This window comes from Nuphar pumila, chromosome 10 (assembly GCF_984573655.1).
Source record: "Nuphar pumila chromosome 10, dmNupPumi1.hap1.1, whole genome shotgun sequence".
NCBI classification, from domain to species: Eukaryota; Viridiplantae; Streptophyta; class Magnoliopsida; order Nymphaeales; family Nymphaeaceae; genus Nuphar; species Nuphar pumila.
In genome coordinates, this window is record NC_143258.1 from 86,916,382 (window position 1) to 86,988,470 (window position 72,089).

Sequence of the window (72,089 nt, forward strand, 5' to 3'; positions counted from 1 at the left end):
TGATACTTTTGGATCAATTTCTGCACTACCTATTTTACCAGGCCGAAATGTTCTATTTCACTTATTTTCTCGTTACAATATAAGAGAATTATTTCCTGGAATTTCACATCTTTTTTATGCTTGTGCAGATACCCTTCACTATCCGTTTCTTATTCACTTGTTTTACACGAATTTACAAATGGATCATGAAACTGGAGTTTTGTCCTCTCTTGTTCGTGATGTTGAAATCGAGTTTGATTCGAAATTACTTGGAGAAATTCTTGAAATTCCACCTTCAGACACTCTTTTCAACACTATTGAATTGAATGATGAAAAAGTTTTTGAACAAATTCTTCTTCCAGGAGCACCTCACTGCCCTCCTTTCAAAAGTACTAATCTTAAAACTCGTGCACGCATTGCTGGACGAATCCTTGCCCACAATGTTCTACCCAAAACTGGTTCTTTTGATTATTATTCCACAGATCTATCTACGACTCTTTATGTTTTATTTGGAAATATTTCTGTCAACTGGGCCAATGTGTATTTTACAAATTTGTGGAAACAAAAACCATTTCTTCCTTATGGTTGTCTTTTAACCCGTATTTTTAGACATTTCAAAGTTCCTTTAATAAATGAAAAATACATTGAGCAAAAAGAGTTCTTTGATCAAACAATTTTTAAAAGAATGAAAATTAAATATCTGCCTCCTTTAAATGTTGATCAAACTGAACCATCTGATCCTAATGAACCATCAATTTCTGAACCTTCACCTTCTGCAACACCTTCATCTTATGCAAAAAGAAAGAAATTTTCAACAAGTCAAGACCATGATGAAGTTATGCAGAGACTGGAAGCTTTAGAGCTGCATCAACATACTTTTCGTGAAGATGTGACTCAACAACTATCTTCGATTCAGAAAGAGATTACTTCAATCAAGGATTTGCTCAACTCACTTTTCTAATCTTTGTTGTCTGAACTTTCATACTTTATGGGTTGTAATATTTTAAACTTGTATCTCTATTTTGCTTATGCTATTTCTGCCCTTACTCTTTTTTATTCTGACAAAGGGGGAGAAAAAGATGATAGCAATTACATTGCAGGAGATCTTGCATGAGAAATGCAAAATTAAGAGAAAAAGAAAGCTTTGAATGAATGTATTTCTAAATGCATGAAGAAATGATGAATGGAAATGCAAACCAATCAATATGTGATATATGTGCTTTAAATGTGCTAACTTTTAATGTTTTGCAGCATATTGATAGGGGGAGTAAAATCTCCATCTATGCATCTAAATGCTTCATCTTTGATTAAGTTTGTCATCATCAAAAAGGGGGAGATTGTTACGACAATGAAGCCATACATGATACTTCAAGTACAAGGTTTTGATGATGAGCAAGTGGAATAACTGCATTTCAGCTAAGGCTATGAAGAAATTGAAGAATTCAGTGAAGAATCTTTGAAGACTAGTGTGCAAATGTTTAATTAATTAAAAGTCTTAGATTCTTGTAAGAGCCTTACTTAGAGTGCATATTTAGGTTGCATTTCACCTTAAAAGTCTTTAGAAAAACTTTTCTAAAAAGAACCCTCATGAAAATCTTTTTAGAAAACTCTTTTCTTAAATTTTCATGTTTATTAGTCGACCAATAGACTTACCAGTCGACTAATCCTTTCGCGGCATATTTTCTAAGAAGTCATTTTTGTCAAATTAGTCGACTAATGGTTTTATCAATCGACTGAACAGAATATGTGTTTTCTGAAAATTTAGCAGCAGTCGACTAATGCTTTTTATCAGTCGACCGAACAGAATGTTTGTTTTTTAGAAGATTTTAGCAGCAGTCGACTAACTTTTCTCAAGTCGACTAAGTTTCAAAAGTTTAGATTTTCAAACGGCTCGATTAACAGATCAGTCGACCGACGATAACTGTCAGTCTGCTAATAACTAACTATTAGTCGACTAGCTGATGTTTCAGTTGACTAATTTTGCCATTTTCCTGAAACTTCAAAAAAGGCGTATCTTTTCATTTTTCAAACGTTTTGATCGTTTGAAATGGATAGTTTTGATACCCTTTCATACCCTCAACGTATGAAAAACTTTAACTATAAATATGAGTGCATTGTACACTCAAAGATAACAAGAATTCAATCGATTTGAATCATTTACTTATTGCTTTTCACTTCTATTCATTCAAGTATTTGTTTTCTCACTCACGTGATATTTTCACTTCAGTTTTTCACTCAAATCACTTTGAGAGATAGTGAATTCGTGAGTAAGAGTATTTCAACAACCTCAAAAGCCAATAGCATCTCATTTGCATTCAAAAGGAAGGCTCATAAGTTGTTTTCTAAGTTGTTACTTATTTTCTGTAAAAAGAAGGACTCCTTGGTGTAAAGGAGTTGTTTGCTTTCAGTAGGGTTGTTACTGAAAGTGAGACCGGTTTTGGTCTATGTGATCTTGTAGTTAACAAGGTTGATAGTGGAAATCTCAAGCGGGTTTTGCTTGGGGACTGGATGTAGGTCAGGATAGACCGAACCAGGATAAAATCTTGTGTTCTTTGTGTGTTTGCTTTTCGATTTGCAAAATCCTTTAATATTCCATAGACAATTTTTAAAAGCACTATTCACCCCCTCTCTAGTGCTTGTTGCCTAGATCCTAGTGCACTTTCACTCCTCAGTACAATGCAGTTGCAAAAAGGATGAACTGTACAATTGTAGAAAGAATCATGTGTATGCTTGCAAAATCCAAGCTACCAAAGAAATTCTGGAGCGAGACTTTAAGGACAACAGTTGATGTGATCAACTTGTCTCCTACTCATGCCTTAGCAAATGATGTTACAAATAGGGTGTGGTCAGGAAAGGATGTGTCCTACAAGCATCTGAGGGTATTTGGATGCAGGACATTTACACATATCTCCAAGAAGAAGTTCAAACTTGATGATAAGATGGGGCAATGCATTTTTTTGGGATATGGTGATGTTGAATTTGGCTACAGGCTATGGGATTCAGAGAAGCAAAAAATATTCAGATCCAAAGATATGGTATTCTTTGAAGACCAGACACTTAAAGATATCAAGGAAGATGTGTCAATTCAGACTTCTGCAGGTGGATCTATCCACTTGGATCCAGTTACTCCTCTAGTGGCACAAGTTGAAGGAAGAGCAGTGCAGGAAGATGATGCAGAGGCTGATGTTGATTTACCTGCAGGCCATGTTGAGCAAGAAGAAGTTGGAGAACAACCTTCCCCAGAACCCCAGCTAAGAAGATCTTCTAGAGAGTTACAACATTTCAAAAGGTATTCTCTACATGAGTATGTGATGAACCAGAGAGTTACCAGAAAGCACATGAGTGTGAACAGAAAGAGCAGTGGCTAATAGCTATGCATGATGAGATAGATGCATTGCAGAAGAACCACACTTATGACTTAGTGGAACTACCAGAAGGCAGAAAGGCCTTGAAGAACAAGTGAGTTTTCAGGTTGAAGACTCAAGAACAATGTTCTCAACCAAAGTACAAAGTCAGATTGGTTGTGAAAGACTTTGGTCAAAAGCAAGGTATTGACTTTAAAGAGATTTTTTTCATGTTGTTAAAATGTCTTCTATTCGTATTGCTCTAGGTATTGCTGCTAGCCTGGACTTGGATATTGAGCAGCTAGATGTGAAGACTACTTTCCTCCATAGTGATTTGGAGGAGGAGATATACATGGAGCAACTAGAAGGCTTCAAAGTCAAAGGTAAATAAAATCTTGTCTGTAGGTTGAAAAAGAGCTTGTATGGGCTGAAGCAAGCTCCAAAACAGTGGTACAATAAATTTGATTCATTTATGGCTGAAAATGGATACAATAGATCGACTTTAGATCATTGTGTCTACATAAAATAGTTCAATGAGAATTTTGTTATTCTCTTGTTATATGTTGATGATATGCTTATCCTTGGAAAAGATATGTCTATAATTGACAGGCTCAAGAAGGAATTGAGTAAGACCTTTGCAATGAAGAACATGAGGCCAACAAATGAAATATTGGGCATGCGGATCTCTCGTGATAGAAAAACCAAAAAGATATGGTTATCAGAGGAGAAGTACATCGAGAATGTGTTGGACAAGTTCAGTATGAACAATGCAAAGCCAGTTGGTTCTCCTTTTGCAGGTCACTTTAAGCTCAACTCAGAGTAGAGTTCATCAACTGACGAGGAGAAGGAGAAAATGAAAAAAGTTTCTTATGCTTAAGTAGTCAGAAGCTTGATGTACACGATGGTATATATGAGACCAGACATCGCATATGCAGCAGATGTTGCTAGCAGATTTCTTGCAAATCTAGGAAAAGAGCATTGTGCAACAGTAAAGTGAATCTTTAGATATCTCAAAGGGAGTTTCAAAGTTGTTTAAGCTTTGGGGGTAGATCACCTGTCTTGACAGGTTACACAGATGCAGGTATGGCATGGAGATATTGATACAAGGAAGTTCACATCAGGTTTTGCACTCACTTTTGCAAGGGGAGCTGTATCATGATAGTCAAAATTGCAAAAGTGTATTGCTTTGTCTACTACTGAGGCAGAGTACAGCGCTCTTACAGAAGCTTGCAAATAGATGCTATGGATGAAAAGATTATTGAAGGAGTTGGGTTTAGAGCAAGACAAGTACTTGGTGTACTGCAACAGTCAGAGTGTCATTCATCTCGCCAAGAATATAAGTTTTCACTCAAAGTCAAAGCATATAGATATCATGTACCATTAGATCTGAGATGTGTTTGAGAAAAATTTACTTTATCTTGCAAAGATCTTCATAAATGATAATGGTGCAAATATGTTGACAAAGGCCTTATCGATGGAGAAACAAAAAATATGTCGACAGCTAACCGACATGGACTCTAGTTGATTAGTTGAATTGAAGTATCTCCTTGGGCTGGAGGGAAAGATTGTTGGGTCTAGCCCTATCCCTCATTAATGATGTGGGAAAGTTAAATAATCACCCACTACTTTTCATTAATGCATGAGAAGTTGAAGGGTCAACCCTATCCCTCAATTAATGATGTGGGGAAGTGAAATAGCCATCAACTTCCCATTAATGCAGAAGAAGTTGAAGGGACAAAACTCCTTTGGCTTTTGGAATGAGTTTAGAAGGCTCTATGTCATCTATAAATAGGGGTGCAGAGGCTATGTGCTGCGAGTAGAAGAGCAGAGTGCTGTGAGCAGAGTGGTTGTGTATAGCGTGTAGAAAGAGAAGAAGTGAGAGAGAGAGAAAGAAGAGAAGAAGAAGTTGAAGGAAGAAGGTTTGTCACCACGATTGATCCTTAGAGAGAGGTGTAGGTTTTGAATCGAGTTGTGCACTCGAGAGGTAATCTTGTATTTATCTATTTCTGTGATTCTTTTATTGTTATTCTATTTAGCTTTGGGCAAGTTATTGGACGTTGTACTCTCTACATTGTACTTTCTTCTCTTATTATAGTGAATTATTCTCTTCGTACCTCGTGGATGTAGGTCGTGTTGATCGAACCACGTAAACCCTTGTGTTTTGATTTGATTGTTTTTTTGTTAAATCTTATATTGCTTTCACGTCATTTTTTGTTATCTTCATTTCTCTACCCCCATTACAAGTTATCGTTTAATCGTACCATTAGAGTTTTGAAGTTGTAACATCCCATCACAAGGAGATGTGCACTGACAGCTCCTACCAACTACGGGGAGCCCCCGGTTTGTAATGAGAGGAGAATTAATGCCCCTCCGATGGGTGACGTTCAGGAGTCAAGTACGGGTGGCACACCCAAAGCTGACCCAGTTACATCCTATCACTCTTTGCTTCTTTCATATCCGTGTCAGACCTTAGAAAAGGACGGGGACAGATCCTTAGAAAAGAGCTAGGAACTAACCATAGCCCCCACAGGCTTTTCCGGAACTAGCTCCCCTAAACCAACTAGACCCCAACCAACTAAAACCTCGTTAAGGCCTATATTTCATATGGCAACTCTCCCAGAAGTACCTCAAAAATCTCCCAAACCCTTGCATGCTCCCCCACCCCTAAAAGGACCCTGCACTATTAAGGCAGAGGTCCAATCTCATGGGCCAAACGTGGAGGCAGCTCGGCAAAGCAAACCATCCTTGAAGATATTGCAGACTTTGTTGACGTTGATGAGAAGATTCCCATTGTGGAGAATAGAAGAAAAGTGATAGAGGTACCAACCGGGGCTCCGCTTCTCTGGCAGGAGCAGTTAGTGTGCACGTCACACCTTGTGTTGGGAAATTTGCAAGTTCAATTCCCAATGTTATTGTTGAATAACTGGTAGGGTTCAACCTAACCCCAACATTCTCTGTGGAAAAAAAAAAAAGTGATAGAGGTGTAAGGAAATCCATGACCAGCATAGGGAATTTCAAGAGGTGAAGACCTGATCCAATAGGAGGGCAAAGGTGTCTCTCCACCGACCAACAATGCATCTTCCAGATCCCAATCCCAGGATGTAATGTAAGAGGCTTAGGACGTCGATGGGTGCGTCCCATCGAATCATTGCAGGTACCCACAACTCCCAGAGGGTGAGGGTGTATGATGCCAAGCTTGTGAGAGAAGGATGAAATATCCCCAACAAATATTAGGAAACTCCCACATCATGTAATTTTGGTTTATACTTGGTGAAATAAACTGGTAGGGGTCTGCCTAACCCCAGCTTGCCTATTGAGAACAAAAAAATTACATAGATTAGTCTAGGCATCCTTCATGTTTGTTTGGATGCTTATTTAGAGTGATCAATATCATTGGCTCATACTGCACTCAAAACTTGGTTTCTTGTTGAATGATTTTTTTTTCACTGAATCAATTCGATCCAAACAATGTTTTTTTAATAATGAATTTATTTACATGTTATGATTAAGCAAAAACACATGCAGTTGCAACTATGTTATTTTTTAGATGTATTTAAGACAGTCTAACATAAAATGTTAAGGAGGTATTCATCACTCTTTGGTATGATATACATGATATAGCAAGTGTAAGGAACAAAGGATGTCAATTACTATTAGGGGCAGTGGCGGAGCCACATTGAGGCATGACCCAAAAACACCCTAATCAAGGGGTTCAGGTCAGGGGTGGGTGGTGCCCACCCTGACCCCAATGAAAGGACTAGGGTGGCAGTGCCCACCCTGATCTTTGATGTGCCCCCTCCCCTCACTCGTGTCTCTCTCTCTCAACCCAAAAATTTCTCAATGGAGGGATTTGCTTGGCTAGTAAATGAGACGACCTTGAACTCTTCGAGCTTGACTCGTTAAGGCATACCCCTGCTCTTAGCGAGCCAATCGCGGGCTGGCTCTTCTTCTACAAAAAATTGTTTTTTAAGTATTTTTTAAAGCTTGATAATATATAGATATATGTATAATAGGTATAAATATATGTTTAATACATGTATAAAACATATATAATATATGTATAAATATAGAATATAAAAAGTATATATAAACATATAATATGTAAAATAACCTATACGAGGACAATCGAGCTTGCCATGTTTGTATTTGGCTCATTTACCTAAATGAGCTAGCTAATAGCTTAGCTCACTATGCTTAATTTCTGTGAGTCAAGCCGAGCCAAATGGCAAGCTGTTCATTGCTTCAAATTCCTGGCTCCTCCATTGATTACGGTATCAACGGGTCAGATTTGATTCAGACCCTGGTGAAACTAGACCCATACGTGATTTGAGATGCTGGTATGGGGTCTAGACCTAGGTCCAATCAGCCCATCATAAGAGAAACCATACCTGGATCCTATGAGCCAGACAAGGACCAAACTCAATAAAATAATATTTTTTTTATCTTTCTTACATTGAAAATTTGTAGATCTTAGTAGAAACTCACGTCGGGTCTGGGTCTGGTATGAAATTTGACAAACAATTTCTGGCTCCATATAAATGGACTTTTTATGTCCGACCCAAATTCTATTCGGACTTTCTTATTTATCACCAAACCCTGACCCTATAGGGTTTGGAACGGGCGGGGTCCTAGTCAAACCCGACCCATTGACTTCCGTAGTTATGCATGGCTTACTCTTCTTTTTTTTTTTGACGTGGAACCTGGCATTCCTAACTTACCTATAAGGGGCTAAAAGTTGAATTCTTCTTGCCTTTTCTTTGTTTTGGATAACTGGGTACAGAACGGCCTCTTGTTCACTGAGTTTATTTTCTAAAATGAAAAGTAATTTGAATCAAAGTTAAGCTTATGTGAGGACTGTACAACTGGATTTAGAACGGAAAAATATCGGCAGCCAAAAACTAGTGAAAATCTGTTTTTTTTTTAAATCACGTTTTTTTTCTGGCAAAATCTCGGCAATAAAAAATAAATTTAAAATATAAACAATTTATAAATAAATATACATAAAAATTATTTAAAAATAAAAACCACACACTTTTGCATGATAAATAGCTGATAAAAACATGAATATCATGTTTAAAACACGATATGTATATGCTTTTGATGAAAAACTGATGAAGAATTTAAAATATCGTGAGAAATTAGTGTTTTTAACTTTCGGGTAATTTTTCGCGAGATTTGTCACTATGGTCACTCGAAACAATCTATTAAAATAATCCAACTTCTCCGTACAAGATTGAATGTTTTTTGCAAAAAAAAAAAACTCTAATCTCTTCGTCAGCAGTTACAGCTTGTGGCATCATGGCAGGAGTGGTGCGCGCTAGGGCACTCTATGCTGGAAGCAGATCAGGTCATGCTGAACGTGAGCGTTTTTGCTCATGCCGACATCGTGGCCGTCTGTTTGCATTTTGGATGAATGCCACGTGGTTTTGTTGATTTTTGAGCTTTTTAAAATACAAATCGGATGGCCACGATGTCGGCATGAGCAAAAACGCGCATGTTCAGCATGACCTGATCTGCTTCCCTCTATGCTTCCACGATAAAAGGTCTAAAACATGTTTAACATTGGAAAGACACTATCAAATGTCGATTTTTTCTATTTAATAAAATAATTTTTACCACCATTTTGTCAATAAATAAGCAACAAATATAAAAGCTTCCAATTTATCATGAGAAAATATCTGGTGTTATTTTCCTGTTTTAATTAAAATTAAAACAACCTTTTTCGTTTTAATTTTAACATGACAGTTTCAATCGCCATTATTTTGCTATTAAAAAACACAATATTAAGAAAAAAATCTACATTGAAAACGTCTTGTTTTTAGCATGTTATATTCCATTGAAAACATAATGAGTTTAACAGCATAATGAGTTTAACACAACATTATGCCGATAGTTTAAAAGCATAATGAGTTTAACATGACAGTTTCAATGGTCATTATTTTGTTATTATAAAACACAATATTAAAAAAAATCTACATTGAAAATCTTGTTTTTAGCATGTTATATTCCATTGAAAACATATATATATATCGTTTATACATTTTACATGTTTTTATGTACCCATATTTTTCATCAATCTTCTCGATAAATTTATATAACCTAGGTTGTGTCCTCTTGTCCTATTTTTCAAAAAAAAACATATCTGTGTAAAACCCAGCCTGGCCAAGCCGGGTGGGCTCGAACCCCGGCCAGGCTGGAGAGATTAACAGTAAAAAACAAAAACAAAAACAAACTTTTGAAAGTGGTGAAGACAGTTCCTCCAAATAAGGAAACACCTATGTCCTCTCATTTGCAAGTGAGGGGAGGATAAACCTCACCCCCGACATTATCGAAAGGGTGAGGGTTATTCTCACTCACGTGAGTGCACCACTCGGCCCCCACCCAATCTGAGAGAGAGGGGGTTGACAACGAGAGAGAGGGAGGAGAGCATCGTCGGAGCACCACCAATAGGAGGAGCTGCCACTGAGAGGTAACAACTCCTCTCTTCCCATGTTTCTTTTTTGTTTTGTGAGAGAAATCGTCAGCCATGACTGTCGACGTGACACTGAGAGGAGGGTGGCAGCCATGACTATCGACGTATTTGCGGAGAGGAGGCCGGCAGCCACTGGTTGTCGATGTTGTTACAAAGAGAGAGAGGCGTTGTTACAAAGAGAGAGATGGAGAGAGGAAGCTGGCAACCAGAGGTTGTCGATGACCTCTATCCAAGAGGAGGTGGTCGGAGGAAGGGTCACACCCCTCTACCTCGACCACCAACTATAGACCGATGCAGTCGAGTCTCAATTGCACTGAGGCTGTAGACCATGTCGGATGACCAACTCAGTCTAGGTGCAACCCAAACCGAGTTGAGTCTGTTTGGGACCAGATGGGTTGGTCTTGGTGAGACCCAGACTGAACCAGTTCAAAAAAAAATTATCAAGGCACGTCTCGATCGATGACCGATCGATTCGGTCTGGATTGAATAGAACTGAGTTAGCCTGATCAAACCAGTGTAGGTGTGAACTCAGACCGAGTTGGGCCTAACTAATAACCAACTCAGTTCGGGTCCAACTAGACCAAGTATGGTGAGAGTAAAAAACTGATGAGAACCGAAACTGGTAGGGTTGGGCCCTGTCTCAATTCATTGTGATTGTGGCACCTCAAACCCCGACCTTGAAAAAATCCTTTGATTTTTGAGGATTTTTTTTTTAAATGGTTTTTATGACAAGCAGCGAAAATCAACAGAAAGGGGGTAAACAAGGGTAAAAGGCTGTAAGTCTGAGCGGGCCACAGGTAAGTGATACATACAATATCAAGTTCCAAAATATACAACCCAAGTATTAAATTATACAAAATGAGACAATATTCATCAATTATCACAATCTCTCAAAAAATAAAGGGAAAGTCCTTTCAAAACCCCAAAACCAAACAGGATCCAGAATCTACAGCTAAGTGTGGGTCTCTAAGCCTCCAGACCTTATGGCGTCGCATCGTAGTCATACCTATTCATCACCTGCATCCTCATAAAACGGGATCAGTACTCTTGCGAGGTGGTGAAGAATCAACATCATATATCCATTTCTCAAGAAAAAAGCATAAGTATAAGAATATATGAAGCATCAAATATATGTGCATGTGTCAGGTAAGTGTACGTATTACAAGTCTAAATAGCAACAAAAAGTACAAGTACAACAGGCTGTAGCAGTAAAATAAGGAACTACGCAATTATTGTACACAAGTAACTAAAAAAAGTAAAAGAGGCAGAACGAGATCAGGAACAATATAGCAAGTAAAGAACTACTAAAGTAAGTTAGCTGTGATTGGTTAGTATTTATGTTCTTCTGATTACTCTTTCGGGTATGCGAAGGAACCTCACATTCCGTGAGCCATACACATGATGTCTGTTATTCAAATTTTAATGTGGTAACTGGGGATGCTACAGACCGAGTAAACCTCATGCGAGCAGCACACAGCTGAGAGAAACTCTCGCATGGGTAAGGATTGCAATCGATACTACTGCAGTAGTAAGGTACCTTAAAAGGTCACCTCGACCTCCCTAACTCTACGTGACTGGAGGTCAAAGGATGCTTTAGCTCCTATAAAAACACATGTAGTAACGACTAGTCACTTTGGGTTGTATCATTCACCCTCTCTAAGGTGAACCGTTTTGTGAATGTGGCACGACGATTTATCTTTCTTAGGCTCAGTTTGACAACATACCTCCTTTCAAAGGGTTTATGCCTCGTGGTCTCCACGGGGTACGCAAACGAGGACTTAGCTTGCTCATTCACGTGCTTAGTCTTACACGACCAACAAAGAGCGCATCGCCTGTGAAAGCGATCATAACACCATTTTATCATTTTCATTTCTAGGGTATAGACATACGTGAGCTCACTTACGAACAAGGGGTCATCGCCCAAAGACTTCAACTGAGTCCAAAACCTACAACAAGGGTATTGCTCATACCCTATGGTGTTCAGTTTTTGTTATTCCTTACATCACCTGTGTAATTGTGCACTTCATGCACTCATCTATGCCTCAAACACGAGACCAAAGTATACCTCTCGAGGTACATACTAAGTAGTATAAGTGTCAAGATGTGCTACGTGCAGGTGGGAAACTAAAAGCAACACTTATCAAGTTATTCACACAGGTAATGATACAGAGGCAAGATACATATGCATAATTATGAAAAATATATTTCAACAAATGACAATGTGTGAGTGAGTGTACCAATTCACATTCTTAAGAAATATGCAATTCTAATAGCAGAACGAAATCAGGATTACATGAACATCATGCTATAACAAGTATCACATACTTGAGTGTGAACCATATTACAATTTTCCAACCAAATGAACTTCAAAAGTCATATATTGCCAAATTTCGCTTAATAGGATCGTTTTCATAAGAAAGATCCATAATTTTTGACACACTCACATGTTAAGATTGAAATCTAGAATATTCTCAACTTATGGGAATTACATTAGCATTTCCACGGGGGATCGCCGCACTTGCAGAATTCAACGATGCCAAAATGATGATTTTAGATGTAACTATTGAAACTTAAGACGAAGAAAAACTTTATGTATATGTGGGCAGCGTACCGCTCACCCAACAACTCACATTAATGCTGCCAAGATGGAACAACGGAGGGACACGAGGTTTTGCTCCATGTCCAACACTCATTCGGCTACCCGAATGACAAAAATGGGGCATGAAGTGTCGACGCATTCAAAACACTAATTGTGACCCGTAAGGCCACCGGCCTCGGGTCCGAACAATGCACATAATGTGCCAAGTGTCCACACCGGGACTGCTAGACAACGTATACAAAATGCTCCAGCCACCACTAAAACATGAAATATCCAAATTCTTTTTCTGAAAACCTTAATAAAACTTTTATATATATATATATATATATATATATATATATATATATATATATATATATATATATACTGCGGCAATGGGAAAGGCTACGAGGGACATGAGACTGAACGGCTACGGGAGCCCACCCTGACCTAGACCCTACTGGAATCGGATCCAGGGGCAATCCCAAGTCCCAGATCTGAACCATAGTGGTTCGGTCTGAGGCACAACTAAAGTGACCAAGTCACTCGGGTGCGCTAGCACTCAGTGCCGTGGCTGCACCCAAACAGAGCCCAAAAAGTAAACAAGGTCTGCCAGATCGTGTGCTTGCCAAGACCCTGGTCTGAACCGTGTGTTCAGACTAGGTGTTGCACACATGGTGCAGACCGGTCCGGGGCACTAAGCAAAGGGCTCAACATGGCCACCCGGGTGCACTAGCATAGGGTGCCTATAGCCACACCCTAACAAGGGCTAAGGGAAAAACATGGGATCTGGTCCTCTGGACCAGACCTCAGACTAGAACCACCCCTGGTCTAAACCTAGAGGTTCAGACTAGGGCTGCTAAGTAGCAGCAAGCCCGTGGCAATGAGCCCAGGCCCACATGCTACCCGACGGCTACTAATGCGACAAGGCAAACATGAAGGGAAAAGGGCCACGGGTCTAATCCTCTGGACCAGACCATGGCCAAAGTATGGCTCTGGTCTGAACCCATGGGTTTAGACCAGGTTCTGTCATAGGAAAGAGGTCTGGACCAAACGCTCCAAGGCGACAGGGCTATCCGGGTGTTGTTGGTGCCCGATAGCCTATGCACGCCAAGAGAGGGAGCTAGGGCAGTCGAAGTGCACCTGGTCGAGCCCTGCTCGGACCAGAGTGTGCCTGACTGGGTCTGTCCTAGTAGGGGATAGACCAACCAAACAACAAGGGCATAAAAAAAGAAAATAAATTAAAAGATGATTGTAGAAAAAAAAAGGTTGGGGCAATCCAAAACAAAGGGAGTGGCCACGGTTGGACTGGGCTACAACCGAACCCAGCCCAGTGCGCTGACCACCAAAGGGGTTTAGGAAATGCCCCAGCCATCCTCATGACAGTGAGAGGGGCTGGGGGTCAAGGCACACGAAAAAAAAAACCCTGACATAGACGAAAAACATGGATTTGGTTACTTAAGAAAGAACCTACTAAAACCCATAAAACATTAAGATCAAAACAAAGCATTGCAAGGAAACAAACTAATTAAGAAAATATTCATAAAAAAAAGACATGCTTTCATGCATTCTAATTCCCCAAGAGTCATGCATGCCTTGGATGCATCCGGCACTTTTGGGTTCATGTTCATACCGTGAGCCAACCTCCACGAAAAATGAAAGTATGAAATTGAAAGCTTCACCTTGTATTCAGATGGAAGATGGAGGAGAACACTTCAATGGAAGTGCTTAGAAGCTTCACAAAGAGGGTGTGCTAAACTCCTAAGCACCCACACGGTTTTTTTTTTGGGAAAAAAGAGAAGAATGAGAAAATGAGAGGGAGAAAGAGAGAGTTCAAGAAAAAAATGCCCTTTTGGGCCTCTTTCTTTTTTCAAAAGGCTTAAGTAGGAAGGGGAGGGGGGGGGGGGCGTGATGGATAGTTGGGATTAATCAAGGAGGATGGATGGATGGGGGTGATTCACGTCTCCTCATAGCCGCCCAATTCCCCCACTCGTTTTCTAGGATTCAAAAGGTTTCAAAAACTTTACAAGGGGGGGGGGGGGGGGGGGGGTTGCCGCCCCATGCACCCAATGAGGCTCAACCATCATCATTATGACTCTTTCTTGAAAAGAGCCATAGGGATTTTCAAAATCTCATGGGGCGCAACCCCATGCAATGGCTTTGGAGGGGTGCTCCACCCTCATGATGATGCCTCATGCATCACCATGAGGTCTCAGATATGGGTAGGGCTAATCGTGGCCCTCCCTTTAGGATCATGCTCCACCTCTTACGAATTTACCATTGTCCCAGCTAGTGTTTGTGGCTAGGTTCATCCAAATCCAACTGAAAAGGTCGACCAGGGGCTTGGGTCAAACCTCCTAATCGAAACTTAGGCTAAAAATAAAATAATGCCACATAATAAAATTTTATTTACATACTTGTTTTTAACCAAATTTTGAGATAAATTCTTGTTCAAAATTTCAATTATAATTAGATTCTCAAAGCACATTTCTAAATTTTCATCTCTGTGCGAAAATAGCTCTTGGTATGACCCATATCTTATCGATATATGCTTTCTAGTAATTCACATGAAATAACAAGGTTTTTTCCTTGTTTGGGTCTCAAATTTGAGGATTAACTGCTTATATATATATTATGAATTTGACTTGGAATTCTCAAAAATTAATTCATCCAAAATTGTACTCATATCGCTTCGTACATCTTACTTATATGATTTAAGGCCTCGTATATCCATATATATATAATTATGAAAAATTCTTGCAATCATACAAAAAATTCCATTCATTGAAGCACATCGCATATTATATTATCTCAGAAATATCGTAGGCCTTACAGTGATGGGTTTGGACTAAACTGGATTAGGCAAAGTCTAGATCTGGCTCCAGTTTGATCAAGTTGGTCTGGACCAGACCCTGACTCAATTGAGTCTGGATCCAGTCTATGACTTGGCAGATTAGTTCTAGATCTATATTAAAACTGAACTAGATCCAATCCAGTTTCTTCCTAATTTGTATCCAATACAGTCTATTCTTGATTGAGACTGAATTAAACCAGTTCTGTTTGTCTTTGACATGGACAGATGTAAACCATCACAGTTTGTTTTCAATTGGAACAGATTGGGTTGAGTCCAGTTATACCAAAGTAGATATGTATTTGCAACACTTAGTGAGCGGATCTGGTATGGGACTTAGAGAGTTCAGTCGGGCTTGAACCCAAACTCAGTTGCATCCATACTAGGTTCAATAAACTTAATGTTTTAAACTCAGATCAAGTTCGGTCTAACTTATGCTGAGTAAGATCAAATCATAATAAAAATTTATGACCAAATTACCTTTGTATGTTTTACTCGATATCAAATAAGTAAAATGATCATAACTTCACACTCCGAACTGAGAATTGAGTGAGGTTTGATGTGTTGGATTCGTGTCACAAAAAAATTTGCTTGTGCTATGGTTCTGACCAAATAATGGCACAAAAATCAAGGTTTAACAGACCACCTCAAAAGGGCATTTTGGTAAATTTGATAAGTATAAATAATATATGTTTATTAATATGAACATAACCATGTGATAATCAAATCCTACTATTATAGCTATGAAAGACTCAACTACATACTAGAGTTCAATATTTGCATTCGAGGTAAGAAAAATTATAAGCATTGTAGTTAATAATACATTCTATGTGAATTAAACTATATAAAATCATGTTTACTTGTGATCACAATTATATTCTAATGAGTTTGCAATTACATATTAAAAGTACACCTATCTTGTGATTATAGATAAATGCATGTAAATTAACTTTAATGTCATCAATGATTTTATGTATTTATGATTTTTCAACATAAGTTGCATGTATTGAATTGTTGTATTTTAAATAAAATGCATACCTGAGTTAGTGAAGAACTTAAAAATACATGCATGAGAATAGAGTCTTTGATATAAGATTTTGAGTCTCGTACTAGTTGCAGTTGTGCTACTGTAAATTGAAATACCTTAGCATGTTAAAACCCCATTAATGGACTGAAGGTGACAAGTGAAAATGCCTATTTGATGATCGTCATCATGAAAGCCATCATTGCCATCAAAATTTATTGATATAGAGAGACTACATCTCTACACACATAGAAAATTAGTGAATATCAGAACCCTAGGATTGTCCCTTGAGAATGCTTAATTGAAAATGTCCCTTAAAAGTACTTGATGAGAGATAGTGAATACAAGTTCAAGAGCGAGTTTATGTGAGAATGCATGCGATGCATATTTATATGTCCGAGAGGATTATGTTTTTACCTAGAGATTTAGGACTTTACAATGAGATTAAGATAAACCATGAGTCACAGACCTTGGAGTAGGTATAGCTCTACTTATTGACTTGCCGATTCACTACTGGAGGTTATACACTACAGTAGATAGAGACATAAGAAGTGGTTCATAGTCTGGACAATACCATAGAATTTGGGTATTTTATGTAGGTTGCTACACCTATAGTAGGTTATACTGGTATAACTGAAGTAAATAGTAGATCAACATTGAGAAAATGCTAACTCATGAGAATTGAGTAATAAAATTAGAGGGATTTAAAAGACATAAACATATGTATTGTATGATCGAAAACTAAAATAAAACTAGGAGCTTAGAGCCCACTATAATTGTAAATCTGACTTTATTTTGCTTATAATTTTTTCCTTACAGAGTTTGACTCACACCTTTTAATTATTACAAGTGTAAGTTTTAGGCAACTTTGGTGAGACATGACTTGATGTTATGACGTTGTCAGCCTTCCTCAGGACATTGGTAGCTTCGTCTTTCGACAGAGCAATTATTCATTTTCTTTTATTTATTGAACTTGAGAGGTGATGCCTCATTTGGATGATGTAGCTTTTTTGACTCAATTATGTGAGATTTAGTTGCTTAATATTGATTGATTATAGTTTATTTAAAAAAAAATTTTGGTACCATGTTTCTGTGCACTACTTTGGTATTTTCCTCTCTGAAGTGCACTACCCACGAACCCTTGTAGGTCGAGGATTGGGGCGTGGCCTAGGTTAAATGGATTGTAGGTTGTTCCTTTTATAAATATTGCAAAAATTTAGGTGTCTTTTCTAAACTTTTCAAAGCTTAGGTGCTTTTTTTATTAATGCCCAAACTATAGATGCCTTTTTGAAAATTTCTCTCTATGACACAACTGATTCGAATTCGGATCGGATCCGATCTGCTAACGGCCTCTATCTTGGTCATCCGGCCCTGGGACCTGTTCGACCATTTTGATGGATATAAGAGAACACGACTCACTGTATTTAGCACCGTTTTCTTCAACCATTTCGATACATTCTTCCTCGTATCGTCTCCTCGCTAATGATTCGGTGAAACCCATCTTCATAATCTTCTCTGTGATATCCAATTCATAGCTTCAGGAGAGGTATGAATCTGCGTTTTCTCTGATTTCTCCCATTGCTTCCCTTCTCGTTTTCTACGTTCCATCCATGACCAAGCTCCCCATTTCATTATTTTCCTCCAATGAAGGAATTTGCTAATTGTTATTCACCCAAATGAAAGTGTTGTTGATTATCTTGTAATGAAATAACAGAGAGTGGTCAATGACTTCTTGTTGCTTTCGCCTTGTTGGTCATGATGTTATTGGTTTGCCAATTGTAACTTTTCTGTGTAATCTATGCTGAGCTCTGGATTCTAGTCTCTAGAGATATTGTTTTGGCAATTTCTTTGTTTCTTTGTTGATCTTTGATGATTGGTAAGCAATATTTGACGTACCTAATTCTTAATTTTGATTGCGATCTCAAAATTTTACCTTTGCAGATTGCCCATGTTCTTGGTTTTATAGTTATTGGTTGTTCATTCTATTTGTTATTTCTATATAATTCTGATGATTGGTGATTTGTTTAGATGATTTGAGGTGTAGAAACGGAGAAAAAGGGTTTTGCTTCTCTCTATCTACTATGCTTCAAACTCCGATTGTCAGTGATTTAGTGTGGAGGGGAGCTGTTGTCCTAAATTTTTCTGGCTTTGAAGTCTTTTCTTCTAATGTGGGTGTGCGGTAGGTGGCTTGGTCTCTTGAGTGTTGTCATCAACTAGATTTGAAAACCAATGATTCTGATACTCACTTTGATTCAACAGTTGCATGCCATCTATATTTGGCGACTGATTTTTTTGCAACTGATTAAGTTGGTGCATCGTTTCGTGAAACCTCATCAGCTTAATGAGATTTGCCATGACCAAGATGGTGTGCCTGTCTTTCAAGAAAAGTCAATTCTCTCAGCTAAAATTGTCCTAGTACCTAGGACAAACGGGATTGGGTTCATGGAAATCGTTCACTGAACAAGAGTTTGTTGATTGATGCCTGTGGGGTTATTTCAGTAGTAAGGAATTTGACGGTCCTGTTAGATACCTCTTAGAGTGGAACAAAGTTTGAATCAGCATTATGCTTGATTTGGACACTTGAACAATTTTGGAAGAACAGTAATTTATTGGGAACTGTTGCTTGAAAGGAATATTGAACTCAAAGAGAAGTGTTAGATGTAAAGTGTCACTTTGAATAAAGGAACGAGAGACAATAATGTTGTGATCCCAAGAGCCACTTCTGTTCTTCAAACGGTTGATCCCATTTAAATGAATGGGATGATACAATAATAGCAAAAGGGATGTATATAGAAGGAGATGTAAAGCTTAAATCTAGTTGACCTCTTACATACTTTAATTTCATAGCTTATTCATTGAATGAAATTATTAGTTTCTTTTTGCAGAGTCAAAATATTAGAATGACTAAAAGCAATCTTCTTGTGTTGCAGCTTTTCAATGAAGCGGCTACTCGTATAAGAAGGCAAGGTTGAGTTGCCACCATTAACATTGTGACAAAAATGTCAGTTCCTAGTGATGAAAATGCATCTTCCCATGCTCAGGTCAGTTCCAAGTCTGCCTGACACTTTTCCTTTTTCTTTTTTGTTTTTCATTTTTCTTCCTTTGTGTGCAATTGTTTGATGCATTTTCCATTCTCAATAATCTTTTCGTAAAGACTAAATGATGTTTGAATTCTTACCTGTTTTTCCAACAAATTGTCATTCATATATTATTGTTGGTTGGTATTGCTTATATTTTTGTAAAACGTCTAGATTGCTGAAGTTTGTGTATTACTTCTGGTAAATGAAGGATATATATGGTCTATGCATGTTTTAGAAACCCCTATCCCAGTCTGTGATATAAAAAATTGATAAAATGGCGAGATCAGTTCGTAGTTGTTACTAGATTGGTTAATTGGCTCCATCTTCTTGTCATGTAACCCTAGGATGGAACTTGATGGGTTAAATTTGCTTATGGTTTAATATCATTGGAACTATTTCACTTTTTGAAATTATTTGCATTAGGTACTCTTTAATCCTGAAAATTCCCTGGGAGTTTTTTTTTTTTTTGAGGAAATCTTAGGAGCGTATGTGAACTATGGTTTATGTCTCTATGTTAGATATCAGCAAAACAAGAATTTGTAATGATTATAACTGCTTAGGATTTAAAAATACATATTGATAATAACTGAAAATGCTTGAAACGCATGGCAATGGCTAAAATATGTGCACCGTGAAGTTTTATTCTGGTTATGACTGGCTGTTTGTGACTACATATGCATATTATTTGATGCTTCTGTTATTATCCTTCTTAGTATTACTCACTTTACAAGACTTGTTCTTCAGGGTAATCTAAGGCTCCGTTTGGGAGCCAGAGATGGGAAGAGATGAGAGTGGAGATGATATTTAATGGGGGTGTAATTAATTTCACCTACCCCTCACAGGTGTTTGGGAACACTGTTTTGGTAGATGAGAATGGTGTTGGGAGTGAAGATGGGCAATTTTCAACTACATCTGCACAAGGATGTTGTTGACAACTCCAGCCTCATCTATTTTCATATCCACTCCCATCACCCATCTCATCTCATCTTCAACACCGGCTCCCAAACATAGCCTAAATGTTGCTTCCCTCCCGCATTTCTGTAAACTCAAACTAAATGTTGTTTTGATGCACACTATTGTAATTAGCTTTTAAAATTTTCAAATACTTGAGCATTTTACTTATTCGAAGTTTATCTATGCAATTTTAAATCAATGATGGCTTCAAACAGTTGTTTCTCACCTGTTTATGTTTTAATTCTGGAACATCACATTCTTGGGCATATTGATCTGTAGATCTCTTTTTTTTTTAACTTCTAAGTTCTTTTGGCTTCTATTGCTTTTACAGTTAACATCCCATCTTTTTGGAGAACTTCTCGACTCTGTTATCATAGATGTTGCATGTGAATGCCATCGAGTGGCAAGGCTAGGTCTTGATTGTAATTTGGACATTGAAGAAGAGGAGTTAAGGCTCTCAGTGCAAGCTCGGGCAATGGTTGCGGATCCTAGTAACAGTGGGGAAACTAATGGAAAGCATATAGCTGATATATTTGGGCAACAACATCCTGCAGTTGCCAATGAGATATTTGAGTGTATGAATTGTGGGCGTTCAATTATGGCAGGGAGATTTACTCCTCATTTAGAGAAGTGCATGGGAAAGGTGATTTCTCTTAACTTTATGATCCTTAATGTATTCTCTTGCTTTGTTTGTTTTTATTTAATTGCTGAAAGTAATTGGACATTAATTACATAAACTGTGTAATGAGATTTCAAGTCATGGAAGACCGATTTGGCCAAGATCCCAATGATGTATTCAAGAAAAAAGGATAGTTACCTGAACAAGTCTTGAACATATACCTATATAAATGAAAATTGCAGAGGCCAGAGAGAGATTTGAAAGTTAACATACTGTATTAGAAACAATAAGAAACGGGTTTTCTTTTCATTGAGTGTAAAGAAGAAGATTTGTAAGCTATGCATTTGATGCGTGTGGATTTTATTTAACAATCTTGCTTGAACATCTCTATACAAATGCAGTTTCTCTTTTCACCTTCTTGACACCAATGAGATGAATTACATTGTGAGATGAAATGGTTGTTTACGTTCATCTCTAGTTCTTAGGTGTTGATATTGCTTGTATTTCTTTGTCTTCACTGAGACACAGGGTCGGAAGGCACGCTTAAAGGCCACACGCAGTACTACAGCAGTACAACAGCGACAGTCTCGTAGCAGCCCTGCTTCTACATATGCTCCCTATTCCAATTCTGCCACCAACATGCAAAACACAAATAGAGCAGCAAATGGTACGATTAACATGTCATCTGAGGAGTACCAAAAATTTGTCACAGGCCAAGGCATCGGTATGTGGGAAGGGCCTTGAAGGTTTTGTACTTGGGGAAGGTTACTCTTCTGTTTGTATTTGAGTCTGAGCTGCTCTCGATAAAACGTAATTGGTATATGATTGAGGCATGTAGTGCATTCTTTTCTCAGTTCTCTCCCCACGTCAATTCGGTGGTTGATTATTCCACTGCCAACATTACAATCAAGCTTCATCCCATCTATTAGAAATCACTTTTAAAAATCCTATTTCTGCATGTGGTGATATCATTTTGTTGCATGTAATTAAAGCACTGCGGCTACTCCAACAAGCTTCATCCCATCTATTAGAAATCACCTTTAAAAAAAAATCCTATTTCTGCATGTGGTGATATCATTTTGTTGCATGTAATTAAAGCACTGCGGCTACTCCAATTCAAGCTTCTGAGATGAAAAGATACTGCTCCATTTGGGTATGGAACCGGATCTCTAGGGCTAATCCATGATGAAAAGAAACAATAAAAACGATTTGAATAAAGTGTAAGGCAATAGTAGTCATATTTGGATCGTTCTCAGTAGCCTGACCTCATAGGCTGCAGAACAGGATGTCTACGTTGGTATTTTTTAAATGACTTAAGCCATGTTGGAAGATGACATTTTTCTTTCTTTTATTGCATTTGCTGATTAGAAGTGACTGGCAAATATTGATCGGATATCCAGCCCGACATTCATTCCTGGATGGAATGGTCATGGCAATTTTTTGTTTTCCATGAGGAACGGAGAAACCACTCCTGGAGTCAGAGACCTGGTCGCACTGAACTATGCCTCCCATACCTATGATTGCTTCTCTGGCAGTTTAAAACTGTGGTGCACCCCTCGACCCCCAGGGAGACTACTGATGAGAATTGCAACACAATGCACAATGTTACGGTGGCATCACTGGTAACAGATTTACATCTAAGACCTTTCAAATGCATTTTGGATAATTGCTGTGTTTTCAAGTTTGCCATCTCATATATAGGTGATTTAAATTTTAATATTCTTTTTGAAGGTTAAAAAAAGGTGAGATAAAATTAAGTTTTATCTGATTCTATCCATATTGAAAGACCCATTTTCTTCTTACAACATTTCTTAGTGCTATATCATGCTACCGTGGGTTCAAATTTTGGAGAACATATGGGATACATATTAGACTAGACATCAGATTTTTATGAACTTTTTTTTTCTTTGCATAATAGCTCAACGGGTATAGAACCACACCACCATTTCTTGATTACAGGTTCCTCATGAGTCATGATAAATACGATTGGTGGGAATAAAATCACCAACATGCAGTTTAGGATGTAGAAAAGAGTCAGTCACTCTCTTTCGAGAAATAGTAAAAAAAAATCATTAATTTGTAAAAGAGTTTACAGCAGCAACGACCAGGAGTTGCCTTTTGAAACACTTATACAGCAGTGAAGAGAAAACAGGGATCACAAACAGAACAAAAACAAAACAGGGCAGGGTAGATACCAGAACTCTTCTCAGAGAACCACTCCTAGCTAAGAGTTCCCACCTATTCTAGTTATGGGCTTCAGTAGTTCTCACCTTTTGATACAATCTCCTTGCAAGTTGGCTGGAGTAAGATAGTATGCTCAAACTGTGACACATAGCTGCCCTTCACATCATACAAGGGAGGATATGGCTGCACAATTTTTTTGGATAAGCTTCTCAACAATGAAATCAAGAAGTAGAATGCAAAAATTATAGTATCCATTCTATCTGTAGTAGGAACAGGCCCATCATTTGTTTTTTGATGGGTAAGGAAATAGAGCACCAAAAAATATAGAGCAGCTGCTCAGCATGATATAAGATGCATGACCGTATTTATACATGTTACAGATGTCAACAGTGATGGTATCCAAGCCTAACATTTCAGTAAAGTGTCATGATACATATAATTTAGACAAATGATGCATGCATGTCCAAGGACAATTATCACAATAAAAAGAACTAGTGAAACAGATGAGGTGATACTGTGCCTTTGAAAGCATTCATGTCATGCATAACAATCATGTTTGTGTCATGCTTTGATGGATCCACGTCCTGCTATGAGAAACAATGACGAAGAACAGGATTTTAAAACAAAATATTTGTCTTTTAGAGTGGTTTGTGTGTAGGAAAGCAAGTTTACATTACAACAGAGTTCATCCCCAATTGGAAGAATGCACAAGGGAACATGTCAATTTTGAAAGAGTTCCTCCATAACCTTCACAATGAAATGGACTAAGACGCTTACCCACAACAAGCAGATGATATCTAGGATAGATTGAATAAGCTAATCACTATATTTGTCCAAAACCAGCGTAACTGCTACAAGTGCAATAAAGTGATAATGAAACATTTCAAAATGCAAGGACAGATAAAAACATACCTCAACAATTCCAGCATCACATAGGTTCTTAAGTGCCATCAGGTATTTTGTCTCTCCCAATCAATCTAAATAGTGCCTACACAAAAGGGTAATGTGGAAAAGTGCTTGTTGATAGTGCCAAGAAGTTGTTTTTCTCGTGGCAACCTTAATGGTATGTGCCCAACATCAAAAAATTTCATGTAATGGCTACATTCCAGGTACTCTCACATATCCTTTTCCTGTAAAATAACACAATAAAGAATGTATTAATTGTTCCTGTTGGTGGTAATCTCATGCTTAAGACAATTTGCAGATGCCAGCACTGCTGAACAAATCAGTTGACCCCAGCAAACACAGGAAATGAAATCTGAGAACTCGCACACAATCGCTACCTGTTGACACAAAAGTTTCAATAGCATAAAATTCACCCTCCTCCATCTTAGTTTGTTCTCCCCATTTTACAATGGGAACAGATATTCCAGCATGAATTTGATAGGTGCCTATGCTGTGTCCATTTAAGTTCCGGATGCTTTTAACTGCGATGAACAAACAAGGTTCTTCAGCTCAATTAATAGCATGTTAAAAGCCAAACGAAAGTTGTCCACTGAAAGTACATTTTTACATAATAAAACAACAGATAAAGTACCAGAATTAAAACCATGAAGTACAATATTTTCTTTCCCATGGATCACCCTGAAGTTTCCAGCCGAATGGGAAAAAGATCACCTCAGGCCATTTCCAAATTTACAGGCAAGTAGAATTACATGAAACCATTGTTAAAATAAATAAAAACAGAGCAGTACTAGTTGATATTGCTAAATACTCTTCAATATAGTACAATTTGCTGTTTTGGTAGAGTTATCAACAGATGAGATCTACCGCAATGTAGCCAATGAGATGTGGGGCAGTATAGCTGATTTAACACAAAGAAATTTGATTTTGTGCTGGATTGGGTTTGTCACACTGCCCCTCATGGGTTGGTTAGGATTGGGCTTCAGTCTCTGCATTGTTGGCCAATGTGGTCCCTTCTATCAGGTTAGCTCATATTGATGTGGCTATCCAATGCACGACCAAGGGAGATGCTTTCAATTAAAAATAGTGCATATGGGGATAGAGTGCAGGAATAGAAGCAGTTTTCGTCAGACATGCATGTTGAGTCAACATAGTTTGGCAAGGGTTGAGCCTGGCTGGTTTTGGTTGGCCCATGTCAAGCTCAGGTACAGACGCAAGAGCTGTTTCCAGCTCATGTAAATTGTCGACAGTTGTTTTTTTCATTTGTGGGATGCACTTATCTGGTTAACTGGGTAGTACGGCCAATGTGTATATCTGATAGTCACTTGTTTCTTCCAGAGTAGACTTTAAAAGGTTCTACTGCATGGATGCAGTCAGCTGCTTGCTATTCAAAGTAAAACCCTGACATCCTGATATTTATGATTACAGAAGACTCTATCTACATCTAAAAGTATGTACGTAGGCAGGGTGAACTCATTCTTATAAATATGCAGTAAAAAATATCACAAAGTCCACGAATAGAGAAGGGAAATAACCATTTGAAGAACAAATAAATCCTAGAAAAGAAAAGGTCTACCCTTCAATCATTTAAAAAGACATGCACAACACTTTCAGTAACATGGAGGTGGACTGTTAGGGCAGTGTTGAGTCTTCCTCTGCATAAGAATGTATGTATCCCCATAAACACAGTCCAAGGTCATGCAATACGCATGTTCAACATGCATAGATTTGAGGTTGAAAAGAACATTGGTTTGATTGGCAAAAAGTTAGAATACCTTGATATGTCTTGCCATTGATCTCAACTTCATATGACTCCATAACTTCCTGGATTGCAGCACCAACATCACATAGGCACGCATCTATTCCAGCTTCCTGTCCAGGGAAAAAATGATATAAGAATTCGTCAAAGGAAACACAGTTTCATTTCAACAATTGTTCAAGTAATAACCCAATTCAACTCCTCATATTTGTAATAAAATAGAAAAGGTGCAAGTAGATGCCTCTTATGAGCTCACACACACACAAAAATGTGTACAAGGACCACTGATGGGTCAATACAAGAACACAAGCACAAGAGCCCAAACTTAGGGGCTAGAACACAACATAAAAAAATACAAGTCTTATTGATGATAGAATGCTTCAGACAAGCATAATACAACAAAGGGCTTAAGTTAAGCCCCTTTATATAGGCATAATGGCCCACAAAGAGCCATTGGGATGCTCCCAACGGCTATAAATATAGCAGTTGGGAGCTCCCAAAGGCTCTAATGGTATTTTACCATTATGCCCTCAATACAACAATAAAAGACATAAAAATAAATAAAAAAAGTAAATGTACAAAAATGACTATTAGGGGCACAGCCTATTACACAAATGGAAAGCACCAAAATACCCCTAATGGGTATAACCTATTACATTAATATAGAAACATATATATACATATTTATATGTATGTGTATATATACATACACTCTATATAGGTATATAACTATGTATATATACCTATATATGTACAACTTAACAATACTCAGGGGAGAAATCTCATATCTGCACAGTGGATAGTTGTGAAAATGTTGTCTTTTGCGTTCTTCTCATAGTAAGCGATCTTTTCCATGATTCTTTTTTGAGGAAAATATTTCATGCTAATTGTAATGCCTGCTTATTTTCACAATTAGTATGAAATATGAATATTTTAATAGTCCCAGACATCGAGCTAATACTCACTTTCACACTGGTGTTTGTGTCCTCCTTTGATGCTTCTAGTAAGGGACAAACATGGGATTAAATGTAACAATAAATTCACAGTCAACTATACGTCCTGCAAAAATTTTAAACAGGAAATAAGAATGTTATATAAAATTAATTCCATGACATCAGGCAGAGACTCCAGAGAGAACTCAAATGAGTAATATCATCAAGATTTTGAGGAGTTTGACAATGTCATACTTAAAAAATCAAATAACATTTATACACGTGTGCACGAGAGAGAGAGAGAGAGAGAGATAACCATCGATATGTGTCCCAAAATCCAACTTCATGACATCAACATACTGAAGTACGGTATTATCACCAGAATTAGGAGTCCAATGTCCTGCAACCCTGATTTATAGGGTTATGCATTAGATACAACCATGCAACCAAAATGGGAAAATATATGCATACTGGTTCTTTATCTAGAAGACAAACCATTACCAATTTAGTGAGCATCCTGTAGGGAAGGCAATTTTCTGAGATCAATTTCCGAACTGTATTTAAGTTTCAAATAGATCAGCCATTGAAATTCCAGGCTTCAGGATACTCCTTATGTACCTCCGGACCTAATGACCAAATAAGAAACAGTAAACTGTCATGTAAAATGCTGCCAATAATGACTGGTATTGGTAGTGTGTTTGTGCAAGAGTTAGACAGAGAGAGAGAGATCCACACAAAATCAAATCTTAACCCGTCGATGAACTTCAGCAGCCTGCCGAACTGCATTATACATGGGTTTCTCCAGACGCTCAACTTCCCTCTTTTCTTCAGAAGTTGTTCTCCAGAGATTACTAAAGTAGAAAATTCATCTTAACAAGTAAATATAACAGGGAAATTGAAAAATCTTTACTAACATAATAATCAAAGAACAATGTCAAGGATAATGGCAAAATGTCTGGTATTGAAAGAATGAAGGCCAAGGAAATGGTAAGCAATTCATATGAAGAAATATAACCTATCTACATGCTTTTTCTCAACACTTACAAAAACATAATTCTAGCGAATCAATCGTATGGCATCAGGGTAGATAGTCATACTAGCAACTGGAACCAAAGGTGATGAAGGGATTGAGGTGGCAGGGAGGCTAATTCCCCAGTAGATTCTAGGAAATTCCATATTTTTTTTCCTTTTTCAGGTAAGCAACGTCTGTAAAAGTACAGCCCATAATTTTCTAAAAGTCCTCTACAAATGTAGGTGGATATCCTTTTTTAAATCTATAATGCATGTATATCCGATTTGAAAACTTTGCTAAAATACTGCTACATTAACCTTATTTCCTAATCCTTTTTACCCCTTCTGATATCTCCTAAATCCCACCCTTCCACATATTCAGTTAAATTTTATATCTTTGTCTGTTTTCCCTTGCAAACGGTTTTTGTATGAAACTACCTTAAATAATAGGAAGTGGGTCTTTTTAAACTGCCCTTTGGTATTAGGAATTGATCCTGGCAGGGATCCAAATATTAGATGCAGTGATTGAATTTGGATCTTAAAAGTCCAATCTAATTAAAAAAAAACTTTAAAGTCCAATATAGTCAGACAAGTAAAAGCACAACATCATTTTCAAAACATGAAGTATTTTACTTGATTACTTAGTCAACCCAAAAAGAACACGTATCATAGTCTATACACAGACTGATAAACAAACATATACTCACTCATCTTTATATTGTTGTATCACTCTCGGGAACTAGCCAGAAGGAAAGATATCAACTACAGGAATTGATGGTGGATCAGTCTGCTGAAGTGGTTCCTTCTTCTTCCTAAAGAAGCTAATCCACCAATTACAAACAGTTTTATCTTTAAAAACTAGATCACTAAAAGATATACTTTAAGAAAATATTGGAAATGTTACCCGGAATGGGCATTCACTTGTTTTTGCTTTTCTTCTTTTTCTTTTTTGTTGTTTCTGGTGGGATAATTTTCAGAATATAAGCAAAACTTTGAAAAATTATGCACTTTAAAATAATCTAAGTAATTTGTACAAGGCACCAGATATGAAACAAAAATAAGTTACTAGACACAATATGAAACCTAAAACAGCCCATCAAGATGGAAAGGAACACTACTTCTATAATCATTTTTACATGAACTATGATATTTTAGAAAGTATCATATATGTCAATATGCAGCAAAACAAAGTTGTTGTGAACATCTAAAGGATTCATTCCACCAGAACCAACACCTAAACGCTATGGTATCTAGACACTCCATTTTGCTCTTTTTACCCGTGTGTCGACACCCAGACACGCGTACATTCAAGTTTGTATTTAATTTATAATTTATAATTACATTTTCAGTTTATAACTTTATATTTTCAGTATGCAATATATATTTTAGAAATAGCATATATATTTAGATTATATTCAGTTTATTTTAAATTTATTTTGCATTTATGTGATGTTTAATATATATATATATATATATATATAGTCGTGTCCCCATACCCACATTTTTTAGAATTGCAGTGCCTTACCCGTATCCGCACCTGCACCCGTACCCAGGTGACATAGCCTAAAGGATTCATTCCACCAGAACCAACATCTGAAGTATTCGTTCCACCAGAACCAGTCGTACCGAAACAAAATATCCCAACTAACTACCACTCTAATGCCATGCATATGACCTTCACCCACTTAGACTACCTGAATCATAACATTAAACCATCAGACAGAGCAATCTAATGTTCTGTTTAATTTGCATGCCCCATCTTCAGACAAAGCTAAAAATACATGACATCAGAGTTTTCCTTTTCTAGGAAAAAAAATGTGAATGCTAATACTTTCTATGAAGATTCACAAAGGTGTTGAAAAATCCAAGCTCTCATACAAAGTAAAATTAATAGTGCCCAAGCTTCCACTTAGCTTCAAAGGGGCGTCCTAGCCACACCATGAAAGAACCAAGCAGAGGATCCAGGTCTGGCACAGACTTGAGCCATCTAGGACTGCTAAGCCTAGTTCGAAAAAAAAGGACCCAAGCCAGGCCAGCCATTTCAATCAGTCCCAATATATCTATTAATGAAGCTGATTACTAGGCCAGACTAGGCCACATTTGAAAATTGTACACTAAGCACAAGCAAGCTATAGAAGGCCAACCAGGTCAATTGGGGTTGGCCCAAGATCTAGTACCGGCACCTTGTAATACACTGCAAGCAAAAAATAAATCTACTTATAATGGAACCTAGGCATGAAGTCGACTTCAAACTAGCAAGTCGCATCTTTTTCTTTTATTATTTGTAACCCGAAGAACACGAATACCTGGTCGAGTTGGCTAAGCCTGCCATACCTACGGTTGTGCCGGCAGCATAAAACTCCAAGGCTAGGACCCCCATTCTTAGGGCCTATGTTGGGCGACCGCTTATGCAGAGGGGAGACGCCCACGGAAATTGAATGTTGATCAAGGCTCACCCACTTGGGTCTAAGTCACAGCATCTTGGTTTTGGACATACATGGATAAAACTGCTAAGCCTTTGCACTCACGGTAAAATCCACATAGGAACAAACCATTTAGTCCAAATGAGTTTGAATATGACCTATCTTGGTTCACTAGTGCAGATCAGGCTGAACCAACCAAGTCAGCCAAAGTGGAACAATGTCGGCTACCGCTATTGCCAAAACACAACACAAGGGATGCGTTAGTTAATAGTTGATGGAAGAAAGCAAAGCCAACTTCTTCTTCTTCTTCTTTTGAGAATTTTTCAAAAAAAGCACCACTAAAGTTTGGACATCAATATAAAAAAAAACTAAGTTTTGGAAAATTTTAAAAACTCACTTAAAAAATATCGTGGTTAATAAAAAAAAAGTAAGAAGGCCCAAGACTTTACTGCAGTCAAAATTGTTGTTAAATGTGAATTACCATTTACGCTCAACATTATATTTTAAACAATGCACTTAAAAAAGAGGGAATGATCGAGTCTTTGAAGGGTTAACTAGTAAATTAACTCGCTTAACTCATCTTGAATTAGTGATAACCTAGCTTAAATGGATAAAACTTTGTTTTTTTATTGAAGGTAAAAAAAAATTAGGTGCCTTATTAAAATTTTCCAAAACTTAAGTGTATTTTTTATTAACGCCCAAACTTTAGGTACGTTTTTTAAAAAATTTCTGCTTTTTATCTTGTACATGAGAAAATCACCTTACTCACTTGCAAGGTTCCTGGTGTAAAAACAATAACTTGACTCAAAGCAGTCCTCAAAGGTGGGATGCCCTTACATTCCAACTACAGTAGAATTGGTGCCTATCAGAATTCCCTCTATGTTGTCAAACAGCAATCCTAGTGTGGAGGTCTGTTTCTTGCTATCCAGTGTGAATGGGTATGGGAAAGTTTAGTTTGGGAAGCTAGCCCTCCCCAATTTGCCACTCTAATATATATTTCCCAATGTTTATAATCCCTTTGTATATCCGGCCTATTGTAAGTAAGTTTTTTTTTCTCCATATTTAACCTGGGGAAACTGCACGTCCGGAGCTATTGACATAGTCGCCATCCCGGGTAGGAAAATGCCAAGGGCTGAGTACCCTCACCCCCAAGGCCTATGCACCCTTCAGCTTGTGGAAGGGATAGCGCCATAGGGAATCAAACCCTGACTGGCTGTCAAACAGCAGAGGCCCGCTCCAATTACGGTTACTCATTTTTGAGTTTTATCATAATTAAGTATGTTGCTCCTTCAATAAAAGGAGGGGGGGCTTTATTCCCCCCAACGTTCTTATAAAAAATAAAAACTGAAGCCCCTCGTTGCCCACCAGGCAGTACACCTAGCTTCGCCCTCGCAGAAAGGGCCAGTGGAACTCGAGACTTGCCTTCAGCTTGGTGATGATAATGAGTTTCCCTACCAGATGAGCAGGGCCCTTATGGGTGCAATTAAAAATGATATTTTTCTTTTTAAATAGAGTGAGTTTAGTAAAGAAATTATGCAATGCACTTTGTAATGGAGTGATCATAAATGGATAAAAAAATGACTCTATTAGCTTTAAGAATAATGGTATTTCACAGTGCAACAAGAGGTTATCGCAATAATCTTCACATACCCACCCACCCAATTTTTCTTGATTTTGGAGACATCTCTGACAATTTTGCCCATTTGCTAAAACATGAAACAATGAAACTCACCATTTTAGCAAAACTAAGATTCACCTATACAATTTTAACGAAAATCACCATTTTAATGAAACTCCATTGCCAATGAAACTAGGATTCACCTATACAGTTTTAGCGAAACTAACCATTTCAGTGAAACTCGTCGCCAACAAAACTGAGATTCACCTATACAGTTTTAGCTAAACTCATCATTTCAGCAAAACTGAGTTTCACCTATGCAGTTTTTGGGAAAACTTAACTTTCACCAGCGAAACTCAATTGCAGTAGAATAGCGAAACTCAATGAATAAAAAGCATTTAAATTCTAAAATATTCAATAAATAAGAAAAATAAAATAGATCATCATATTAGTTAATTAGAATTCAAACTGCCAAGAGAGAGAAAGTCTGAAGCCCAACCTTGACTATTCAATTCTCAATTAATATCCCATGCAACAAAGAATCAATGTTGCCAAGGAGCAAGACCGGAAGCCATGCTTACCCTCTTGTCAAAGTTGCATGGTATAAAAAAAGACTAAACATTAAAGATAAGAAAGAAGAACTAAATAACTAAGCATATTTACCATCTTTACTTCTTGTTGGTTTCTTTTTAAAAATACTTTAAAAACTAAATTGACTAAATGTCTTAACTCGAATTGTTTAGGCCGAGTTAGCTGGTTTAGAATGAGTTGAAGGAGAGTTTAGGCAAAAAAAATGAGTCACTCTCAATTGGTGTCTGGTTTCATACATATCTTGGATCAAGTCAACGAGTTTGCCAACCTTTGCAGTGGTGGTGGTAACGGTGATAGTGATAGTAGTGGTGGTGGTAATGGTGATGGCAATAGTGATGGGTAGTGGTGGTGGTGATGACAATGGTGATGGTAGTGGTGGTGGTAGTAATGGTGAAAAAGTGGTGGTGATAGTGAAGAAGTGGTGGTGGTGATGGGGATGACAAAGGTGGAGTGAAAGAAAAACAGTAGTTATAAAAAATAATGTCCGGTAACTAAGATTTGTTAGTTCTATGACAACTAAATTGAGTTTTGCCATTTTAAAGTATGGGTGAATCTCTTAAATCTATATAAGTGAAACTTAGTTTTGTTGGGGACAAGTTTCACTAAAATAGTGAGTTTCACTAAAACTATATAAGCGAATCTTATTTTCATTAAAATGGTGAGTTTTGTTGTTTCATGTTTTAGCAAAAGGGTAAAATCATCACAAATACCTTCAAATTCAGAAAAAATCAGGTAGGTGCCTATGCGAGAAAAATTGCTGTATCTTCTTGTTGCACTGTGAAATACCATTATTCTCAGAACTAGTAGGATCATTTTTGGTAAATGAATTAAAGTGTCAAAGCTCTGCAGATAGCAAAGCTTTTCTCTTTCTCTTGTTGCGACTACAGAAACCAAAGAGCAAAGCATTTTTTATTCCCACCATGGTGCCTTAGCTCTAGGCATGTTTTTTTTGGTATAGCAAGGCACCTTAGCTCTATCCGTATTAGAGGTGGATTGCTCTTGAGCTCCATGCATCCAGTTAATATGATGGGTAAAGGGACAAAACATACATTTCCTTCTCCAGATCACGATGAAACTCTTATATATATATATATATATATATATATATATATATATATATATATATATATATATATATATATATAGAGAGAGAGAGAGAGAGAGAGAGAGAGAGAGAGAGAGAGAGAGAGAGCTTTCTTTTGGTGTAACTAATATCAAATAATAGGTTGAGTGGGTTGGGGGCCAACATATTCGTTGGGCCCGTTCAAATTTGAAAGTAGAATCATATTCCTTCTCTATGAAAAACGTCTTAGGCGAACCAAATCATAGGAAAAAGGAGTGCCATATCTAAATGTTCATTATTTTACTTTGTTCATCTTTTTCTTTGAAAAAGGACATATACCAACCATTTGTATCTAGTGGAAACTTTGGCTTAATGGGAGTGATACATGTTGAATAATTGTTGGCTCCCTCCCTCACTTTTTTAACAAACTACACACACGGTTGTGGGCTCTCACATATGTTTGACTCCGATCCAATCCATTGTTAATACTTGGTCTGAGAATTTCAAATAGTAATCCCGTCAGTTGTGGGCTCTCACATATGTTTGACTCCGATCCAATCCATTGTTAATACTTGGTCTGAGAATTTCAAATAGTAATCCCGTCAGTTGTGGGCTCTCACATATTTGACCAGACAACTACCGAACCCGAATTTGAACCTTATTGTGTATTATATGAATGGGTTTAGAAAACCTAATTAATTGGACTGGACCCATTGACAGGCCTACTTAGTGACAATAGCGAACTTGCTTTCCATCTAATACAATTGTTAGGGTTTACAACATTATTGGTAGTTCTAGTACATTTAGATGGAGCAAGGCACATTCCACTGTGTACGTTTAGTGCTGTTTGAACCAAGTTGCACTTAAACAAGTACCACCTTGGTAATCCTAGGTTTTGGTTGTTGGTTCTTTTCAACATGCTCAAAAGGGCTCCGCACACCTGACTAGGTGAGTTGACTTAAGAATTTGAGTTGAAGGAGGTCAAGAGTTCGATACTCAGGATGCAGAAGCAACCAACTCTAAAATTTACAAGGTTCTAGGGTTTTAACAGATTGGGTGACTTTTGGCAAGACATCAATTTCGACTAAACCCCACTACCTGAGTTAGGGTTTTTCCTTGTTTAATAAAAAAAGGTATATATTTATTATTAGGATGGAAGTGCATGGTAAGAACAAAAAAGAAAAGAAAAGTCACTTCACGTATCCAAACTTTTAAGGAAATCAATTTAAAATAATAGGTTGTATTAGAAAAAAAATTAGCCCCGCAGCTGCCTTGGTTGCCCAAGCAGGCTTGAGGAAAAGGTGATGACCTCTTCATCCCAGGTTTGACTTTTACTGGGTGTGTGGGTGCCTTTAATTAGTGGGCTCCGTAAGGGCTTGGGTGTCAGTGTCCCCATCATCATCAAGCAATACATCCTACTAACGGGGAATTCGTTTGTCTGATAAAAGCAGCTAGTGCGGGCCACCTTGTGTTAGGACATTGTAGGTTCAAAACCCAATGATATAGTTGTATAAGTGGTGGGGGTCAGCCTAGCTAACCCCAGCTTGCCTTTAAAAAAAAATCAAGCAATACATCCCTCGGCAAGGTCCTAGGATCTTTCCATCTGAACCAGGTTAATCTTGTGTCAATTTTTCTGTTCCCTACATTCTTTTTTTCTTTATGGTATCATAGCCTTCAAAGTGTTTTTGTTCATCTTATTTTTATGGCATCCATTGCATCTCAACCCTTGATCTATCCATATCTAGCGACATTGAATGTGTCAAATTTTATCTCTTTAAAGTTGTCTCACTCCAACTTTTTCTTGTGGAGAACCCAAATCATGACATTAATCAAAAGCCAAAATATGCAAGGGTTTCTAAATGATGAGACACCTATGCCGCTACCCATGATTCATATTAGCACTCATGCCAATTCGAAATTGAAGGTGGTTGTCAATCCTCAATACTCAGCATGGAAAAAATCAGATCGGCTTCTAAAAGGCAGGATCATTGGAACCTTATCTGAAAGTGTTCCCATACTAGTTGTTAGATTAGAAACATCCAAGGAGATTTGGATGACTTTGGTCAACACTTTTGATATGAACCTCATTTCAAGTGCCAAAGCATTTGCACAGTGAGGACAGTTTGAGTCTCATCCGATGTATTGGAAGGTCACAAGCGCACCTGAACGTGATATGAGGGTATGTTAGGGAGCACCAGAGACTTGCGATAGAAGGGCACCAAAGTTGTGACGTGCAAGGGCACACAAGGAAGCATGCACATTGATGTTGTGCAGGGTGCACAATGCATGAGTGCACAGGCACACGATGCACAACATGCAAGTGCGTGTAGCACGTGCAGACATGCATGGCACGCGAGCACATAGGACGCATGGGTGGATTCACACAAGCATGCGATATACATGTGGGAGCACAAAAGCATGAGGTGCATGCAGAGCACGCATGCACGGTGCAGCATGCAAACACGCGATGAGCGGGCAAGAGCGTGCAAGCACGTGATGGAAGCGCAGGGGCACAACAAGCGAGCAGAAGAAGCGCCAGTGGGTGCGGCGCGTGGGTGACGGAGCGCTCCAGTGTGGTATGCGAGCGTGCGGTAGATGAGTCAGCAAAATGAGTTGGCTTTGCAGAGGTGGTAACTCTTAATTGGAGGTTTCCAAAACGCCATAGTTGACCAAGCCAAGTCAACATTTGACTCAAAAATGGCGCCAATCACTTATCTTCAATGGCTGGCCTATAAATAGGACCTTAAGCCATGCATGAAGGAACTTTTTTAACATTTGAACATTTGGGAAATTTTGGTTAGGGATTCCATCAGCCTGTAGAGTTTCACTTGGGCTCTTATTCTTGAGAGTAGGCCTCACTACATGAGGAGTTGGCCTGGGAGGTGAGATAGCTTATCTCTTTAGGATTCATGTATGTCCAACCCTCTCATCTCTTCATCAATTTCTTCTTGAGATGAATGCAAGGAATGGAGTTATTCAATAGCTTAATCGAGGTTGAAGTGATGAACTAAGCTTGACGTTGATGGTCTACATTTCCATTTCTACTCCTCACTTCTTCTACTTCTACTTCCTTTCTTTCTTAAGGAAAATACTAAAACAATATCCAGTCCAGCTGAGGCTGAATTGGAGATTTGAAGTTTTAGCATCTTAATTCCATAACAGATCGACTGATCTACTTACAGGAAAGATCAAGACTTGTAAAGGATTTCATTCATTCCTATGGTAATGAATTAGCTCAGCAAGCTCGACATTGCTAAGCATTCGATCAAACCTCTTATATTCAAGATTTCCTGGTTCAGAACTAAAGCTAGAGATGGAGACAATCTATTGAATAGAGATTCAAATTGAGCTTTGAAGATGTGATTGAGCAAAAGAACATGGATATGACATAGCTAATAAGCTAATACGATTTCATCCTCTTCACTTGCCGAGCACTGATTTACAATTGATGAAAGTGAGCGATTGCAAGAAATTCTGACTTGATTTAGATGTTGCCTATTATGTCTAAAATGTAGATCATAATATCAGATGATCAAAGAAATGATTAGTGGCCGGATGATATCAAGGACTCTATTCGGTTAGCAAAAGTATTCCGTTGCAAATCTCTGCAAATAAGTCCTTACTGATGTAACTAGGTAATATCACACACTATATGTTTATGAAAATGCTTTTGAGGTGGATTTCGGCATAGTCCTTGGGCACGGTTCTAGCGAGACCATATCACTTTTGCTCAAGATTGCAAGAGAGGGAGTTCCACCTCATGCACATGATGACTATTATCAAGAAAGGTACAAATCCAATCGATACCTATATTCAAAAGTTTAAGTCTATTTGTGATAACCTTGGCGTAATTGGCAAACCCGTTGAAGACAAAAAGGTCTTTTAGTTGTTACAAGGACTCAGCTCAGAATATGAGTCCTTTGTAACGACCATGTTAAAGCCTCCAGTTCCTTCCTATAAAAAAATTACTCCTCTCCTCCAAAGTCATTAAAGAAAAAAATAAGATGCAAGAGTTCAATCGGCCACAAATGGCTTTTTAAAGACAACATGAATTGAGCAAAGGTAGAGTGAATGAAAATAATCACTACAAGTTTAATTCAATGGGTTGTGGTTTTACTCAAAATAAAAGTTCTAATGATATCAAGAGAAATGGTAAAACTCAACCGCAAAATGATAAAAAGAAAGGGAAAAAATGGGTGTTATTTGCCAAATATGCAACAAAAAAATCACTCTATATTGAAGTATTTCAATTGTTTCAACCACACTTTTCAACTTGAAGATGCCCCTCAAGCTTTGGTTGCTATGACGATGTCAGAAAGCCAAGATGTTGAATGATTTGCCGATACAGGAGCTATCATGCACATGTCGGGAAACCTAGGTAAATTGCATAATATGAAACCTTATGCTGGCCATGATCTTATGATGGTAAGGAATGGAGAAAACATGCCTATTTCTCATATAAGAAATGCTAGTATTGAGGCAAATTCGGTTTCTATCTATTTACAAGATGTTTTATATGTTCATGCTCTCAAGAAAGACCTTATGTAAGTAAGCCAACTAATAAGTGACCTGCCATATATTTTTGAAATTTTCTCATCTGAATATGTTATAAAGAACAGAAAAATGAAGACAATAGTAGCCAAGGGTAATAGAAAATGAGGTCACTATGCTTTTGGTGAAGGTCCTAAAGTGTTCTTCGCCATTCGGTTTAGAAAGGTTCCAGAAGAAAAATGACACGAGCGTCTTGGACATCTACAAATGAGCACCGTGAGATATTTGAATAAAAGAAATCTCATTGATGTTATTCTCAGCAATAAAAGCACTATATGTGCTAGTCGTCAACTTCGCAAGGCTTGTCGCCTACCATTTTTGGATTATGATAATATAGCTCACGAATCTTTTGAAAAGGTGCATTCTGATATATGGGGACAACTCCCACTTTGTCTCATGAAAACTATCGCTACTATATGGTTTTTATTAATGGCAACACAAGGTTCACATGAATATATTCTTTGAAGTGAAAATCCAATTTCTTTGAAAGTTTTGTTCACTTTCATAAATATGTTGAATGCCAGTTTAGCAAAAAATTTAAGGTGTTTCAATCGAATGGCAGTGGAAAATTCATTAACCAAAATTTTATTAAACATCTTGATGTCATGGGCATAAAACGTCAAACATCATATCCCAAGACACCACAGCAAAATGGTCTCGCAGAGAGAAAACACCGAAATATAACTGAGTTGGGTCTCACCATGTTTTTTCATAATGTCATTTCTAAAAGGTATTGGGTGAAAGCCTTCTCGACGATAATTTTTTTAATAAATCATCTTTCTTCTTCCAGTTTGAATATGGATTCTCCATATTTTAGATTGTTTAGAACACAACCCGATTATTCGAGCCTACATGTTTTTGGTTCTCGATGTTTTCGTTATTTGAGTCTATGGAAAAAATAAATTTGATCAAAATTCACTTCCTTGTATTTTTTAAGATATAGTGTGCAATATAAATTTTACAAGTGCCTTCATCCGCTATTGGATGCATATACATGTCAAGACATTTTTTATGAGAATATCTAAAGATGAAAACATTCCAGGAGATTTTTTGGTTGGTAAAAATCAGAACCATGACTTTTTTTTGAAAGTTGGGAAACTGATAGTCTTTCTAAAACATCTAAGAGTGCTGACAATTTTAGTGTCCCAAACAGTCGAAATGTTACCTATTATGATGATCGACAAAACTCTAATGAGGGACAACTTGTTGATAACATTCTACAACAATATATTTTTGTTGATGAGAATGTGGAGGTCTTCAATAATCATCAGCAGCGTGATGATCATCAAACTAGCGACAATCAAAGTCTGAATGATGATAATCAAGAGTCGGGGAATGCTAATGAGAATGAGCAACTTTCCATCAATGCAAATGAACTCTTCGAGCAGAGTAGAGTAAGTCTGAATATTGCTGGACAACCGATGAATATTGAAATGGGTACTGAGATAGGGACCAATCATCATCGTGAAGTGCATCTAGATGAACATTAGGTTTTTCAAAAATGAGATGTTGAGGTTGCTCAAGAGCAACCAAGGGACACACACTATAGTGACTCACAATATGACAGGTAATTTTAAACCAAACCCTAAATATCTCAATTTTTATGTTCTATATTATTCGATTTCAAGAAAACTGAAGTTTATTAAAGAGGCATTAGATCATCCATGATGGAAACTTGCTATAGATGAAGAGATTGCGGCCTTGGTTGCCAATCACACTTGGGATTTGGTTCAATGGAAACCATCCATGAACATAGTGGGTTTAAAATGAATTTTTAAAACTAAACTAAAAGCAGATGGGAGATTGGATAGCCTTAAGACGTGTTTGGTTGCATGAGGGTTCAATCAAATCGAAGGAATTGATTTTCAAGAAACTTTTTTGCCAGCTATATGCCCCACAATTATTAAAGTTGTTCTAATTGTGGCCACTGTTAAGAATTGGGTGATCAAACAATTAGACGTGAAAAATGTTTTTCTTCATGGTTCTCTGAATGAAACATTCTTCATGAAACAACCCCTAGGTTTTGAAGATAAAAAATATCATAAACATATTTGCAAACTTAAGAAGGTTTTATATGGGTTACAACAAGCCTCACATGCCTAGTTTGAATGATTGAAAAACATTTTATTCTCCTATGGGTTCTCAAGTTGTATATCAAACCCCTCCATGTTTGTTTTCCATTCCAAACAAAATATCTTGATTATATATGTTGGTCTATATGGATGATATGGTTTTGATAAAAAAACAATAATGTTTTTATAGATAATTTTTTTGAAGAGCTGAAAAAATATTTTTCTTTCAAAGATCGAGGAAAACTTCATTACTTCTTAGGCATTGAAGTTATTTATAATAAAGATGAAATGTTCTTGTGTTAAACTAAATATGCAAAAGAAATCCTGAAACGAGAAAAAATGCTTGAATGCAAGTGATCATGCATATATTTTGTATTTTATTTATCTTTATTTATGCACAATCCATGATAAAATTGCATCAAAAACTTATTTTCATCATTGCTTTTGAGAAACTGCATTAGAATAGAAATTATCGAAAAATCGTGTATTTCAAAGCCTGCCTCACGTTTTTAGTATTTCTTAGTTTAGGATTTTTTTAATTGTAGTTTAGTTAGATTAGGATTTACTTAATTAGTTTGAATTAGTTTTAGAAAAAAAATTCTTTTGAAAAACTCATTTTCAAGAAGTGACTTTTTAAAATTATTGGAAATTTATCAAGTATTTTTGACCTAATGGTTGTTATAAATAGAAGCAATAGAGAGAGAGAGAGGACATTTTTTTCAGCAGCCTCAAGTCCTCCTCTCTCCTACCCCTTCTCTTCTCTTCTTCTTACTCCCTTCCTTTCTCTCCTTGTCGGTTCATCTGCCTCTTTTTCTTCTTTCTCCTCTTATTCTTCTTGCTTCTAGCCCTTTTTGTCGTTGGCAATACAGTCTTTTCGTCAGAAAGGTACTTGCTTGCAGCTGGGATCAACCAATCTTCTCTTCCCATCCAATCTATCGGAAACAGATCGTCTGGTTTGTTTCTTCTCCCCATCTCCGTAGCGTAGGAACATTCATTGCATGCATCATAGTTTTAATTTTTTATATCTTATAAATCATATCATATTCAGCATAGTTAGATTAGATTGGTTTATATTCAACATTTAAACAGAAAAAAAAAGAGCGGTGGCTTTAGATCTGCATATTAACCGGTAGTTTGTTGATTTTTTTTACTAACGTTGATACTGATTTTTGATGAAATTAATGTATACGTTTTCAGTAGGTTAGTTTATCTGATGTAGGATTAGTTTGCAGTATCTTTACGGTGCTTTATCTTGATTCAATCGGTTCTTACTTACTGTGTTTTTTTATCTTTAAGTTCAGTCATTTTTTTTAGTTATTAGGTTTTGTCGTTCTTTTATTTGTTTGATTCGAACTGCATGTATTTTTTTAGTCGGTTTTCTTTAGGTCAGCTTTCTTTTCTTTTATCTTTAGCAGAAACATATTTTTTTTGTTTTATTAGATTCTTTATATCCAACATTTTATGTTTTTAAGTTTTCTTTTATTAGACGTCTCTCCTTGCGTATAGCATTTTTTTTAGTTGTCTTTGTTTAGCCTTTTTTGCATACAACATTCTAATTTTTTCTTTTTCAGTCAATTTTCAATCACTGCATTTTAGTTTGATTCAGTCGGCCTTCACGTTACTGTGTTTATTCTGATTCAGCCATTCTTCACATTTATTAGATTTAAGCATTAGAAATTAATTTTAGCTTTGCTCTCTTTCATGCATTAGGTGTAGCATAGCGTGATTGATGTTAAACCATAGTTAATTTTTTTTAGGTATAGTTTACATAAGCAGCTAATGTGTATTGATGTGTTTCATGCATAATTTTCATAATATGAAATAGTTAGATTAGAATAATATTAGCTAGTTATGTTAGATTTAATTTCATACATGTTAGCAATTGAATGTTTATTCGATTAATCAATCTTTCCTTTAGGTGTTATTTAGTTAGTGTCTTTCAATTAGTTATTTATTCCCCTTAGATATTGATTTAATTAACATATGTATTAGATAGGTTAGTCTATAGTACTTAATTCAATAGTGGTTTTATTTCATCCATTAATTTTTATGTCATTAGTTGTGATCACAGCTGGTGTTATTTAGTCAATTAGACGTTGTTGCCAATTTTCTTTGATAGGTTAAATTAACTAATTATTATTGATTTGCGGAATTGAAGTTGCAGCCGTTAGTTTTAATGTGTTTTCATTGAGTGCATTAGGTTATAATTGTTGTTTTAGGCGATATAAATAGATAGATCACCCGTAGTTTTTTTTTAGCATTTAGTTCATATCATAACTCTCGATTAGTTAGTTATTTAGTTATTTTATTGATCCATTGATTAATTTGTCTTAGTTCATTTTAAGATAGATAGTTGATCATAATTTTATTTTTAATAGATTTACATTAGCATAGATTAGCGTCTCATCTAGTTTATGTTTGTCCAATTAGTTTGCACATCATTAGTCGTGATATTGCCTTTGTTTTAAATTCATTTAGCTCTTAACTGTTTTAGTGTAGTTAGATTTTTTTTCGTATATCTGATTCCATAATTTGTTACAATTTGTTAGGTGGTTTTGCTATTTCATCTTCTAGTTCAATTAGTTAGTCTAGATCTTGTTTTTATTGTTTTAAGCTTAGATTTGCTTTAGTTTGTTTCTTGTCTTTGTTGCGTTTATTTTTGTTTCTTGCAGGAAACGTTTGGACGTGCGGTGAGCACCTTTTTGTGCCCTCTGAGGTCCCTTCAGGCCCTCATGGAGCCCTTTAAACTAAAAATGCATAGGTGTTCAATTACAAAAAGAGGGACAAGAAGACTCCAGCACTGAAGCCTCTTCTTTTCTTTCTAGATTAGGATTTTATTTCTTTTATTTATTTAATTCAATTGGGTTTGTAATAAAACTATGTAATTATTTGTTTAAGCCCTCTGCAGGGACAACACTCTATTGTATATTTAGTTAATCAAATTTTTATTTTTCAAAGCAATAAAGCGTAGTTTAGATTGTGTGTTGAATACAAAATATTTTCCGTTCTCTGAGTTGGACCCGGAATCTACCACTCGTGCGAGCCGATTTTATATTTTTGGTGTTGGGATTTCACTTTATTTTCATTAAAAATATTGTTTTAAAAATTAATTTTATAAAACTCACACCAACAAGCTTATGAATACTCCAATGATTTCATAGGGTCAGATATATAGGGAGAATGACCAAGATTTTGAAGATCCTACACTTTATAGAAGTATTATAGGATCTCTGCAATATCTCACCATCACAAGGCCAAAATTATCCTTGGCATTAACTATGTTAGTCAGCTCATGCACACACCAAAAATTGGGCATTTTCAAGAAGTTAAGCAAATTCTTAGGTATGTAAAAGAAACCATTGATTTAGGAATAAAAATTCTCTCACAAAGCACCCTAGAGTTACATGCATTTTGTGATGCAGATTGAGCCGATTGTCCGATCACTAGAAGACCCACTACTGAATTTTGTACTTTTCTTGGGGGTAATTGCATATTTTGGAATGCAAACAAACAAAATATTATTGTCACCTGCTTTTTATTGTGACAATATTAATGCTCTTCACATGTCGATCAATCTTGTCTTTCATAACATATCAAAACACATGAGACATTTTTTACTAAGGCATTAGGAAAATCTCAATTCAATGCTTTATGAAGCAAAATTGGCATATACAGTCAGCTTAGTTTGAGGGGGATTGAAAGTGTTTTAGATTAAAAACGGTGGTAGCAAAGTCCAACTCAGCAAAAGAGATAAAGTCCAATCAATTGAAGGTCAAAACAAAAAATAAGCACAAGAGATAAAACCGAATCAGCAGAAGGTAAATGCAAAAATGGGAAAGGAAGAAAATAAGATAAAACATGAGATCAAGTTAGAATCAAATCAGTTGGAAACTGATCTACTCTCTCATATCTCGCAAGTTGCATTTCCTAAAATGAAGAAAAACAGTTCTAGAGATAAAAGACAAACCGTTTCAAAACTTTTGAATTCAAAATGTTTTGGCACCATCTACTTCGTTGGTTCTGTTAATGTATTTATTTGAGCTATTTTCTCTTAAAAAAACAAGTCGAGTGGGAGTATTGGTCATGGACGTAGGATAACCAAAAGTTGGAAAGATCATCCTTGAGGGGAAAGCTCCCTTTAGCCTTCATCCATTTTGTAAATTCACAGATCTCCCTAACACAGTGGTTGTATCAACAGAACATTGCAGATCAAAAAAAGTTATAGCTCCTAATCACTTCACCGTTTTAGGCAGTTCTTTTCGGGGTCCTATCAAGTATCTTCACAATGATTTCTATTTGGGAGTTAACAGGAGCAGGTACTATTCACATAGAACGTGTACAATCTTACTATTTGCCTATAGGCTGGCTGGTTAGTCTTCTAGTTGCTTTCTGCTAGCACTTCCATTGCAAGTATCTGTTACATAGAAGTATCTCATTAATGGAAGGTTCTACTCTTCAACGGTAATTTTTACTTATTTTCAGCAAGTGTACAGTGCCTAAGATTAAGTTCTACAGGCCTATATACAAGGGTTCACTAGGTGTAATGATACCATTTAGACCCACAAGGCCATGACCATAGTAAAGATTCTTTTTAGATTGCTGCTTGGAAATGGTTAATCTGTAACCCTTCAAGCCAACGGGGGTGGATAAAGGCCTGACCAACCTCCTCTTTTACTTTAGGCTAAGAGGCCCGGCCATCATGGACCAAATTTATTTCCTTAAGGCCAGTGGGACTGGGCCTAGTTATTGCCTAGTGTAAAGATAGATAGGGTAGTCCCCAACCTAACTAAATGTTTTCATAAGGACCGGTTGATTCACGGGACCTTGTGGATCCCATCTTTGTACTGTATAAAAACCTTTTCCTTTGAGTGGGTCACAGCTATTCACACCTATCGGTCATCTTCACTAGATTTTGAAAAACCATTATGATCCACAAAAATTTTTGATGTTCTCAAAGTATTGTCTATTTTTCAAACAACACGGTTTACAGTGATATTGATATTTTTTATTTTTTTTATATTGTTATTGTTTTCACATATATTTTTACATAGTTTCTTATGTATTTCCAAAACATTTTTTTTTCAAAGGCAAGCTGGGCTAGGACTAGGACGACCCCACCAGTTACTATTCAACTTACCACTGGGTTTTGAACCTACAACGTCCCACCACCACAAGGAGACCTGCACTGATAGCTCCTACCAATCATGCTGAGCCCCCGTGGGTGAGATTTGTAACTATTCCCAGGGAATGGGTTTCGTATGAAAACCTCAAATCTTGCACGAAAACGGAGCCCATGTGAGCTCCATTGCAGGCCATGCGGGCCAATTCTTTTCTAGAAAGCCCCCTTTGTTTCCATCCGACCGGAAAACAACAATTTTCATAAATTTTCATTTTCATGTGAAAATGTTTGTAATTCTCATGAAACTTATCGGCCCTAAATAGAGGAGTTTAATAGATAAGCTGTAGCTAAGGGTGGCCATTGGGGCCCAGCTGCCCATCGGGCTTCGGGTACCCAGCTTGAATCAGGTTGGGCTCGCGCTTCACTTTGCAGCCCAGGCCGAATAAAGTCAGGCCAGGCTTGGCCCGTAATCGGACTGGGCCCATGTACAAAATGCATAGGGCCCGACAAGCCCAACCCATTAACTGGGTCGGGCTTAAAGGGCCTGACTCAAGCCTGAGCCTAACTTGGGCCTGATTGTAACTAGGTCGGGCTTAAAGGGCCTGACCCGATCCTGAACACGACCTGGGTCCGATTGTAACTAGGTTGGGCCGGGGCTCGGGCTTCAATACGGGTTGGGCCAGGCCCGATGTCTACCCCTAGCTGTAGCTTAGATTGGATTTAAATATGTAATGTCATATAGCCGAATACCAAATTCCAATACAATTATAGCAACAAATGACCATTTAAAATTGAACTGTTTCATATTTTGCGGACAGCAAGCATTTTTATTTTGTCGTAAGTGAAGACAAACATTTATATAGATTTTCAACGTCTTTGCTCTGCTGTGCTGGCCCACATACGAATCTAATTCATATTAATCATAATCACATGAGGCCCATTCCGATTCTGATTCTCACATAAATGAGAAAACAACTCTCACTTGCCTTTGCACATAAGAATTAGTTGCTTATGACTCATCTGCATGAGAGTAAATTTCACGAGACATTGCCAAACAATTGTAAGAGAATAACCATTACATAAAGAAAAAAAAACATGTACAGCAGGAAGTTATTATAAAAACCAAAAAATTAGAAAATGCATAGCAGAAGTGGACACTATTTCTTTAAAAACATGTGTTTAGTAAAGGCATATACCATTTCTCAAATGCAGTTTTTTGTCTTTTTATTTTTTAATAAGAAATTCACATAATACTATTCTTCCACCCCTGCAAAACAAAAGCCATTTCTAGCTTGTGACAAGGATTTTAACTCTTCACATGTTTTTTTTGATAAATTTTGAATAAAGATAAGTGAGAAAAGTGTTAAGATGGGTGTAGTATGAATTAGACTTATATTTTAAGCTATTGGGACATAGTTTGGGGTAATTAAAGGCCTAATAGTGAGAAGAGAAGTGGAAGAACGTAAGAGATGATGGAGAAGAGGAAATGGAGTGAAGTTTATTCTCTAATTAAGGAAAATATTCGCTCACAAAAGCTAATGATTTTTCCTAATTAGTAGTACGAATCCATCCAAAGAAAATTCTTTAAAATAGAGAAGCTCTCATGAGAGTTTGTTATTCAACAATAAGCAAAATACAAAAAATGGCCTTTATTCATAGCCTTGGGTGGTACCGTGCAAACTATCCATTCCATAATGAGACCAAGATTCAAATACAAGGAAGTATGCTCCAAACCCTAAAATACAATGGATCAAAATACAAGACTCAAACTCAAAATATAATTTAATATCCCAAATAGACTTTTATAGGGCATGAGCTCTATAGGGTGTGCATGTAACACAAGCAACACATTTCTTCTTTTATTTTATTGTTTTATTTTTTAATAATTTATTTTGCATTTTGCATGAGGCTCCTGCTCCAATTTGTAGAGGGACAACAGAAACACCCAATTTTTTTTATAGGCAAGCAGGGTTTAGGCAGACCCCACCGGTTATACATCACACCATTGGGATTTGAACTTTCAACGTCCCAACACAAGTGATGTGCACTAACAACTCCTACCAAACAAGTGGAGCCCCGTTAGTAGAAACATTCAGTATTACCAAACAGTAATTTACCACTTTCATAACCATTATGAAATTAATCTCCTAACCAAACTCTTTACAATTGCCCTAATCATTCTCTCTCTCTCTCTCTCTCTCTCTCTCTCTCTCTCTCTCTCTCTCTCTCTCTCTCTCTCTCTCTCTCTCTCTCACACACACACACACACACACACACACACACACACACACACACAAGAAATACATTTTTTTGCAGAAACTTCAGTTTTTCAGTAAAATGTCACCAATAATAAATAATTTAAAATTTTTAAAAATAATTTTATCAATAAATACAAAAAAATTGTTTTTTTGGATAAATAGTCATAAATAATGTTTTTATAAAGAATTCATGACATTTTAAAATTATTGCAAGAAACTACTGTATAAAATGCTTATGTAAATTCTCGAGATATTTTCATGAATTTTCATAAATATCACAATATTTGTCACATTGCATACACACCTAGTGTCGTCGACTTCTTCTAGATCCTCTCCCTCTCACACACACACACACATATATATATATATATATATATATGACAATTGAAATATGATAACTAGAGTGTAAATCAGAATTTTCATATGGTTTTTGTCTTTTTTCTTAAATTTTATCATATAAATGCGATCTACATGCATGCTTGGTTTTAAAGGGACCAGCTTTTGAATAATCATATTGCAATGTATATGCAATATGTTTTAATGCTTGAAAATCAATGACTTAGAATTTTAGTATGTATTAAAGTATTTAAAAATCATGTTTTTTTTTGTTAAAAAAGCATGATCCCACGGTCAGTTCCTAGCAAATGGACCAAGCTTAACACAATTTGAAAAAAACAATGAATATATATATATATATATATATATATATATATATGATTGGTAGGTGTGAACACCCATATCGTGTAGAGTTTCAATTTTCAATGTTTCATCACATGTTTGCACAAATCAGATTTACAAATGTAATCTTCATAGTTTCTTTATTAGAAACCATGCATTGTATTAGATAATTTCTGTGTTTATTATGTATTTATAAGAGAATCTAGAAAACAATGTCCCATGTTGCATCTAAATTATATAATAAAAAACTTAGCTTTTTCACTGTAGTAGTTCGATCCAAAATATTTTTCATAGCAAACAAACAACAATACGTCTTTAATTTCAAATTTGGTGGAAAGTAAACCACTTGTCACATTGAAATCTAAAATTGTCCACACCTGCATTGTAACATTGAAAGCTAAAGCTGTCCACACCATCATTCACACACATACAGATGCATACTGTTCGTTTGTCATAGCGGAGCCCACGGAAACACATGGCCATGTTTGTGAGATGCTTTGGGCCTAGTGGTAGGTGGGACACATACTTTATGAATCCCTGTCCATCTCCCACGTCTGATGTGTTGTATTTGGAAGGGGAGAGGAGATCGGAGGTGAGATGTGAAGAGGTTTGGCAATCCCTTTCCATTTTCACTTCCCAACTATATCCTTTCAAGGGCTTCTTGTCCTCACTGATAAACTAACAAAGCAGTAACTAGGGGTGGGCATAAATATATAGTAAAAAAAAACTATTAGTATATTATAAAAGTAATATGTTTCCAAAAAATCAAAAATTATTCTAAAATGAAATTTTTACAATTGACATTATCAATTTTTTATATTTGAAAAATAATTCATAATTGATTCATTGCTAATTGAAAAAATAGTAATTGATAAAAATCGTGGATCTCTCATCTATGTTGATTGATATAAAAACAAAAGAATAAGATTCCTAATATTCTAACCAAAATCAAACATTCATTATTCATGGATTCATGTTTAATTCTAATTGAGAAAAAAATACATAAAAATCTTAGAATCATAATTAAATGTTCATAAAAAATCTAAAAATCAAAACCCAAATTCATACAAACATCATAAATTATGGATTTATGATTGCTGAAAAACCCTTAATATTCTACTAAAAAAACATTTATGAATCATAGATTCATGCCTAGTGGTAGTTTTAAAAACTCTAAAACTATAAGCAAACATTTATATTATTATAAAAAAACTAAATCATAACCCTAAATCATAACAAAAATCATTCACACATATGTTAATTGAAAAAAATAAAAATCCCTAAAATTCTAACCAAAATCAAGCATGCATTCATGAAATCATGTTTAATGTTGATTAAAACAAAAACGTGAAATACCTAATTAAATATTCATTTCATTTCAAAAACCAAAATGAAAAACTTAAATCATAGATTTAGGGGTTTGATAAGTGATAACTAGAATTAAGCATTCACCTAATGGTATCATACTTAATGATAATTGAAAAGAAAAAAATACAAAAAAAACTAAACCCTAATAAAACTTTCACATCATTTAGAAAAAAGTCCAAAATCAATACCCTAAGTCCTAAAACATTCATATATTTATGGTAATTGAAAAAGAAAAGCAAAACCCTTAATATTCTAATCAAAATAAAACATTCATTACATGTCTAATCTTAATTAAAAAATACACAAACCTTAAAATCCTAATTAAATATTCATGTTATTTAAAAGTAAAAACTAAATAATGATTTATGGAATAATTTGAAAAAAAACAAAAAAGAAAGAAGATGATGAGGATGAAAAAGAAAAATAATATATTAAATGGTCAGCCACCAAGGGCATGCCCCTGAGAGACCCGTTGAGTGGCTAACTTAGACGAAGTTGAGAGAGAGAGAGAGAGAGAGGGGAATCTGGGTCAAACAGGGGACACAAAAAATAACTTAGGGTGGGTGGTGCACCAGGGTGGGTACAACCCACACTAACCTTAACCCCCTTATTGGTAGGGTTTTCTGATCAGGGTCGGCACTTGCTCACCCTGGCTTCAATGTGGCTCCACTAAGTATAGCATATAAAAAATGCATAAAGCATAGATATACAAAGAAAGGACATATGAAAGATATATACATAAAAGTTGAACTATTCATTGTAATATATAAAAAGGTAAAGTTCGCTAACCTCATGGGTCAGGAACCTCTTAGTAAAAAAATGCAATATTTTCATTTTTTCAGCTTTTGTGCACATCTAACCCTCAAATTTAGTAGAATTGACTTTTGAATATTTTTTTCTGACATATATGTCCGATTTTATGTGGGATGAAAAATCAACCGCTACAATGTATTAAATTTCCAAACTTCAAAAAAACATGTATTTATGTCCAAAAACTTTGATTCAAGAATTTATCTACTATGCTGACCATGCTGAACACATCTTAAATTTGGTCAAAACATCTCCTCATTGGTTCTAACGAGGAACTTCTCTCTCTCTCTCTATATATATATTTATATATATATATATGTATATATGTATTCTATGTAAAAATAACCAAAAATGCTATGAGCCAAGTTCAAGCTCGGCTGGGCTACACACAATCATGAACGGAGTCACGATTTCAATCTACTGCTAAACTAGCCAAGCCAGAACATGCCCTATTCGGTTTGTTCTGATCTTTCGACCCTGCTAATTACCTTTCTGATCACCCTTTTCATTTCCCGTTCTACCCTAGCTTAAGAGAAGGATTTGAAAAAGACTTTACATTATACGCATTGTCGCTGCATGGTGGGCATGCAGCCACAAGCATCAACGACCTTCTTGACACCTACCCATTTTGACATTTCTCAAGATGTGTGTATGGTGTTTATCTGGAGAAATGTTGAGATGGATAGTCATGAGCAGTGAAGCTGCATGCAGCGCCGTTGCATGACCTCCTTGATGAAAGCTCTGCATCCAACTTGAGTTGCTCTTTTATTTTTTTTCTCTTTATACCCTTTTTAATGTTATATAAGTCATTTTAACTTTATCCCTAAAGGTAAGGAGTCAAACAAGGGTTTATAACGTCGAAAAGGCGACCATAAGGTTGAGCCAGTGCAACTAGTTCTAATGTGGTTTCCCTGACTTTGATAGAAAAAAACGTAGTCCATGCTATATTAAAATATACATATTCATCTTTACAAGACAAAAGTTACCATCAATCTTCAAAGTAAAATTATCAAATATTTTTTGATATTTTTAAAAGTTACTTTTGGTTATTTCTTCGAAGGATAAAACCTAATATACTATTAAAAACGATCACATAATTTAACTTTCATTCAGTTGAACACTGGGAAAGCTTGAAAGTTAGCTTCACTGATATAATATAGTGTAAGATGAGTGGCGTGTAAACCAAATTAAAATACTTTTATTTAAAAAATTATCATAATAATCTACTAAAAAAATATTATACTATTATTTTGAAGAGTAAAGATTATTACTGAGGTCGGTGACTCGGTGGTTGTTTGCTAGTGCAAAGCCTTTCCGATTCAAATGTTTTCACACGCGCGCGCGCACAGGCACACACACACACACTCTCTCTCTCTCTCTCTCGGTATGATTGAGGAAAAACAAAGGTCGGTCAGCAGGAACGAGGCGGCAAGAGAATCTACAGACGGATATTGTTGGTTGTTTTTAGGAAGAGGGGAGGGTAGGAAGGCGCAGAGAGGTGGGGATAGAGTGGACAAAAGGGCCCGCTCCCTTTGCTCTCTCGAAAGCATCGCCTTTGAGTTGTCACATCCACGTCTCTTTTGTCCATTTCAAATTCCCATAATCATGAACCCCAATGAAACCCTTGCTACTCCAGGTCCGAGCTCCCCACTTTTTCCCTGACTCTTTCATTCACTCTTCACCCTTCTGGGTTCTGACCCCACCCCTCCGGCACGTGTACGTCACCAGCCTGCCCTCTCTCCCTCCACTGCTCTGTCTGACTTCTCCCGTGCCCGTCTCTGTCTAATTCCACTTTCTCTCTCTCTCTCCTGCCCATGTCGTTCCTGTTTTTTTCTCACCTCCCAGGCTCCCCACTACTGTCTGTCTGCCGGCTAAGTCCCTTGTTGCCCTCTCTCTCTCTCTATCTCTCATCATCTCGATCCTTGACTACCCATCGCTTTCTCTCTCTAATAACACAATGATCCTGAGTCCCTGACCCTCGCCTAACCATCTCTCTCTATATACATGACGTGACCGGCAATTCATCCAGTTCTGGGAACCTGAGGCCTTTCAAGATAGCAGATAAAAAACCATTGCGTAGATTACGCAAACGTCTCCTCCTAAATCCCCCCCCCCCCCCCCCCATCTATCTCTCTCTTAGATTCAACCTTTCGTTAGATTCGATGGTTTTCGTCTGTAGTTTTTGTTATTGGTTTCTTCAGTTCCAAATAAAAATTGGTTTTATGGCTTTCACGGTGCTCGAGTGATACCGAGCATTTAATCTTGTTTGGGTTCTTATTTTGTTTTGGGATGTGATGAGCCTTCTGGTTTATATGTTCTATATTTCTTTCAAACTTGGCCTACATGTTCAAATGCTGTTTTTTTCTGAAAAAAAAAACATGTCAAAGTGTTTTTTTTCTGAAAAAAACATGTTTGTTTTTTTCTTTTCAAAAGAACATGTCAAAGTGTTGTTACACATTAGATATTTGTGGTTGAGGGTGGTTGCTGAGATTTTGGGCGGACATCCTAGCTAGTTATCAGATCCATATTTTTTTTTTGTAGCTTCACCTTTATTACTGTGGCTGGGTTCATCTTCATTTATGAAGATGAACGACTTCTGCTTCTTAAGTTTCAGTTTTTCTTGAGAAGAGCCTCGAGTTAATATCTTTCAATGTTTTTGGTGGCTATTTTGTCAATCCTAGATTTTTGGTAGTTGTCTAGTTTCCTGTATTTAGTTTCTGCACTCTTGATAAATATTCATAAGCTTATCAATGTATATTTCCTTCTTTCCTGCTTGTCTCAGGGTTCTTTTAGGCTTTATTTGCTACTGTTCTTCCGTTGATGAACTTATGAATTAGGTGAAGTTTTAGCGCATTGTTTAGTCATTTTATTGATATTCTTGAAGTTTATCATCTATCTTCGTTTTCCTTTGTTTTGGCCGAGTATAAATTCATGGTGAGAAGCTTTTGCCCTTTTTTTGAGCATTTATTCCTTTGTTTTCCATCTCAAAACGAAGAAGAGAGACCGAGTATAAATGTGATCTTTTGGTGGTTTTTCGGAGGGATGATGAGTGGGGCTCCTTTAAACCCAATAGAGGTTCTTGCTGAATATATAGAGCTGCTGGGTTATGGATCCCACTATCCTACCCATGATTCCAAGACACGGATAGGCTTGTGGCTTGCATGATCCAGGAGCTGCATTATTCCTGCTCGAACCTTCTTTGGATTGAAGGGAGCTCTACTCTTCATTTTCTCGACAGTGTATATATATGTGTGTGTGATAGCTCCTTTTGATTAGAAAAGCGATGAGGCCGTCGTGTTTGGCTCAAGGCGAGTGAATGGCTCATGTGATACTATATATGCGCTTAAATGCTTGCTGAACTCATTGGTAAATTTGATTACTTTATCACAGTAGCCTCATCGAAGAAACATTTATTACTTGCATTTAGTTGATTCAAGCCTCTATTCTTGGTTTGTAACGTGATAATTGCTAAGGCTTAAGATTTCTGCTTCTTTTACAGTTGGAATAATTATTACATGAGATGAACCAGGACCAACTGCACTCATCGAGGTTGGTACGTGATTACCTTTATCTTGTTATTGCACTGGTGCATGCCTTTCGAGAAGCCTAAAACGAATGGTATCATAGGACGACGGGTAAAGTAGCCGTAGTTACTGTTATCTTTTTCAATTGCTTGTCTATGGATCAAACCTACTCTCTATGGTGGTGTTTTAGTATTTGCATCCCTACTCGTCGCTTTAGTTATAGATTCTTTAGAGATGTCAATCACCATTCTGGTTTTGGGCTTCTGTAGATCCCCATCTTTATAGATAGAGAGAGAGAGAGAGAGAGCTTGTTTGACAGTTCTTGAAATCCCTAGATGAAATATTGGTAATGTATTGCACATTTTTGTATTGTTTTCTTGGATAATTTTTTTATAACATTATTTGTTGAAGGGCTACTACAAAGACTCCACGTTTTCTCCAAACTTTTGAGATCTCTCTGAGGAGAATGAAACTCCTTCATGAAACTCCCTACAGAGACTCCACGTTTGTCTTATTGTTTTCTGTTCTACAAATTTGGTGCAATTTTGTTTATTGTTTCTCTTGTAGAAAGGCTGCTTTTTTTTCCAAACTTCAGATTCCCTATGTACTTCACAAAATACACTTGTGATGTCAGATAAACTATCCTTTAGGGAAAGCTTTCTATTCTTGTGTAACATTCTTGTCTCAATCTTTCTTTTTTTTCAAGTTTTTGTCACTGGAAAATAGGGCTGATCCTGTGACTGTAACTAGAAAGTAGATCTATGGTCTTTTAGCATCATATGGCACTGCCTATCGAAGGATGTGATTATTAATCCATGAATGCATTGTAAGAAAACCATGATGCTGAAGAGGGTGGTGATTATGTTAAAATGAAAGGGAAATGTTATACTATAACAGTTCGGAAGATCTAGAGTTGGAGCAAATGTGTCAAACTGAGAATATCTAGTCTTGGAGCAGACACGTGAAACTGTTGAAATGTGGCGTAGGATGTATTTGCAACTCAAGAGTTCCAAGTATGGTGCCTTTGTTGAATATTGCGCTTAACATTGATATATGTTGCCATCTCAAGTTGCATTTGGTTTTTCACTCTCCTTGGACCATAGATGCTGTCCCAAACCTCTTTGCACAAGTGGGTGCTCCAAACGCTTGGTTAACCTTGTGATGTCCAAATACTGGTATAATTTATGTGTTTGATTTAACAAGTCTGAGTGTACCATTTGTACAGATTGAATGTGGCATGAGCTTGAGCTTCCCGTTGTAACACTTAAATTGCCATTGCCAAATATGTTCTCTTCTAGACTCTTGAAGTGTCCTAATACTGGTAGGATTTGCGTGTACATGTCCCTTATTTTTTGTCATTTTCTTTAGAATTTGTGTTGATTTAACAAGTCTGAGTTTGCCATTTGTACAGATTGAATGTGGCATGAGCTTGAGCTTCCCGTTGTAACACTTAAATTGCCATTGCCAAATATGTTCTCTTCTAGACTCTTGAAGTATCCTAATACTGGTAGGATTTGTCTAGTTAATGATGTTTATGTATTTGATCAGATTTTGCTTACAGATTTTCATGTTTGCTCTATCAACAAAAATATCATCTCAATAACCAGCAAGTGCTGCCCTCTTGAATCTGATTTGATATTCATATATTTTTCTATCTATGGTTCATAACCTTTTGTCGTTCTCACTTCTGTTTGTGAAAGCTTCTCGCATGCCACTTAGAAGCTATACAAAATAAATATGATGGTTTTTTCTGTTCCAGATATTTCTAATTGTTGTGTCATGGTATGCTCTGAATTCTTGATCGTCTCTGTATCATGACCTAACCTAGGAATTTTGAAAAACAATCCTAATCTTCAATTTGGTTTGTGGTGGTAGCAGGACTCGTTTTTTGTAATTTTTCCATATGACCTGATTAAGGGTTTTCCTTTCCGATTGTTTTTTCTGTTGTCACCACACTTCACAGTGGCTAGGGCTGTTTTTTTTTGAAAGCCTAGCTGGGGTTAGGCAGACCCCTGCCAGTTATACAACGATACCATTGGGGGATTCAAACATGCAACGTCCCAACACAAGGTGACGTGTGCACTAGCTGGCTAGGGTTTTCTTTTTGAGGTTTCTTTCACCAGAATTGTACTTCTTTGTAGTTGAGGAGTGGATAGGTCGAGAGCTGATTCATGTAAATTCGATTCGATGTTATTTGTTTCTTTTTCGTAGCCTGGTTAACATGTGGAATGCTTAAGGCCAAGATTTGACAAAATTTATGTTAATTTTTAATGGGTTTGAATGAAAGCTATACTACTATAAAGAGCTAACACTTGATGATCGTTACCAAGTATATCTAAAGCTTTTGCACTACTGCAAAAAGAAAGACGGTGACGTTTGGGTCATGTGACGTTTGGGTCATGTCTAATAAAAAACATGTGGCGATCATAAAAGGTTTTAATGCTCAAAACAATGTGGACCATATTAAAAATTGATAGAATCATGCTCGCCCAAAGCCTGATCATTGCAAAAAAGTCTGTCATATAAAGGTCAAGTGCATTTACTTTCACGGTTTTTCAAATCGATCCGTGTCAATGTTTGTCAATGGAGTGGACTAGCTCCCGTTTTGTGAGTTTTAAGGCAACTAGTCTGCTCAAAGCTCTCAACTTATTTAAGAACAATTTGTTTAAATATTAGTTGTGATAAATCTAGGTAATCTCAAATCAGCACTTGCAGTCAACCTAATAGGTAATCTTATGTTTTTTTGTTGTTGATGATAAGGGCACGAGGGACAACATTATTAATTCTTTATCAAATTTAATGTTCTAAAAATTCATAATTTTTTCTCCTATTGGATTGCCACAAGATCTTCTAGGCCACTTATATGTGAAGTGTTGGATTGTCATCAAATTTTCTTCTCAAACATTTTTTTTTGTTCCAGAATTCAAGTGTAATATTATTTCTGTGAGTAAGTTATTCAAGATTTCAAATGTGACATTTTTTTTATGATTATTATTGTGTTTTTCAAGACCATCTTCAAGAGATGAAGATTGGAGTGTCTAAGAGTGATGGACTTCATGTTCTTTGAGATTGGTGATAAATTTTTTTTGAATAGTTTTGATATCAATAGATGACACGGAAGACTTGAATAACTTTCAAATTTTAGATTACAAATTCTTATAAATAATAATAAACTATGTGGTTGTGTTTGTCACCATTTTCTACTGGATCTATTGCCTCATCAAAGCCTTTTCATCTAATTCATTGTGATATTTGAGAAGGATACCAAACTATCTCATTATTTGTTGTACAATATTTTTTTTACTATAAAATTCACCTTACACGGCACAAATTAGAAGTCATGGTTCAAATCATTTTTTTTCAATTGTTGAAAATCATTTTAATAGTAAAATATTGAGTCTACAATGAAATTGAGTTTTTTTTAAGGGACATGCAATTTTTTGTAAGAAAAAAGGGTATTGAGCATGTTGCGACTCCTCAACAAAATAGTGTGGTCGAGCGTAATCGTAGGGATCTACTCAATGTCTTAAGAGCTTTGAGATTTCAAGCTTCTCTACCTCATAAGTTTTGATGGGAATGTGTTTTAATGATTGCATATATCATTAATCGTATTCCTTCAAAACCATTAATGGTCCAAACAGCCTTCGTGTTACTTCATGGGAAGAACTCGGCTTATGGCCATTTTTGCGTTTTTGGATGTTTGTGCTATACTCATAACATATTGCTCTCATAAATTTGATAATTGTGCACACAAAAGTGTGTTCACGGGATACCTAAATGGTCAAGTGGAATATCGTGTATATGATATTGAAACAAAAAAGATTTTGTAAGTTGGAATGTAAAGTTTATGAAAATATTTTTTCCTTTGAAGATCACAACACTGTGGATGAAGGAGAGGAATGTAAAGTGTATTCATTTTCATTTTTGGGCCTCAGTCTTATGAGATTTCAAAACCCAGTGAAAGTCCAGAGTCAATGAGACCTCTAAATCCATTCACTTCGATCCAAAGCCTGAAACTGTTGAGCCCACTCAAGTCTATTTTCGAAGATCTGAAAGAAACCATCAACTGCTATTGTGTTTCAAAGACTACAATTGCTACACGGTTGCTCTCATATTCCAATTGACCGACATGATAGAGAAGGTCCACAACACAAATTATGAGTTGTCCAAAATTATAAGGTATGATCATTTTTTCAAGGGACATCGTGCTTTCTTAAGTGGTATTTCTCAATATCCAGAACTCAAAGCTTTTTCTCATACCATGAAGTTTCAGTATTTGTGCCATGACTGTAGAGATTAGAACATTGGAAGAGAATCACACTTGGTCGATTGTGGATTTATACGTGAGAAAACACCCAGTTGAATGCAAATGGATATACAAAAAGAAATATTGTTTTGAGAGCTCTCTTGGAAAGATATAAAGCATGCCTACTTGCTAAAGGTTAAACTCCAATGGAATGATTGGATTATAATGAGAACTTTGCCCTTGTCGTCAAGTTGGGAACAATGCGATGCTTGATAGCTGTTGCAACAATAAAGAATTGACATATATATCAAATAGACGTCAACAACACTCTTTTGCATGAGAACATTAATGAAAAGGTATATATGAACTTGCCAACATGTTTTTCGGTTCAGGGAGATCATAAGGTTTGCAAGTTGCACAAGTCATTGTACGACCTTAAATAATCTTCTCAAAACTGGTTTGCTAAGCTTTCACATTATATACTTTAAAAAGGTTTTGTTCGGTTTAAGGCTGATTATTCTTTTTTTTCAAAGCTACTAATGAGGCACAATTTTTTTGTCTATGTGGATGATATCATTGCATGAGATGATATCACATGCTTCAAGCAACTTAAACTGTACATTAATCTGCAATTCTAATTGAAGGATCTTGAATGTTTAAAATATTTTCTCGGCATTAAAGTTGCAAGATTCAAAAAAGGCATTTTCTTATCTCAGCGCAAGTTTTCTCTTGATATTCTTAAGGACATGAGATTTCTTGGAGCCAAACCAAGCAAATTTTTCATGGAACTACACATCAAACTTAGTAACGAAGATGGTGTTTCATTGAAAGACCCAGGGGCCATGCAAACGTCTGGTGGGTCGGTTGTTATATTTTACTATAATTCGACCAGATATCGTCTTCACGGTCAATATTCTAAGCTAGTTCAGTAGTCAGTTGCATATGGACGCCGCTATTCGGGTTCTTCGATACATCAAAAGTTGCTTCGTTCAGAAGCAAGATCCAAGTGATTGGTTATTGTGATTTTGATTGAGCTTCCTGTCTGATAACTCGCAGGTTCACATCTGGTTATTGTATCATGATTGGAAACAACCCGATTTCTTGAAGACTAAAAAGTAATCCACCATGTCACGATCATTGGTTGAAGCTGATTACCGATCCATGGCCTTAGCATGTTGCGAACTCACATGGATCAAGTATGCTGATGGACTTTGGCATTAGTCACTCTCAACCAATGACATTGCATTGTGATAACCAGACAGCTCTTCACATTGTCACAATTCCGAACTTATCGAGATTGATTGTCATCTCATGCGAGAGAAAATTCAGAGTAGCCTAATTCAAACATGCTTTGTTCCCACACACTCACAAGATGCATATTTTTTTACCAAAGCGTTTGGCACTGATCACTTATCTCGTCTTAAAACCAAGTTGGGCATCCTCAATCTGCACGCTTCAACATTATCTTGGTTCTTGTTATCTCGGTTGTCTTATACCATCGGTCATATCATTGTGAAGTCGGTTATCTTATGAAGTTAACCTCCTTATCGATAATCCGTGCTGATCGGTCAAATGTGAAAATAGGCATCAATAATCAAGGAAACCGTTTCCTTGATTATCAATATTCTAGTGGGAAATGTGAGATAACGATAATGACTGGTGATCGTTCCTTAAGCAGTGTGCATCATTGTATGGATCATGGTTGTAAGCTTAACAAGTCAATAACATTCTTTTGCACTTTTCCTACTTTATTTTCCTTATGTTTTCATTATTGTCCGGTCCAATTTTTTAAGGCAAATTTACGCAATTGTTTTAATGTATCACCCTTTGTATTTGACGCACTTGTTTTAACGTATCACCCTTTGTGTGAATCATGAAATTGAAGCTGCATGTTGTTGGTTTAAGACAAGTGATGTATTGCGATGGGAGATCCCGTTCATACCGCTTTAAACTCTTCACTGTAGCAGCTTTTATATTGCCACTGTGAAATGCCTTCAACTTGAAGGCCATGCTAATTGAAGAGCAATGTTAAAAACAAAATGAGTGCCTCCATGTTATTCTTTTGTTATGATATTGTCAAAAGCATGTTCCTTTACTGTTTCAATGTCAGTGTTTCTGCGTGGTATTGCTTCACCTCATTCTCCCGTCACATTTGCTGGTACCATCGTGCGTTTGCCAGTTGAAGTTGCTGTTCTTTGGATTGTGGGGCATCTGTGGTGTTGGTAAAATATTAAAGATAATCTTAACATGCAATTTTTCCACAAACTATATGCTAGTGAACCTACCCGTGTTACTTTTAGGATTGTATGGGGAAATGAGTATCCTTCATAACACTTCGAAGAGAATGGTTTACGTTGAATGGGCATTGCTGGTTCCGTTGTCTTTTGTTTATCAAAAGATCTGTATTTTGTAACTTTTCCTTCCTGTGTTGTCTACTATTTGGTTAAGTTGCGCTGTGCCTGTGTTGGGATGACTTGTCTCTACACTTTATGGTGAGACGTAACCAAAACACATAATGCCTTCATTCTTCCTCTTGTTACTTCAATGTCGTTTGTTCTGCAGTAATTTGTAATAAATGGATTCCTGTTTAAGTGTGTTGCCATGGTGGTTTCATGACTATACATCCCTTTTTTTTATGGATTAGCAAGCTGGGGGTTAGTTCGACCCCAACTGGTTACGCACATCATCATGGAAAACAAAACATTTACGTCATTGAAGGAAACCAATCCAGTGGTTTATCCTTCCGACTTCTATCATTTCCAAGGACTCACGGACTATGATTACACTCTTTTAGCCCATACACATTTGATCTTTTTGTTCATACACATTTAATCTCGTCCAACATTAAGACAACCGTATTCACCAGGGTTAAACCTGACACTACAAGAAAAACATTAATTAGCGACGGAAATTTGTGACGGATTAACGAGAGAAAACTATCCGTCGTTAACATTCAAAATATTTGCGGAATTAGCGACAAAAAAAATTATGTCATGAATCCGTCGCTAATTAGCGATAGATTCGTAACGGAAAAATTATGTCTCAAATTTCGTCGCAACTTAGCGACAGAATGAGCGACAATTTTTTTTGTCCCGAATCTGTCGCTAATTAGAGACGGATTTTTTTCGTCGCTACTTTTCGATTTAAACCAACCCATCTAGGGCGCAAAATTCTACTTTTCGATAAAAAAACCTTACTCACTTTCCTATTTTCTCTCGGCGTGTAGGTTTCTGCAGTGAAAGGAAAAAGATGAAGGGTGCGATTGTCCGATCCGTCGGGACGGCTCTAAGGAGGTCACCCTCCTCCTCCTTCTCCGCTCAACACCGATGTGTTTTCGTGCTATAGCATGGAGCATAAAGTATATAAATGTTTCTACCCTCTGATCGTAAAAATTTATATATCGTGCCATGTTGTGTTTGATGAAGGCATTTTTCTTTTTGTTAAGGCTCTTTATTCCAGCGTGCCACTATGGAGGGAGACACATCTACTTTCCTCTTGGAGATTGAATCACATTCACCTACCAATGATTCGTCTTATCATGTTGATTTATCTCGACTCACAAGTACTACCAATGAGACCTTTATTGAATCAAGTTCAGCAGGGCATCACAATATCAACGTGCCTCAAATTTTGGATATGAGTCGACCAGAAATATCGATACTCCATGAGTCTACATTACAACAAAAAGATGACACTCATGAAGAAATTCATGAACCTATTTTTCAGCATGATGGTGGCACCCATGAAGAGATTAATTCGTTTCAATTAGTATCAAACTCTGATTCTCAAAGTTCTTCTAGACCTATGGTCATTAAGAGCATGCACAACATTTATAAACCAAATTCTAAGTTAAGTATGCTCTCTTGCATACACTAGCTTCTACGATTTCTAAAGAGCCGAAAAATGTGAAAATAACTCTTTATCATTTAGGATGAAAAGCCGCTATGGATGAAGAGATTGCGGCCCTAATAAAAAATGACACTTGGGACCTTGTTGATAAACCTCTAGGAGTTAACATCGTTAGTTTGAAATGGGTCTTAAAAACCAAGTTGCATGTCGGTGGCTCTCTCGAGCATCTCAAGGCACGATTAGTTGCTCAGGGATTAAATCAAATTGAAGGACAAGACTTCCATGAAACTTGTGCCTTGCTAATCCGGCCTTCTACTATTTGTCTTGTTCTCATTGTTACTCTCATTGCCAAATGGGATATCCGTCAGCTTGACGTAAAAAAATGCTTTCCTTTACGACATTCTTTATGAAGAGGTTTTTATGACTCAACCTCCTAGCTACGAGAATTTGGATCATCCAAACAAGGTCTGCCGGCTCAAGAAAGCTCTTTATGGACTTCACCAAGCATCTCGAGCATGGTTTGATTGGCTCAACTCCTTTTACTATCTAATGAATTTTTCTGCAGCACTTCGGATCCATCCATGTTCATTTGGCATCATGATTGGAAAACTATGGTCCTTCTTATATATGTAGATGATTTAATTCTTACTGGGAGTGATTCTTCACTACTTCAATCTTTTGTTTCTTTTCTCGGCACACAAATTGCCATTAAAGATATGGGACCCCTTCATTATTTTCTTGGGATTCAAGTTGTTCAGAACTCTAGTGGCATGTTCTTAAGCCAACAAAAGTATTCTCTTGACCTTATGCAATGCACGAACATGACAGATTCCAAGTCGATGAACACACCTATACCTTAAAAATTATTTGTTGTAGAAGCCAACTCCGAGCCATTCAGAGACGTTACTCTCTAGCTATAGAAGCATCATTGGCAGCCTTTAGTACTTGACCATTACTCACCCTTAGCTATCTTACTGTATGAACATCGTTAGCCAATTCATGCATGCCCCCACACTTGGACACTTTCAACTCGTCAAACAGATACTCCGTTACGTCAAAGGGACCATTGAATTTGGACTCAACCTTTTTAGAGATGGCAAGCCACATCTGTATGCCTTCTCTGATGCCAACTGGGAAGGATGCCCCACCACTCATCGATTAGCCACTGATTATTGTACTTTCTTTGGAAATAACTGTGCCTCATGGAGTGCTAAGAAGCATTGCACAATTGCCTGCTCTAGAACTGAAGCAGAATATAGAGCCATGGCATCAACTGTTGCCGGGCTCACTTGGCTCACCTATATTCTTCATGATCTTGGAATCACTTCAACTTAGCGGCCGACTCTGTACTCTGATAACATCAATGCCTTTCATCTTACCATCAATCCCATCTTTCACAACAAGACCATGCATATTCAAATTGATTACCATTATGTGAGAGAACAAGTTGCTCACAACAAATTGGAGACTCGGTTGCATTCCATCAAGACTTCATCTAGCCGATATTTTTACCAAACCTCTCTCTAAAGATTGATTTACTATTCTCTGCAACAAACTTGGCCTCCTTCGGCAGCCATGTTTTTTTTTTTTTTTGGGGGGGGGGGGGCTATTGAAGATCCAGATCCAAGGTGCAACAATAACACCATCCGCCAGCTAGATAACACCATGTCAGAAGATCTCGCGTCACTATAATTGCCCATCACAGCTGAGGATAATCTTGGCCTTGAAGGAAAGGATCCGCACAATCAGCACAATCCTAACAAACAACAACTCTTGACTTAGTGGATAAGGATGAGAGATCCATGATAGAAAAAATATAGCAAAAAATCATGGATCGAGTTTTATAGATGCTATGTCTCGTGTATCTCAACAATGTGTTATTGATAATATTAATACCAAAAGAGTGAGAGAGTTTTTCTCCTAGACGTAGGTTCTATTCTAGAACCGAACCTCGTAAACTGTTTTGTGTGTTCGTTTGCTCGATATTTCTTTAAAAAGGAGTTTGGGTTAAACCTATTGGGAACGTGATCTTAAATATATTGTATTTGCTTACCTGATTTCGACCAGGACCTGAGCAGTCCTGATTATATTTGTTTCAGATTTACAGACACAGACGGCTTGGACTTAGGCTGGTAAACGCCCCTTACAAAGGGTGCTTGAAGGTGTTTAAGCTTGGCTCATTCTTGTGGTGAGTTGAGTCTAATCTCTAGCTCAACGACACAAGTTTAAGTTGATCTTCTCTTTTGTCACGAGCCTATTTCCTTCAATGGCGAGCGCGGCGCGACGGTCCTTCCTTACCGCCGCAAGCCTATTCGTCAACTCGCTTGCCGGTCGTGGAAGCTTATAATTAGAGTGCAAGAGAGCAAGAGAGAATAGAGGGAGAGAAATTGCAATCACAAGAAGCAATCACAATGAGGGTGAACAAAAGAAAGCTCAACGCATTTACTTCATTCACAATTTTGCCCGCAGGCTATTACAGTTCAAGTATACGGGCTGCCCCTTCGGGGTATTGATTCTGTAACGCCCCAAAAGTTCGACTCGAGAAAAAAGATTTGCATAGAAATACCTTTAAGAAAATTAGAGTTTGCAGCAAGGATTTTCGAAGATACCAAAGGGTTTTAAAAACACGAGTCAATTCTTCTGGGTACGTTAGCAAAAAGACTCATCGCAAATACAAGTTCATTTTCCAAGCCAAAATAGTTAGCAAAGAATAAAAAGTACATTAATAAAAGAAAGAGTTTCATTTATACAAGGCAGAAGGGTGTCCACCCCCAAAACAACAAAAAGGTACAAAAAAAGAAAACTAAAAGCCAGCGTGTCGACGAGAGAGGCAAAGCTTCGACCACGTAGCATCTACACCACCGCCTATAAGAAGAGCTACCTGTCACCTACACCCATAAAGAATGGGGTCAGTCCTGAAAACTGGTAGGTACGCAAAAGGAATAAAATGAACTAATCTAAAGCATACTTGAACAGAAGCAAGCAAAAACAAATACCATCTACACAAGTAACCAGCAAGACTAATCGATATAACATAAATTCAAGCAAACTAGTGGTACAATGATATCAATGTAACCGTAAGCAATCATAACCAAGCTTATCATGCATACCTTCCAACTATCGTAAACAACAGACGGATAGTAAGGTAAAAGCAAGCAGTACGAGAATAAATAATTGTGAGCATGTCATACTGTGATCTAATTATTATCTGGACATTGTGGGTACGCACAATGTATAAACGTAGAAACAGCCGAGATCCTTTCGGGGGTTCATTATGCCATGTATTTTATTATACCTCGAAGGACTGACTGAGTCCGCACCTAAGGGAACGACCTGTGGCCGAGAGAGCAAGTCCCCAAAGGCTAGAAAGGGCCCACGGATGCATCCAACTTCTGTAGAAGTGTCGGGCGACCACCATCTAGGATACTTATGGTGATGCCATTTCCCCCTACCTCCGAAGACTGGGGAAGCCGGATCTTTGCCCGAAATGGCCATAAATGACCTGTCCACCGGAGGATTTGTACCATCCATCCTCTCTCTTGATGAACCAGCCCGAACAAGTACGATGAAGGGTTATTCATCGTCATCGCCTGGCTCTAATATGCCCTGGTCTATTCGACCCACTCGAGCATCTTGCCTGTGAAGGCACATGTTTATCATTTATTGAGATATCCAAAAACATAACATGAAACTCATTTACTTTGTGCTACACAACATAGCATCACATAGTGCTGCAAAGAGACGCGGCTGAATCTATAGCCACATGTCACTAAAAACTCAAAAGAACTCAAGTACTGATAGCAATTTCTAAGGGTACCTGCGAGGCAGAACAATAGCATAATTGAAGTCTATATGGCACAAGCATGAAAATGGGTCACCATAAGCAAGTGAGGCAATAAAGTGCAAGAACATAATAGCCAGAGCGCATAAAGCGCAGGGCAACAGAAAGTAAAGTGTTGTAAAATAAATAAGACAAGGATCGCGAAACCGCGTCCTTGAGTTTAAAAGACAGAAAGTAAGGTACTGAGAAGTAAATAGGACAAGGATCGTGAAACCGCATCCTTGAGTTAAAAGACAGAAAAGAACGTCTAGGCACATATAGCGCGGCGGCAGCAGAAAGTAAAATACTGAAAAGTAAACAAGACAAGGATCGCGAAACCGCGTCCTTGAGTTAAAAAGACAGAAAGGAAAGCCTGGGCACATATAGTGCGGCGGCAGCAGAAAATAAAATGCTGGAAAGTAAACAGGATAAGGATCGCGAAACCGCGTCCGTGAGTTAAAAAGACATATATATACGTGTATAGGCAGATTGTTTAATTATCTTTCCTTTAGTTCAGTTTAGTTCATTTAAAGTCCTTTCACGCAACTTTCCCCTACCTTGGGGATTCGCGGGTTACTGCACGCCTGCGGGCGTAAGTTCGAAGGGTCTCAGGCCACGAGACACACGGGCGCTCCGTCGTGCAACCTGCACACGCTAAAGAGGTCAGCACAAGTCAAAAGCGAAACAATCCCGAATGGCAAGCGGCAGCAAGAGCTGAGCCCTGCTGACAAACAAAAGAGACGACAGGGGCCCCCTGCTCCCTACCGGCAAACAAAACGACGATAGGGGGCCCCGCCCCCTGTCAGAAAATAGAAAGATCACAGGGGGCCTCGCCCCCTGCCGGCAACAAGAGTAATGACAGGGGGTGAATCCCCCTGCCGACATGCCAAACCACGACAGGGGGCTCCTCCCTGTCGGCAAACAAAAACAGTGATAGGGACTCGACCCCTTGTCAGAAAACAGAACGACGATAGGGGCCAGCCCCCGTCAACCAACCGATGGTGACAGGGGGCCAAGCCCCCTGTCAACAGACAGAGCAACGACAGGGGGGGTGAATCCCCCAGCCGGTAAACAGAGGCGACAGAGGGCTCCGCCCCCTGCCAGCAAAAACAAAGGCAAGGGGCCAGGCCCCTTGCAGCCAAACAGATAACAGCAGGGGGGCCAGGCCCCCTACCGACAAACAGCAAACGGCAGGGGGCCAGCCCCCCTACCAACAAACAACAAACGGTAGGGGGCCAAGCCCCCTTCCGACGAACAGAAAACAGCAGGGGGCCAGGCCCCCTACCGACAAATAGAAAACGGTATGGGGCCAGGCCCCCTACCTACAGACAGACAACGGCAGGGGGCCATGCCCCCTACCGACAAAATTGCCGGCGACAGGGGGCTAAACCCCCTGCCGACCCAACGTCGGTGTCAGGGGGCCAAGCCTCCCCCTGATACACCGATGGTGGCAGGGGGGAAGCCCCCTGCTGACAAACGGACCTCAGCAGGGGGGCGAAGCCCCCTGCCGACGAACTACCGGTGACAGGGGGCTAAGCCCCCCTGCCGACCCAAAGTCGGTGTCAGGGGGCCAAACCTCCCCCTGACACACCGACGATGGCAGGGGGGGAAGGCCCCCTGCCGACAAAGAGGCCCGAGCAGGGGGGCGAAGCCATCCCTACCGACGAAAGGCCGACGACACGGGGCTAAGCCCCCTGCCGACCCACGCACAACAGCAGGGGGGCGAAGCCCCCTGCCGACGCACCGTCGGCGACAGAGGACTAAACCCCCTGTCGACCGACGAGCCCGCTGCTCAGGGAAGGGAGAGGAGAGCGCTTACCTGCAGCAGTCCGACGGCAAGTCGCCGGAGAAGAGGGAGAAGTCGGTGGTGAACGAGCACGAAGGAGGGGACACCACCAAGGTGGCTGTCGGAGGGCCGATCGGACCCTCACCGGTTGGTGCGCCGCCGGAGCTGAGCCGAGAACGGGAGGGTGAGAGAGAGAAAGAATTTGTCAAACCCCTTTTTAAAAGGGGTGCGTACCGGCTTCTCGAAATTTTCGAGAAGCCGGGTCTGGGTCCGGCCTGGATCCAAGATCGCCGACTGACCAGGACACGTGTCTGGCGCGTGTCTGACATGTGTCAAACTTTTTTTTTTCCAGACATTACATCCTTTCCTCCTTAAAAGAATTTCGTCCACGAAATTTTTATTGCGAAAAGACTGAAGCATACAATTCAGGGTATTTATCTCTTACATCAGCTTCTGGCTCCCAAGTACACTCATCGAAGCCATGGTGTCGCCATCGAACCTTAACAAAAGGTATTGTCCTGGATCTCCTTATTCGCTCGCAACAATCAACAATCTCCACTGGCCTTTCCTCGAAGGTTAGGTCCTCGCGAACATCCACGTCGCCAAAGCGAATAACATGGGATGGATTGTGGACGTATTTCCGCAACATAGACACATGAAAAATGTTGTGAATTTGCGTAAATTATGAAGGTAACGCCATCCGATAGGCCGTCCCACCTATCCGCTCTAACACCTCAAACGGTCCAATGTACCTAGGACTCAATTTCCCTTTCTTTCCGAAACGGAAGACACCCTTTGTCGGAGATATCTTTACAAACACCATATCTCCAACTGCGAAGGAAAGCTCTCGACGATGGCGATCGGCGTAACTCTTTTGCCGGCTCTGAGCAGTACGAAGACGCTCCCGAATACGCTGCACCTGTTGGGTATAGTGCTGGAGTACAATGGGTGACTCAAGCCTTCGCTCATTTACCTCTTCCCAATAAACTGGTGCTCGACACGGTCTCCCATATAAAGCTTCGTAAGGGGCCATGCCGATACTCGCGTGAAAGCTATTGTTGTAGGCAAATTCGGCCAAGCATACGTGAGAATCCCACTCTCCATGCCAATCGATCATACAAGCACGTAGCATATCTTCCAGGGTCTGAATAGTGCGTTCCGACTGCCCATCAGTCTGAGGGTGGAAAGTTGTGCTAAACTTTAGTTTAGTTCCCAAGGCTTACTGGAGCTGCCCCCAGAATCTCGAAGTGAACCTCGGATCACGGTCGGATATAATAGAAATTGGCACTCCGTGCAGACGAATGATCTCCCGAATATACATATCTGCAAGGCTATCGAGCGACTGGCCGAGACGGAAAGGCAAGAAGTGCGCGGATTTAGTGAGTCGATCAACTATTACCCAAATTGCGTCGTTCTTTTTCTTCATTCGAGGTAACCCGACAACGAAGTCCATAGCGATATCCTCCCACTTCCATAGCGGGATCTCCATTAGTTGCGTGACTCCACCCGGTCGCTGGTGTTCGATCTTAACCTGCTGGCAAGTCAAACATCTAGACACGAACTCTGCTACTTCACTTTTCATGCCGCTCCACCAAAAACTCCTCTGTAGATCTTTAAACATCTTTGTGCCTCCGGGATGGATGGTATACTTCGATCCATGCGCTTCGGCCAAAATTTCATTCTTCAGAACAGGGTCACTAGGGACCCAAAGGCGATCTTTAAACCAAACACTACCGTCTTCCTTCAGACGGAACGAAGAACCGTCCTGAGCCACACTCGACTTAAACCCCTCATAGCGTGGATCAAGCCTCTGCCCAACAATAATTCGGGCAGACAACTCCGGAAAGACTATGAGGTTTGATAAATGCAACAAGCCCGTTGAGGAAAAGAAAGGTTTCCACGAGACAAAATCCTCGATCATCCTCCACTCAGCAGCCAACGTGCTGACCAAAACTCCAGAGGATTTGTGGCTAAGGGCGTCCGCTACAACATTCGCCTTTCCTGGATGGTAGGAAAGCGAAAAATCGTAATCTTTAAGAAACTCGAGCCATCTCCGCTGACGCATATTTAGATCCTTTTGAAAAAAGAGGTATTTGAGACTCTGATGGTCAGTGAAAGCCTCGAACTGCACACCATATAAGTAATGTCGCCATACCTTTAATGCAAAGACTACCGCGGCTAACTCAAGATCATGCGTATGATAATTCTTTTCATGCGGTTTGAGATGACGAGAGGCATATGCTATCACTCGGCTATTCTGCATAAGAACCCCGCCCAGGCCTGTGCCTGAGGCATCGGTATAAATCACGAACCCTTCCTGGCCAGAAGGCAAGGCCAGGATAGGAGCAGAAGTAAGGCGCTCCTTCAGAGACTGAAAGCTGGCCTCGCAACTATCGTCCCATACAAACTTACTCTCTTTCTTCAGCAGCTTGGTCATAGGTTGAGCAATCTTGGAGAAATCCTGGATAAACCGGCGGTAGTATCCGGCTAATCCCAGAAAGCTTCGAATGTCACGCACATTTTTTGGTTGCTGCCAGTTCAACACGGCCTCAACCTTCGCAGGATCCACGGACACCCCATCCTTCGAGATGATGTGCCCTAGAAACATCACTTCCTTGAGCCAAAATTCACATTTTGAGAACTTAGCAAACAAGTGCTCCCTTCGCAAGGTCTTCAAGACAATGCTCAAATGCTCTTGATGCTGCTCCCAACTTTCTGAGTAGACCAGGATGTCATCGATAAATACGATCACGAAGGTGTCTAAGAAAAGCCTGAACACTCGGTTCATAAGGTCCATAAAAGCTGCTGGGGCATTAGTGAGTCCAAAAGGCATAACAGTGAACTCAAAATGCCCGTACCGAGTACGAAAAACTATTTTCAAAACATCGCCTTCCTTAATCTGAAGCTGATGATATCCGGATCTAAGATCAATCTTGGAGAAGACCCTAGCTTTCTGCAGTTGATCGAACAGATCCTCAATACGCGGTAACAGGTATTTATTCTTGATCGTGACCTAGTTGAGCATTCGATAATCAATGCACAACCTCAAAGATCCGTCCTTCTTTTTCACGAACAGAACAGGAGCCCCTCAGGGTGACACACTAGGGCGAATAAACCCCTGAATCATAAGCTCCTGAAGCTGCTTTTTGAGCTCTTCAAGCTCTGCAGGCGCCATACGGTACGGAGCCTTCGAGATGGGTGCGGTGCCGGGCAACAAATCAATACAAAACTCCACCTCTCGGGGAGGAGGAAGACCAGGCAACTCTTGGGGAAAAACGTCGGGGTAATCACGTACTATATCAAACTCGCCAAGGGGGATAAGTGTCTCAACTGACTGAATAAGATTCACGAGAAAAGCGAAACATCCCTTCCGTAAGAAGCTCTGCGCTCTGATTGCTGAGATCATCTTGGTCTCCCGCACCGGCCGTGGAATCCGAAATTCCACCCTCGAAGAGCCTGGAGGAGACAGAACAATTCTACCCTCACGGCATAAAACCTTGGCATGATATTTGTGCAACCAATCCATGCTCAGGACAACATCAAACTCAGACATCTCGAGCAAAATGGCACAGGCTGACATATGTCGCTCAGCCACGACCACATCTAAATCTGGCAAGTAGGTGACGCAAACTGTATTCTTCCCGATAGGATTATAAACATCTAAAGCAGAGTCTAATCGAGATACAAGCAATTTCAATTGTGCAGCAAAACTTGCAGAAATAAACGTGTGAGTGGCACCACAATCGAAAAGAGCAAAAGCCGCATGATCTGCAACTAAAATTGTACCTTGCACGAGATCTCCTCTAGTCAACTGCTCGGTCGTAGCTGTATAGACTCGCGCAGGAGCTTTCTTCACGCCGCTGGTCTGTGACTACTCTGGCTGAGTCGACGATGGTGCCTGCAGCTGCAGGGGAGGCTGGGACGCACCAGTGGCCTGCCTGAATTCGTCTGCCGCCTTCTTGTGGCAATCGTGGATGAAATGGCTCATCTTGCCACAATATAAACAATCGTCTGTCTCGCGAGGACAAGGTTAGCCCGCGTGAAATCTCCCACACTTACCGCAAGCTCCACTAGGAGGTCGTCGTGGCAGACGGTACTAGTTTCGCTGCCTTTTTGTCGGGGGACTTGACAGTTTCTCTCCTTCCATCTTTACAGGCAAAATTGGCTGCTTACCTCTTTCAATTTTGACGGGCAACAACGGTTGTTTGGCCTGACCGCGTGGCTGCATCCGTCTTCGATCGCCACCAGCCGAAGGTGGCTTCCGGGTCTGAATGCTCTTGGAACGTTCCCATTCGTCATTAAGGAAAGTAGCTGTCTCGACAGCCGCTGCTAAGGTTGCAGGCATGCTAGTAAGAACTTTGTGCTTGAGTCCTTCCTTCAGGCCTTTGATAAACTTCCTTGCCCGTTCACGCTCATCTTCAAAGAGGTTGGGACAATGCCTCTCCAACTGTTGAAACTTGGCCGCATATTCATTCAAAGTCGAGTTGCCCTGACACAGCTCCAAAAACTCAATCTTCTTTTTCTCCCTTGCATGAGGGGGAAAATAATTGTCGAGAAATGCCTTTCTGAAAGTCTCCAAAGGCACAATGCCGATGCTTGAGAAACAAATTCTGCGTGTGGTAT

The 72,089-nt window shown here is 38.2% G+C and overlaps 1 protein-coding gene and 1 pseudogene across 1 annotated transcript; one reads left to right on the forward strand and one right to left on the reverse strand.

Annotated features, from left to right (window-relative positions):
- Positions 1–19,225: 19,225 nt before the first annotated feature.
- On the forward strand, positions 19,226–21,765 carry LOC149827197 (SAGA-associated factor-like protein). The gene is made up of 3 exons (XM_090020252.1): positions 19,226–19,289; positions 20,614–20,925; positions 21,430–21,765. The coding sequence occupies exons 1-3, from the start codon at positions 19,248–19,250 to the stop codon at positions 21,643–21,645; spliced, it is 570 nt and encodes a 189-aa protein (XP_089876378.1). The 5' UTR covers positions 19,226–19,247; the 3' UTR covers positions 21,646–21,765.
- A 1,392-nt stretch (positions 21,766–23,157) lies between these two features.
- Positions 23,158–31,222, reverse strand: LOC149827198 (methionine aminopeptidase 2B-like; annotated as a pseudogene).
- Between the last annotated feature and the right edge of the window lie 40,867 nt (positions 31,223–72,089).

Coding starts and splice junctions, on each gene's coding strand:
- LOC149827197 (XM_090020252.1), top strand. CDS start 19,248: ATGTCAGTTCCTAGTGATGAAAATGCATCTTCCCATGCTCAG. Junction 19,290..20,613: donor ATGCATCTTCCCATGCTCAG/GTCAGTTCCAAG, acceptor TTGCTTTTACAG/TTAACATCCCATCTTTTTGG. Junction 20,926..21,429: donor TAGAGAAGTGCATGGGAAAG/GTGATTTCTCTT, acceptor ACTGAGACACAG/GGTCGGAAGGCACGCTTAAA.